A 72089-nucleotide genomic window follows, 5' to 3' on the forward strand; every position below is an offset into this window, starting at 1 on the left:
TTTGTGTACCAAAACCTGAGAAATCGTTTTACCCATTAATTGTGTTTGAAGCTGAGCAGGTTCGTGCTTCCTAGAAAAAACTACTATCTCAGTCTTCTCCGGAGAGAATTCGATACCCAGCTGTAAAGCCCAAGCAGACAAATTGTCCAAGGTATCTTGCAATGGTCCTTGCAAATCGGCAGCTTTGGCTCCTGTAACAGAGATTACACTGTCGTCTGCAAGTTGTCTTATCGTGCATGAATTTGCCAGACATTCGTCGATGTCATTTACATAAAAGTTGTAAAGAAGGGGGCTTAAACATGAGCCCTGGGGAAGACCCATGTAGCTAATGCGAAAAGTTGCCAAATCGCCGTGCGTAAAATGCATGTACTTTTCGGACAACAAATTGTGCAAAAAATTGTTCAAAATTGGAGAAAATCCTTGTCGGTGAAGTTTACCCGAAAGAATGTCAATAGAAACGGAATCAAAAGCCCCCTTAATGTCCAAGAACGCAGACGCCATTTGTTCTTTGCGAGCATACGCCAGCTGAATATCTGTTGAAAGCAACGCAAGACAATCATTCGTCCCTTTGGCACGGCGGAAGCCAAATTGAGTATCTGATAGTAGACCATTTGATTCGACCCAATGGTCTAAACGACGGAGTATCATTTTTTCCATCAATTTCCGGATACAGGATAGCATTGCAATCGGCCTATAAGAGTTGTGATCAGAAGCTGGTTTCCCTGATTTTTGGATGGCGATCACCTTCACTTGCCTCCAATCCTGCGGTACAATGTTTTGCTCCAGGAACTTATTGAACAAGTTCAACAAGCGCCTCTTGGCATTGCCGGGTAGATTCTTCAACAGGTTGAATTTGATTCTATCTAACCCAGGCGCGTTATTGTTACAGGACAGGAGGGCAACTGAAAATTCTGCCATCGTAAAAGGTGATTCTATCGCGTCGTGGCCCGGAGACGCATCGCGAACAATGTTTTGCTCAGGAACAGAGTCCGGACATACTTTCCTGGCAAAATCAAATATCCACCGACTTGAAGACTCCTCGCTTTCGTTGACCGTTACGCGATTCCGCATTCTTCGGGCTGTGTTCCAAAGAGTGCTCATCGATGTCTCCCTCGACGTCTCGTTCACGAACCGACGCCAATATCCGCGTTTCTTTGCTTTAGCCAAACTTTTAAGCTTGGTATTAAGCTCCGAATACCGTAAATAGTCGCCAGGTATACCTCCCTTCTGGTAGGCCTTAAACGCGTCGGATCTTTGCGTGTAGACATCGGAGCACTCTTGGTCCCACCACGGAGTGGGAGGCCGTTCTTTGATCGTTACGCCGGGATATTTCTTCGTTTGGGCTTGCAACGCGGCGTCGAGAATCAAGCCCGCGAGGAGGTTGTATTCTTCAAGTGGTGGATGATGTTGTATCGAGTCGACCGGTTTTGAAATCATTTCCTCGTATAACTTCCAATCGACATTCCGTGTGAGGTCATACGGAATGTCAATTGGTCGCATGCGAGTCGACCCGTTATTAATTGAAATAAGAATAGGCAAATGGTCGCTACCGTGAGGATCAAGGATTACCTTCCATGTGCAATCCAACCGTAGCGACGTCGAACATAAGGATAGATCCAAAGCGCTTTGGCGCGCTGGAGGTTTCGGGATACGTGTCATTTCACCGTTGTTTAAAATAGTCATGTCGAAGTCATCGCAAAGGTTATAGATTAAAGAGGAGCGGTTATCATTGTATGGGGAACCCCATGAGAGTTGAAGTCTCCCAAAATCAAACGTGGCGAGGGAAGAAGTTCTATTAAATCAAAGAGCAGCCGTTGTCCAACCTGTGCTCTGGGAGGAATATATATTGAGGCAATACAAAGCTCTTTACCTTGTATTGTCATTTGACATGCGACAACTTCGATGCCTGGAATCGAGGGGAGGTTAATACGATAGAAAGAATAGCACTTTTTAATCCCTAAAAGTACTCCTCCATATGGGGTGTCTCGATCAAGGCGAATAATATTAAAATCATGGAAGTTGAGATCAATATTTGAAGTGAGCCAAGTTTCACAAAGGGAAAATGCATCGCATTTGTTTTTATTTTTCAAAACTTTGAACGAATCAATTTTTGGTAAAATACTTCTACAATTCCACTGTAAGACAGAGATAGAATCCTTCATATACGCAGTTGAATTAGGCATCGAAGGATACAATCGCTGCAAGGAGGGGCCATTGGGCAGTCAACTGCTTCAAAAATGATCTAACTGTTGGGAGGAATGCTGTAAGAAAAATTTTAATTGGATCGGGTATATTGAAATTTTCAAAAATCCAGTCCACAATGTCAGAAAATTTCACTAATCCAGAGTTTGTTTCATCAACTGGATGTGCAAAAGGAACAACTGGGGTTTTAGATGTTCCTGGCAGTGCTGGGAACTCCTTCTGGGACTTTAAATTTGCAAGCCCAGGAGGAGTTTGCTTCGGTTTTTCCGCAGCACTGTTTGGTTTGTTCGTACTTTTCATTACACTTTGGGAAATCTTAGGACCTTTACGGGGAAGTTTAGGAGAAGAAACATTTTTCCTCTTCCTAGACTCCCCAGGATTGGCATAAGATGTTCCCGCTGATGAATCGTCAGAATCGGTTTCATCGGAGGGCAACAGATCAAGGGGGTTCGATGTTATGGTAGAAGTGGTCACGGTCTTCTTAAGAATCTCAGCGTAAGAACGCTTTGAACGCTCCTTAAGTGACCGCTTGATTTTATCTCTGCGCTGCATGTACACCGGGCATGTGGAGAGCTCATGCTGGTTTTCCCCACAGTGAATACATTTTTCAGCATTAACACTGCAAGAATCTTCCGCATGAGTCTCCCCACACTTGCTACATCGTGCCTTATTGCAGCAGTAGGCGGCTGTGTGGCCTAACTGCTTGCAATTGGTGCAATTCATAACATGGGGTACATACAATCGCACAGGCAGACGAACCCGGTCGATCGAGACGTGGCTAGGGAGTGCAGATCCGGCAAACGTAACGCGAAACGAGTCTGACGGAGTGTAAACTTTTTTACCGCCGACGAGAGACATGGACCGCAATTGCTTACAATCCAAAATCTTCGCCTGTGTTTCGGTATTTTTGAAGCAACCGGTTGCGCTTTTTAGGATACACTCGACAGACAGACTCGAATCGGTTATGACACCGTCGATCTCCACGTCTCGTGCGGGTATGTAAACGCGATACTCGCGTGTGAAGAGCTCAGAGCAAGCGATAGCATTGGCCTGTGCCAGATCACTGACCACGACACGGAGCTTGTTATGTCGGACCTTGGAAATTTCGGTCACGGCCTTGTACCCCTTCGTCAGGTCTTTTGAAATTTGCAGTATGTTTAATCGCTTTGAATTCACTCCTGCCTTTGGACGAAAATAAACAGTATAGCTGCCCTGTTGAGATCCGTCCGGGTAAAGCCTGGGGCGAGGGGGAACTGAAGAATGAACAGGGGAGGGGGTAACAGAAGGGTCAGGGTCAGGGGGGTTCGGGGATGGTGGCACGGGAGGCGAGGGATCTATATCCATCGCGCTAAATGTAGCGCACTAGCGAACTAGCGCCGACAAGAACACGTACCTCTTTACTTCTTCCTTCCAGCAGTGGTTGTCCGATCGTTCGAAGCTGCACCCAAAGCAGCCAGCAGCACCAGTACAGCAGCACCAATACAGCCACCAGCAGTGAGCCGGGTGTGAGATCACTCAGCACAGCGACACGGACTCGACTGTCAACTGATGGCCTTGAATAATACACTCTTTTGTTTGGCTATTCGTACACACGGACCGGATTGTAATAGAACGACCACTTTGCACGTCCGTTTCTGTCGAGTGTTCGACGCGGAATGTTCAAAAGTTTTGTAAAGAAAAGAAATTCAAAGACTATTCAACACTATAGCTGCTTTGATCAACATATATGGCCTCAACATGATTTAAATGTGGTATCGTACTATTTGAACGTTCCCGGTATCGCTCGTGATTAAATTGTTCGAAATTAAGAGTCATTTCTTATATTTCGCTATTTCAGAAGCACTTACATTACGTCAAATTTCATATTTTATACTTTAATTACAACATCAATATTTTTGAACCCAAAGAGTGAATATACCTTTTTGGATTTAAGCATTCATGTAAACCTATTTTTACAAATAATAAGTTTGAATGAGAAAGGCTGAGTCTGACCGCTAGGTGGATTAATTTAGGTTTTTATGTCGTTTTTTCGAATGACGCGGTTTTTTAACATGATTTTTTGCACGATTTCTGGTCCTCGCGTAAAACAGTTACAGTAAGTAACAAGGTAACAGACTATAGTGGGGTGTTTTTTACACAGTTAGATTTTTACACGTTTTTTGCACGATTTTCGTTACGTTACGTTTTTCCAAATAACGCGTTACGTCGCCATCGTGTAAAGAAGACTTTACTGTAATGCAAATAATAGCAAAGATGACTAGAACAAGATACCTGACTTCCAGATTTTTTAATACATTTTGCCCACGACACCTTTGCAACGGTTAATGCTGCCATCTGATGACTTAAATTCGCATAAAACTATAAAGGTTATTAGAGAACCCGATTTATCGTGCATAGTCCGCCAGATGAAAATGAAAACTGCATGGCAACACCATATAAGGATTTCGAAAATTAGATGGCCGCACCATGCAAGAATATTGAAAATAAGACGGCAGGGCCATACAAGGATATGAAAAAAATCCTTCACCTGTCGCCACCTTGCCGTTATCATCAAATTACCAGTATACGAACTAGTTCATTTGGTCGGAGTTAAAAATCAGGACAACTTTTTTATCCGGCACAAATTTGATCTAAGCTATTTTTATTTTTTGAAATATCAATAAATAAAACACGTAATCTGAGATTTGCATTTCACCATACGCCAAAACCCTCATTTATTTATTTGACGTTTTTTATCGTATTTCTCGGACGATTCAATTCTGCAACTTTGATTCATCACGCGTTATGTAAAAAAAATGTAGCACACGTAAACTGTTTAAAATTATATTTAACAGTTGTCTCGTCAAGATTCAACCAAAGAAAAAAATCGTTCGAAATGAGTCCGTTTCTTTCCGGAGTCAAAATAAAAGTGCTAAGCAATCTTCAACATTTCTGAATATCCGGCATTCAAAAAAATCAGGACGAATGCTAAAATATGAAAAATAAATCAGGACGCTTCAAACGGGTCTCAAAATCAGGACATGTCCTGCTAAATCAGGACGGATGGTATCCCTAGCTGCATACTACAAGAGTCAGGTATTTTGTACTAGTCATCTTTGATAATAGGCTGTCAACGATATTGATAACATCAACGATATTTGACTGAACGAAAAATCTCGATGACTCCAAGTGATTACAATGCCTTCTTTATCAACAATTATGGGTGTAAAGCCACCTGAAAATCAGTATCGTATAGAGCCCCGATCAGAAAGAAAAAACAAAAATGTAACATAAGCTAATAAGCATAAATTATAACAGAAAAGATTCTACTAGTATCACACACATATCAAAATTTGTTACTAATATATCAGCTTTCTAACAAAATAAGATAGTATATAGAACAATATAATAACAAACATTGTTAGAAACAACAGGTTTTGATAAAAACGAAAAATTAGTTAGACTTGTTTCGGTACTACTTAATTTCAGGTTTTGTTATTATAACTACTCATCTAGATTCAGTTTTGTTATCAAAATTATATGGAAAAATACAAAATTGTATCAAAATATGTTATTTATATCTCGCGTTGATATAATTTTGTAATTTTTTAGTTATGCTCATCTGATCGGGGCGCAAGTTTCGTGTGGACATTAAAGCTAGCTGCGTAAACCGTAAGAGGTCATGTCCGAGGTTGCTATCCGTCTTTTTTCTTTACCAAGGTACATGCATTCATCGACTGCTTCAAATATATCCCGATCTATCACAATATCTTTTGAAGTACCAACACTCGACGAACTTCCACGCACCACTAGCCACCATTTTTTTGGCAGAGTTGATGATAAGTTTAATTCTCGCAGCTTTCCTTTTAAAAGATGCGAACCTCTCTTCTACTGCTCTGCGATTAATACCACTAACGTTTTTCCTTGCTCAAGTGGCCGTCGTACAGTACAGACGCGTTTTCAAGTCGCTCTTGCATATACCCCACGTATAGGCGTTTTTGAAATTGTAATCTAGCAAAGCTGAATGTAAGTGGTTTAAATTTTCAAACAAGCTTCGAAGACCACTTTTATGGAAGTGAGGTTTCTATAGTAAGAAAAACCATGCAATATGCGTTGGTGTGCAACATTGTAATTATTTCATTATTACTCTTATGGTTTCAGTGTGTGCTAACTGTCAGGAAATCTCACCGAAGGAAGCCGATATGCGATTACTGCTGTATCAACAGGAACAACTTATGGTCGCGATCTGCCCACAAAATGACACCGAGCACGGGATTACCACCGACCAAAAAAAATGAGCTGCTTGGGATTTGTTTGGAAGCATTGAACATCAATTCAACATAAACGAAACGTCCAGTCAGCCAGTCCGTGAAATCATGTGACTCACTTTCATTTCATCTCAACTTTTAACGGCATCAAACAATCAAATGTAATTATGTCACATTACTTTACATGTTTTTTTAGACGACACGGGCTATCAAACTTTCAAGGTTCCTTTTATGAAAAACAAAAACCATTCGTGCAATTTTTGTCCAGGTAAAATTTGTTTTGTGGGACTGTTGTCAGACTTCAAACAAATTCGTCAGGTTTGTGTTTCTCTGCCACATAAGATACTGCATAACTACCCACCTAGTTGAAAATTGGCATGGAGTTATTGATATTGACCGATTTTTCTGCAATAAAAGTGTTGGAAACCAGACCGATCCAATTGTAGATAACGGACTTCAATAGGCTTCAGGCTATAGAAAAATCAAGATGCAACAGAAATTAACAACATACAAAATATAAAAACGCTGCTCAAATGAGGATGAAAACTAATAGCACAACAACAATTGGTAAAATAATTGATCTTATTGGTATTGTTCCTTTCGTTTCTGCGGTGTATTCGACACCAAATCCCGAGGCAAAATTCTGAAATCTGTAGCGAAAATTATATAAGACCATCTAATGAATTTTACTAAACTAAATTCAATTATTCTTTTTTCCTTTGTTTTAGTAATCTTTGCTTCGATTGTTGATTTTTTGGCATGTGTCATCGACTTACATAATAAACAAGAAAAAAAAAGTTTTTTTTTGTCAAAAAGCTCGTCCGCGTACAAATTTGTTATGTTTCAGAAACCGGTGAAAAATTTATGAAGAAATATTGATTCGGAATACGACCGTTACGACGTGAAGGAAATATTTGGTAAGTAAAATAGAACAAAATCCTTATTTTTTTATTTCGGTGTCCGATGGAGAGCTATGGCAGATATTTTGAAATGTTTAAACGGCCAGATATTTTGAAACCTGTTTACCTTGCGACGAATCCTCGATAAATTTCGAGAATTCAACTTGCAGACGCACCATCTGTTCATAGACTTCAGAGCAGCGTACGATTCAGTTAAGAGAAATGAGTTATGGCAGATAATGCTCGAACATGGCTTCCCAACAAAGCTGATTAGGCTGATACGTGCCACCCTTGAAGATTCTACATCAAGCGTCAGAATAGCCGGTGAGATATCGGACTCTTTCGTGACGTTAAATGGTTTGAAGCAGGGTGACAGGCTGTCGAACTTATTGTTCAACATCGCATTGGAAGGTGCTATACGGAGGGCTGGTGTGCAGAGAAATGGCACCATCATTACGAAGTCGCACATGCTTCTAGGTTTTGCGGATGATATCGACATTATTAATATTAATCGTAGAGCAGTGAAAGAGGTCTCTGGACCTCTCAGGAGGGAAGCTGCGAGATTAGGGCTTGTCAAAAACTCTGCCAAAACGAAATACATGGTGGCTGGCAGAGTGCGTGGTAGTTCGTCGGAGGTTGGTGCTGCGGTGGTGCTAGATGGGGAAACATTTGAAGTAGTCGACGAATTTATTTACCTGGAAACATTAGTGACATGTGACAACGAGGTTAGCCGTGAGATTAAGAGGCGGATAGCAGCCGCAAACAGGGCCTTTTACGGATTACGTAACCAGCTAAGGTCCCGCAGTCTGCAAATCCGTACTAAACTTGCACTCTATAAAACACCGATTCTTCCGGTGGCTCTCTACGGCCATGAATCATGGACGCTGAAAGAGGCTGATGGTGTTTTTGAGCGCAGGATTTTGCGTTTAATCCTCAGCGGCAAACTAGAAAATAGTGTTTGGCGCAGACGCATGAACCATGAAGTGTACCAGGCATACAATTCAACGGATATAGTCAAGCGGATAAAACACGGCAGGCTTCAGTGGGCTGGGCTTGTAGCGAGAATGCCGGATGAGCGTCAAGCGAAGGCTATATTTAGCAGGAATCCCGATAGAGGTCGTCAACTTCGGGGTAGACCCCACACGCGTTGGATGTGTGCTGTCGACGAGAATGCACGCGAAATAGGTGTTAGGGGCGATTGGAGGATAGCAGCCCAAGACCGAGGGACATGGCGACGTATTCTGGATTCGGCACTGGATCGATAATCGGTCTGTCGCCTTAAAAGTAAAAAATAAAGTGAGTATGATAATTCCCGACATTTGCTGAATCTGTTCGAAAAAGAAGAAAAACACAGACATATTAGCTCTTCACGGAAACAGAGAGGGTTCCAGAGGGGTGGTACCTTCAACAAAATTTAGAGCAACTATTCCCCTTGAATAATATTAAAAATTTTCCCAAATAAACCGCGGCAGTGCTGATAACGACCATTTTCCAAAAAGTGCCTTTTCGGATTTTTACGGGTTGATGTTATCTTGCGCAGAAACATTAAAAACATTGAAATTCACAGAGAAGGTGGTATGTTTTAATCTCGTTTTTCTCGAAATGCTAAAAATATCACCTGGTTCGGTTTGACTTAGCACCGACCAGTTGATTTTCATCTTTGTTAGGGCCCTAATCTTATGCAGAAAGAAACAAAACTAGCACAAACAATTCACACGCGAACACCCAGCAACTTTCGTTCAGATAGATAACAAAAATGGTATGATGGCGCTTAGAATTTTCATAATATAAATGTTAACAACATTAAAAAAGAACAGTGGTTGCCTATTTTTCCGGAAACGAACCTGAACACGGATTACGCATCTTTGTATGAAAATTGCCCACATTGTTGTTTGTGTATAACGCTTGAACGTAACCCTTTCCCGCTCATGGTGACTCTAGAGCACCAAGAATTGTAATGACTATACCTCGACAAAAAATAAACTATTTTGAATTCTTATTTCTACAAAATCTTGCATTTCTAATGTACTTTCAACTTGGCATATCAAATGTCAGCTTGATTCAATGTTTGAACTGTTATCAAGAAAACTACAGAAGAAAGTCCGAATTTTACGACAAAAAAAAAATGTGTGTTTTTAGCAACTGTTTTTCTATAACATTCATTATTCGTTTTTATAATAAAAATAACTATTACGTAGATCTATTGTTCATTGAGTGTAACGGTCCATAAAATTAACAATTTTTGTTCTTGTTCACTTGTTCCATAAGTTTTTAAATGGTGCCTCAGAGCACCACTGGGCATACTGGAGACAAAAAAAGCCGATGGCCCTAAATAAACTATATATCTGATTTCATATTTTTGATGGCCGTTCTTCTCACTACGTGGTGATTCTAGAAGGGGATGAATCAGAAGCTGATGAGATGAGAAGCGACATCGAGGATGGAGTCGCTATGTTTGCGATAGATCCATTACCAGATGAAGTTCATGAGTATTTTTCCGAGACAAACGAGGCAGAAGTAGAGACACCAGCAAAACGGGCCACGAAAGACATAAAAGTGGGTCTAAACGCATTGAAAGCGGACCAAAAACGAAAACTTACCATTTCTGGGAATAACTGCAAGCCAAAATCTAGGTACATGACAACTCAGAGATGAAGAAAAGAGGAGAACTCGGATATGACAAGCTCTTCAAAATTCGTCCTTTCATCGATGCAGTGAGAGCCAATTTTCTAGCCTAGAAAATTCCTTACTCAATAAAAAATGAATCATCAAATAGTCATAAACTAAGTTTTTTTTTCGAAAACTACGTTGTTTCCATTATTTTCTATAGTATTTGAATAAATACTTCAAAAAGTATCAGAAAAATGTTTTTTTTCGTGTTTTTAAAAATGTCCCTGCTGTGCTCATAGGTGCTCTGGAGCACCATTTCAAAATTCGCTTTTTTCTTCAAAATACAATGTTTTTACAGTGATTTCAACTACCCTGCAAAGTACTTTGCCTAAATTGACCTGGAAAGTATTTTTAAATCATGAAAAACCTCGTGAGCGGGAGAGGGTTAACTGACTCGAACATGGGCGTAGCCAGAATTTCAAATAGGGGGGGGGGGGGGCAAGCTCTTCAAAATTTTAGAAGTAAAAAATAAGGTACTCTAAGGTCGCTTTTTACGCGGTTGTTTTTGCGTGAACTTTGTTTATGTGGATTCCGATATTTACGCGTTTTTTACGCGGATTCCGGAATTTACGCGTTATTTGACGCGGCACGTATCCCCCGCGTAGAAAGCGACTTAAGTGTGTTTTGAAAAATAGAAATAAATACTAGTCTTTAGTGATTGTTACATTAAAGCAACCAGTGAAAAGTTGTCAGAGTGATAATCAGAGTGGAAATTTTGATTGTTCTTTGTCCAACCTCGAATATGAATAGATGTTCTTTAGTAAAAACTCCTAAGTTCAGTTGAACCTCTGGACATATTATTTTGGCGACGAGGATCTGAAGAATCCACGAACATGGCAGAAGATAGAGTTGATCAGCAGCCGCAACCGGGAATTCAAGATATGATTCACAAGATGGCCCACATTTTATAGCGGATAGCGGTCCAGTAGCAGCAGCGTCAGTATCAAACCCCGGAGCAGATTTTGGAGTCCCTCTCTTCGAACATCATCGAGTTTGTCTTCGACGAAGAAAACGAAATTACGTTCGGACGTTGTTGTTTAACCGCTACCAGGATCTCTTCGGGAACGATGCAGACCAGTTGAATGATGCGGCGAAGATACGTTTTTTCTCCGGAAGCTGGACACCCATTCGCACAGCTTCCCAAGGACGTGAAGATTGAAGACACAGTCAAGATTCTCAATAAAATCTTCGGGCATCAAACGTCAAACGTTCCGGAAGCGGTTCATGTGTCTTTTCACGATTGTTGTTGTTGAAAAAGCACTCAACCGCTGTACAAATATTGTTGACCTCAGCCAGGTTTTTACCCGACGTAATGTACTAAACGAGCGTTCAATCGTGTATGTTTCCTTGGTAGAGCAAGTGCAATTTATCTGCTTTCTCAGTCGCAGGGAAGAAAGAACGGGCTTTAGCTAGCAGGTCTATAAGATCCAACTCTTCCAAGTTCTTACGGTCTGCTCTCATACTGCTGCAATGTTAATACAAAACTTCCACCTCTCCAACAAATTTGTCAACTTCCTAAAAAATTTCGAAATTTTCGGTTTTGCGCGTGAATTCTTCCAACGACATGCGTATTACGTTAGCGGGATGCAGCAAGGACAACGCACAAGCAGATGCACTATCTTCATCAAACCGTGTTTCCAGTGAGGTTACAAGAGAATCAAGGTAAGGAATTGTCACAGCTCGGTTCCAATACTCCAAGCTAGTTGATGCAGGCGGATTTGCCCGGTACTTTTGCCGCTGCAATATTCTTGGTGGGTCATCTGAAAAACCTTTGCAATTCCACGCAACATAGCACAAGCATTTCAATCAATTATTTTTTATCTGGCTGATACTTTACACAGATGGGCTAAAGATATCGTTTTGTGCTATTAGAGTTATTGAAAACAAAATTCTGCACCAATGTCGACATTTAGGGGAGGCAACGCCCCCCCCCCCCCCTGCCCCCCTCTGGCTACGCCTATGGACTCGAATAAAAAAAACGCTGATGAAACGCGAGATTTTTTTTTTTCAAATCACATGATTCCTCCCATGTTGTAGAATGGTTTTCGGCTAAACTCTGTGGTCAGTCTGACGCGAGCAACAACAATGTGACAGGAGAGCTTATTAAGTGCACTTCACGAGCTTAATGGTTCTTCGTCTTAGAGTGGTGCTCAAATGCCAATGAATTGTCATTGGAGATATTTTTCTGTCAAAAGTTAAAATTAATTTTTACACGTTTTTTCAATCCACTCGAGAATAACACTTGTTTGACTTTTTGTTCGTTTATGAGGATAGCGGACGCTATGGATATAGTCATGATCGCCGGATCGTAGATGGGTCCCGCACGCGTCTTTCTTATGGTGAGGCTTCATCCCTTTCCGTGGTAGGCTCACTTTGAGGCCGAGCCAACAAAGATGGTTTGTCTATGCTGACATTTGCAGAAAATCTTGAACATTTGAAAAATTACCTTACGGAATACACTAAAGTCGCTTTTTATGCGGGGGATACGTGCCGCGTAAAAAAACCGCGTAAAAAACCGCGTAAAAAACCGCGTAAACTCCGGAATCCGCGTAAAGAAAACCGCGAAAATTCCGGAATCCGCGTAAAAAAAACCGCGTGAATTCCGGAATCCGCGTAAAAAAAAACCGCGTAAATTCAGGAATCCGCGTAAAAAAACCATCGTTAATTTTGCATTCCGAGTGAAGGGAAATCGGAATCCGGGCAAAAAAAAACCGCGTAAATTCCGGAGACCGCGTAAAAAAGCCGCGTAAAAAGCAACCTTAGTGTAGTATCAAAATGTATCACTGATACTTACTAATTTTAAACTTACTTATACTAAACTTACTAATTTTTTTTTAAATTTTTTTGACGACTTGACAAGATGGTGTTTAAGGCCTTTTTGTTAAGATTTTGAGCTTCGAACTTTGGTGATTTCCTTAGCGTTTGGAGAAATGTTGTCATAAAGGGTGTTTTTTGAGAGCCTTCTTTTGAAAAGTCAAATGAAGCTTCTAAAAGTGCAATTGGAGACGATGAATTGGATCTTGTCATTTACTTTTTGAAGATTACTTCAGGGAAACATTGACCATGGCTACATTTCAAATATTTCATACGGAAGGTTCAATTCTTCAACACTTTTTCCAGCCTGAAACTTTTCTGGCTTGAGTTCCATCAATAACACGTTTCATGTTATTATGTAAGACTTCAATAGTATTGAGCTTGTACACATACACTAACGATTTCACTTAGGCCCGTAAAATAAATAATCCAGTGGCGCCAAATCACGTGATCTTGATGGTTAACTTTTAAGGCCAAAACGTGAGACACATTGCTCACCAATTTCCAGTGGTGGGCACCATTCCGCTAATTCGCTAATTAGCGTCGCTAAAATTCAGTTAGCGATTTAGCGATTTCGCTAATTTTTAAGCTGGTTAGCGAAACTGTTAGCGTCGCTAAAATTCTGGCCTTCGAAACGCTAATCGCTAATTCGCTAAATTTTGTAGAGAAGCGACAATAGAAATATTTAGAAAAACTGTGAGTTGCTGATGGCGTACGTAAATTGCTTCGAAAGATGAACATGCCTTAATGCGAAAGTTACTTTTGTCAGTTTTTTACCCTAGAATGGAGTTCCAGTTATCGTACAAGCCATAGGAACATTTTTAAGAACAAGCATAAGGTCTAGATTGAATTTTCGGCACACCAAGAACTTTGGTAAATTGCAATGCGCTTGAAATTATGACAACTTTGGTTCTACTTTTTCGATTCAAATAATAATTGAATTTTTATGAAAACATTCCTGAGAGTATCTATTTTCAATGCAAGCTAAATAACTTTTGTTATTCTTGTTTTTACAAAATCAAATATGAATACCGTTTCGTGAACCTCTTACTGTAAATAGCTTTAAAAAGTAATTGTTTTCGTTTGTTTAACCAAAAAAGATCTAAGAGGTCCAAATCTTGCAAAACTCGAGCAATAAATATAGCGGTATGACTATTTACATATTAAAAAGTTAGCGATTAGCGATTAGCGAAAGTTCCGCTAATGTGGGTTTAGCGTTTAGCGATTATCGAGCTAAATTTTCCGGTTAGCGACTTAGCGATTAGCGTCGCTAAATTTTCGATTAGCGGTGCCCACCACTGCCAATTTCTTACTTAAAAATTTGCATTGTTTAGCGTACTGCGTGGCATTTGGCGCCGTCCTATTCAAAACCCTCGTGTTAGCCAAGTTCAGATCCACTTTGGGCAACAAAAATTCACGGATCATGGATCGATATCGTTCGTCGCTGACGGTAACGTTTAGTCCAAGGTCGTCTTAAAAGAAAAACGGCTTATGTCCAACAGAGTAATTTTGGTGATTATGACTATCATAAAATGGCCACATACAGGCGTAACATATTTTCCACAGAGTACGAACTTTGATAATATATTTTCACGATCTACAACCGTTGTTCGTTTGTAAGTCGTTCCATAAAGAAACGGCATTTAGATGACACTCGGACGCCATTACATACCAGTGTTGCCAACTTGAAAAAAGATCGTTAAAATCAACCGTAACTAGATAAGTTTTTAATAGTTTACTAATAGTTTACTTATCTCCTCAGGTTGGGACTAGTTTAGCTGAAAATTTACGCGTAGTGACCATTATCCTCAGAAAAATGTTTGTTTATGGCACAATTGTGTTTGTGAGCTCTCTGTGCAATTTCAAATGATTTTTATCAATATTGGGAAACACACGGGCAATCAAATATGCTATGTCTTAATAAAACAGCCTGCGTGTAGAAACCAGACCGATGTCATGGTAACAGTTTCCTGAAGCCGCCGCCGATGATGATGGCGCTACTGTTGGAAATATGGTCATAAGCTCCGTTCATTGTGCCGCATGTGTTACTGTACGGATTTTTTGCGTGCTTCTAACTATATTGAATGTTGGGCTATTCAGAACGTGTTGAAACATGTTTGAACGTGACCATTTATGTCCTGCACAAAATGCATAAAACGTTCAAAACAAAACAATCGTTTTTCGCTTTCTGCATTTCTACACACCACTTGCAGCAACAGTTGATCTCGCATGGACGGTGTTTAATCGGCTGTTTCGCAAGCACTGACAGCCTTTTGACGTATAATCGAGCCAGATAGCCAGAGAGAACGGCTTCAAGCGAAATGTATGGGGATGACGTTCGTGACAGGGATGTGGTAGAAACACTCTTAAGATGTGGCGGGAAGGGATGATTCAGATTCTTTTCAGTGAACTATGTAACCAAAACTTGAATAAACTGTGACAAATTAACACGCCACCGGTAGACGGCCCGACAAGAAAAAAATCCGTTCTCGAATTCTAGTGTAAAACTAATATTTTATGCAACTTACGTCAGGACGCAACTCAATTTTCTGCATCATCGTCGGTTTCCTCAGCTCGTTTGCTCCAAAGCGAGTGAGCGGCACCAAGTGTCGTTTTTTGCCGGTTTCGCAGTACATAAATTCGCCAACCGGCGTGGAAATGCGGTACGGAACAGAAAGAAAGCCACAGAGAGATGAAGTATTAAGTTGCGTAAGGCAATTGTTGCTTTCGCTGACGTTTGCCGGGAGGATGATGCAAAACGTGGGCCGTAATTCGTAGCGCGCATGTACTTAATGCGTCTCGGGTCCATGTCAGTGATTCACTATAATTGTTCGTATGTTTATGGTCAGGGTAAAAATCTTCAGACCAGGTATGTGTCCCCTGCTAGCTGACAACTCAATGTCACATTTTGCTGCCGTGTATTTTATTGTTGCGAATATTGCTGTAACACGTGTTACGAGTGCGTTGCGTTCAGGAAGGTCAAGTTTTGGCTGTCTATTTGGGAAATACATATCTGAAAGGTATGTGCGTAACGTTATAAACACACACTATTGTTTTCGTAATTTTTTGTTTAAAGGATTATGGCCAACAGCATGTACTGAAATTCCTAATAATGCAAATTTTGGATACATATACATAAACAGTTGAAGGTCGCCCAGAAACTCAAAATAATGGTAGAGAAGGCAACAATTACATGGGGAAATTTGAAGAACAATGTATTGATTAATGTTTCAACATAGATAAACTGTTTGTTTCCATTTACCAAAAGCTGTATTTCAAATCGATGCAATAGTGTAAAGGTGGAAGCTATTCTGTTCGAAACAGGTGCCATTAATCGACAAAACATATCCTATTTAGTAACCGGTTTTCGGGGTCTATGAGCTGAGCTGAATTTGTTTTTTTGAATATTTTGCATTCTGGACTGCAAGTATGCAAAGCCTGCTTTTATTCTACAGATACCTAAACCGAGAAGAAGTAAAAACTTGTTTCAACTAATAGCTTATCAAGCATAGTTCTCGGCGGAATGAAATTTCATGCTGTATTTTCATCGGGAAAAAAACCTCATACCATTATTTTTAAGGTAGGTGTTCAATTTTTAACATTTGAAATGCTTTACTAATAGATATGAACTCGTTCGTTAAAATCGATGAAGCAGCACTGGTGTCGAAGCGAAAAACGCCAAGTAACGTGCTCCATAAATTGCTATTTTGTTTTGTCAAGGTACACCCTATATTGGCCCCCCCAGTAAGGCTTATCTACTGCCGCTTCGCTGTGATTCCGTCAGTGTTGATTTAGTGCAGTCACCCTAATTCACGGAGTGTTCAAGTTGATTTGGCGAATCGATGGCAATCAGTTGATCTTGTTCGCGTGAACGCACCGGACAGTATTTCGTTCGCTGGTGGCCTAAAACGTGAGTTAGTTTTTCAAAGCAATCCATCATCCTCGAAGCTTAATACCGTTCAAAATTTACTCGTTAGCAAATGGTGTACTGTGTCCAAATACTAAGTTGACAGCATATTTGTTGGATTTTATAGTAACATATATTTCGCCAGATCGGAAGTTTGTTACGTTTGATTGCCGTGGATGCTGAAACGGTTGTTACCAATTGTTAAAAAAAAACACGAAATAGGTGTAATTCAAGTGATAAATTACGCAAATACAAATTTGTATATAGGTACCGGCAAGTACAGGATGGTGGCGTTAAGCTAATGTTTTGATTTACTTTGATTGATTGGCATGAACCAACTTTAAATTTTTCCATCAACAATAGGCTTCAATGCTAAAGCCGGTTTTCGAGCAAATTTGTTTTCATAGATTTAGCAACATTAGTTAGAATCCGGTTACACCAGAACGATCCGAATGACATAAAAAACATAAATCTTCAACTTCTGCGTGGTAAACAAAGTTTGCTTTCGAATTTGAATCAGCCGGCGGCGTTGTCGCTAGACAATATAGTCATAGAACAATATTAGAAAGGTTATTCATCTGTTGTTTTTATACTTTGACCACTTAATAGTAGAGCACAATTTAATTGTATAAGACTAGAACAATCATTAAAAATGTTAACATTGAATAATTCTACCTACATAACTTTTTGGTTGCATCTGAAAAATATAATGATCGTTTATTCTTTCGTTCCTTGAACAAAAGTTGATGAAAAAGAAATGATTCGGACTGAGTGGTACGAAAACTCTATGAAACAAAATTCTCCCATCGAATCTATTGTTAACCAATGAACACTTGTAATCAATTTGTTTCCGCAACCGTTAGTAGTAATTAAAAAAATAGAGCAGTCTTATATTAATGACTAATCAGATGCTGAAATGGCCCAGATGAGCTTGAATGTAAAAGATGCTAAAAACTAATGAATACTAATTTGTGTAGGAGACCTTCTCTTATTATGTAATCTTTAGTTTTTAGTGGACTACAAGCTCAATTCATCACCCTTTTAACATCATTTCAAATTGCTGTTTATTCTCTGTATTGTGATTGTGTTGGCAGTTGAATTCTAGAACATTCATAAAAATTTTAGGGTATATTTTCTAAAGAAATAAAAAAAAATCAGGTAACCCTTGCAACAAGTATTTATAAACTGTGAGCGTGTTACTAAGGAGGGTGGGGGCAAGACGAACATGTTCAGGAAATAGTAATTTTTTACGTGTGAAACATCATATTTTGTGGGACCTTAATCTCTTACATTATAGGTTATTACAAGCACTTCGATGCGTAGTATACTAAGGTCGCTTTTTACGCGGGTTTTTTACGCGGATCCCGGAATTCACGCGGTTTTTTACGCGGATTCCGGAATTTACGCGTTTTTTTTACGCGGATTCCGGAATTTACGCGTTTTTTTACGCGGATTCCGGAATTTACGCGGTTTTTTTACGAGGCACGTATCCCCCGCGTAAAAAGCGACTTTAGTGTATTTGGTTTTGCAAATAAAAATCGTTTTCTATAGTTTTTAAATCAATAAATAGTTGATTGCAAAATTCGTTTTTTTTAGTGTGCGGGTGAAACGTACAGGTGGTGTTGGTAATACGGACATGTTAAGGAAATTAGCAATAAACGACGAGTTTAGCTTTTTTAATGGTATGAATTAACAAAACGTGAAACGCAAACACACATGAAGGATAATTTGAGGGTTTTCGTTGATTCTGGTCACACTCCGGGAACAGGGTTCCGAAGGGTCATCTTGTATCAGTTTTTCAGAGGTAGTTTCCATATTACCAAACTGAATAGTTTTTTGAAACAACAATAGTTATTAATTATGCAGTGGATTAAATCTTGAACCATTATCAATTTCAGACAGAAACTTTAAATGGAAAAGAAAAACAAAACAAAATTAAGCTCACGCAATTCGCCTCTTCGAAGTGGTTATAGGGATTCTACATTTTACCGCGGTAGCGCGAACCGACATTTTGCAGTCCACTTCGCGTCTAACAGCGGCCAATTGACTTTCGGTGCACGTTTGATAGATGCAATCGAGGCATACCTTAATTTGAAGGAAATAATACTATAAACACTGTCCATTTTACTCACCCTGGTGGTGGACCGTCTTACCCCACCAGTACACAAAATTTTTAAACTCTCATAGTTTTTCAATAACAATATACTTAACCTGTAACTCTTCACGTATAGGGCAGGCACGTTTCAAATAATCGGAAAATGGACCAACACCGAAAAAAACGTGGGAAATTGTGGAAAAAAAAATCTTCTTTTCTGACACGCAAATATTACATCCACACGCGAACTCGTAGCCTATTTTCAAAATTTGTTAATTTTTTTGCACATTTGACAAATGTAAGCATTGGAAGGGCGGTTCGATAATCATCAACTAACTTGGTGAAAAGGTGACCGGGGAAATTTTGCAAAAAAAAATCGCTAAGCGTTTGAATAAGTTACATGTCCGTCTTACCCCCATCTCCCCTACATGAATATTTCAAAACTTTTGAAAGATTTTATGTACAGCTTTCGATGATCTCTTCACGTGTTGCTCGGCTATATAAAAAGTTTACCAAATCAGCAGCGGTATTAGTCTTTCTATCTAATTTCTGCTGAAATCGATCGCCCTGGTTTTATACACCCAACGCAAACGGGGAATATTTTATTACTTTTGGGCTATTTCTTATTACTTTTTGTGTCTTATGACTGCGCATTATACACAAAAAGTAACAAACAAAAAGTAATAAAAATTATGACGGCCACACGCTTGTATGTGTTTCTGCAGGAGAACATACAGCCAAGCACCGAAATGCATGTGTTGGCAAGACTTCACTCGCTGCATTTGTATTGATGCAACGATCACAATCAGAAGACACAATCAGAATCTCAACCGTCAACCTCAAATGTCCAATTAGAAACACTTTCGTTTCGTCCCCCAGTGTTTACTTGAAATGGAAATATGTAATACTGTCTGACCAGAGTTGCCGAAGTTGCGAATATTGTTCTGGATGGGCACGAGTTTTGTATATTCAAACAGGTCCAAATGAGTTTTCATGAACCAATGATTATGTGCTGTAAATAGCTTGCAAGAAAGCGAATGTTTTTATTTTTCTCTAACGCAGTTTACAGATCGTGATGTCATTTTAAGGCGCATTTCAAGTCTTTGAAATCATCAACGTTTGCATACTCTATGACGGGGAAAATGTTGCTTGGCAGCTCTTGTCATATTTTTTCGCTGCTCCGTATGCATACAACGAGCGAACTAATACACGCCCACCGGATGAATTGGAGATTGAAAAAACTTGTAACATGTGCAACTTATGCGACGGTGTGTGGTTTTTTTTGACTTGAGGTGGAGAGGGAGCATTTTTCGACAGAAAAAACGTTGCATGTGGTTGAAACGACCATTATTAGATAGCCGTACTCTCATAATACGTGCTAAATATATGACAGTATGTGTTGTTACTTGACTGGGGAAGAATTTTATTGCTTTTTAAGTAATGGATCTGTTACCTAAAAGGTAATTTTGCGCTATTGCTTCTAAAGTAATAAGGAAAAGTTTTGCGTGTAGTGACAGATCGTAGAGATCCCATTCTTAATCCAAGAAACGCCTCACAAAATTCGGACTTGTATTGCTCCTCTCCAGATCAGCGTCCTGTGAAGCGCAAATTTCGTGCGGATATGTAGCATGCGGGTCCTAAGTTGGTTACGCAATCCGAAATAAGCCCCATTCACTGCCGCAATCCTACTTTTCACTTCATGGTTAACTTCGTTATTACACGTTACTAGTGTACCAAGATAAACATATTCATCAACCACCTCGAAAGTATCCCAATCCATCACCACCACAACACCCGTATCAGACTCTCAGCTAGCCACCATGTACTTCGTTTTAGCAGTGTTAATACTTACTTTTTTGATCCCTTGAAAAGATGACGGAGACGTACATCAGACTGAAGGCTGACGCCGGACGAATTGGACTGGCCATAAACGCATCGAAGACCAAGTACATGGGAGGAAGAGGTTCCAGAGAAGACAGTATCAACCTCCCGCCACGAATTCATATTAGCAGTGATGATATCGAGGTGGTAGACGAGTTCGTGTACCTGGGCTCACTGGTGACTGCTGACAACGACACCAGCAGAGAAATTCGTCGACGCCTTATGGCAGGAAATCGTGCCTACTTTGGACTCCGGAGGACGCTCCGCTCGAATAAAATTCGCCGCCGCACGAAGTTAACCAACTACAAAACACTGATCAGACCGGTAGTCCTCTACGGCCACGAAACCTGGACTATGCTCGTGGAGGATCAACGCGCCCTTGGGGTTTTCGAACGAAAGGTGTTGCGTACCATCTGTGGTGGAGTGCAGATGGAAGATGGATCATGGCGGAGGCGGATGAACCACGAGTTGCATCAGCTGCTGGGAGAACCACTTATCGTTCAAACGACAAAAATCGAAAGACTACGGTGGGCTGGGCATGTCGTTAGGATGTCGGACGACAACCCGGTGAAAATGGTTCTTGATAACAACCCGACTGGAACAAGGCGATGGGGCGCGCAGCGAGCAAGGTGGCTCGATCAAGTGGAAGACGACCTGCGGGGCCTCCGCAGACGATATGGCTGGCGAGCTGCAGCTATGGACTGAGTTGAATGGAGGCGACTTCATCGAACAGCAAGGGACACTTCGGCCTGGAGCTGACTGGTAAGGTAAGGTAATACTTACTTTTCTTCACTTTATTGGCCGACGGACCGTTACCGGTCTAGGGCCGAACGAATTAAAGATGTCCAGCTTCTTCTATTTTGGGCAGCCGTTCTCCAGTCACCTCGTACACCAGCAGATCGTGCATATTCTTCCACCACGCACATCCATCTAGTTCGAGGCCTACCACGAAGTCAACGGCCTCATCCTGGTTCTCTGCTAGAGATAGTTTTGGCGGCTCTTTCGCCTGGAATTCTGGCTACATGTTCAGCCCACTGAATCCTGCCAGGCTGTATTACCTTCACTATATCAGCATGTTTATAAACTTGGTACAACTCGTGGTTCATGCGCCTGCGCCACACTCCATCTTCTAATTTACCGCCAAGTATCGACCGCAGAACTTTACGCCCAAAAACTCCCAGCACTCGTCGATCAGCTTCCTTCAGCGTGTATGTTTCATGTCCGTAAAGGGCCACCGGGAGTATCAGCGTCCTATACAGCGCTAGTTTTGTGCGTGTTTGCAAAGCGTACCAGGATAAATAAACTCATCAACCACTTTAAAGTGCTCTCCATCTATCTCCACCTCAGCACCAACACCACGGGAGCTCCCATGATCCCTGCCAGCAACCATATACTTTGTTTTGGCAGAGTTTATGCTGAGTCCCAACCCCACTGCTTCCTTCCTAAAAGGCCTGAAGGCCTCCTCCACCGCCCTACGGTCAATACCAATGATATCAATGTCATCCGCAAAACCAAGGAGCATGTGAGATTTTGTGATGATAGTTCCGTTTCTTTGCACGTTTACTCTTCGTACTGCATCTTCAAGGGCGAATTTGGACTGTAGGTTAAAGAGCGCATCCCCCTACTTCAGTCCATCCAACGTCACGAATGCGACTGATGTCTCACCAGCTATCCACAAGCATGATTTCGATCCCTCCAGTGTCATACGACTCAGCTTAATTCGTTTCGTCGGGAAACCGTGTTTCAGCATAATTTGCCACAGCTCGTATTTTTTCATTGAGTAGAATGCCGCCTTAAAATCCACAAACAGATGGTAAGTCTGCAAGTTATACTCTCGGACCTTATCAAGGATCTGTCGCAGGGTGAAAATTTCAGCCTGGTATTCGCCGACAAAGGATTCCGTTAACAGTATCACCCTGGAGAACAGGATACGGAAGAGCACTTTGTATGCGGAGTTGAGCAGTTTTTGTAGATTGGGCATATGAGGCCTTTCAACCAGTCATTCGGCATTTGTTCGTTTTGGCAGTGTTTATAATGAGTTTAATTTTTTTTATCCTTTCTGAGAGGCGTAAAAGCCTTCTCCAAAGCTCTACGATTAACATCGATGATATCGATGTCACCCGCAAAGCCTACAAACATGAAAGACTTCGTGATGATGGCGCCGCTCTTCTGCACACCTGTCCTTCGTACAGCACCTTCCAATACTATGTTGAATAGCAAGTTCAAGAGCCCATCCCATTCCTTTAGACCATTCTACGTCACAAATGCGTCCGGAAATTCGCCCGCATGATGTAACATAGTCAATAGTCGTACGTATCAGCTCAATCAGGTTTGTTGGGAAACCATATCCAAGCATAATCTGTGACAACTCGTTGTGTTCCACTGAATCGTACGTCGCCTTGAATTTTACAAACAGTTGATAAGTTGTGTTATTGAACCTTGTCAGGAATCTATCTGAAGAAGAACATCTGGTCCGTTGTAGATAGTCCCGCTCGAAAACTGCACTAGTATTCATTAACAAAGAGCTCAGTCTATGGAACAGGATGCGGTAGAAAATTTTGTATGCATTATGAGGAGAATTATGCATCCATAGGTGCTACCAGTTTGTTGAACCAATAGAAGCTATGTCAAATAAAATTATTAACAATTTTCGATAAAAATCGTTGCAATCCTCAATTGCTACGATAAGCTCTCTTTATCAATTAATTTTAGTTGTAAGTTTACTTCCCCTCTTTTGACAAGTAGGTTTAAATCCCTACGGACGATAAGTCCCCTCATTGCGAAAGCAAACAAATCCCAACAATTAAAATTACAGATTTCTAAAAGTGTTGAGAAGTCACCATTTGTGATTGGACACACATAATCATTACTTACTAATATTTATCATGAATACTTAAGCTACTAGCAAATCCCTCCCTTTCTCTTCCATGCGCTTATGTCATTTTGTGCCAGTACCGACGGTCGCTCTGCATTTACAAGCGACAGCCTACAACAACGCACATTAACGAAGTAAATCCGTTTGCAGACCTGGTTCACTCCAACTGGCTCGTCGATCAGCCTATCAACTTTCCGATTACACAGTGCAACATTTTTCTTGCCTTGGCTTTTATGTATGATTTATTTAAATAGTTTATTAATTTATTTCGTCAAGCAAATGTAGACTACAGTTATAATAATAATACAATGCTTTCTTATATTCTATACATTATTTCCAGTAGTTAGTCGTTTTTTTATTTGATTTCTGCCCATGGTGATGTCGATATTTTCGCAGTGCTGGTTATAGTGACGCATCATGCGATTTATTGGGCCATTTTTTGAGTAGTTTGTTCTGTGAGAATTTTCCGAAAATATTTTACGATTTCTTAATTGACGACTGGGTGCATAAAAATTTAGTTGTGATAATAATTGAGTAGATTGCACGCGTTGAGAAATAATGTCATTGATAAAATAAAGCATTGAAAGATCGCGGCGTTCTTTAAGTGCTTGTATGTCTATAAGCATGCAGCGTGCTTCATATGATGGCAAGGGAAATGATGTCCAATTTAGCTTACGAAGCGCGTACAAAAGAAATTGTTTTTGGACAGATTCAATGCGTTCTTCATGTGTGGCAATATAGGGATTCCATACAATGCTACAATATTCCAGAATTGGTCGGACGTATGTAATATATAATAGTTTGATTGTATATGGGTCTTGAAAATTGTGGCCGAAGCGTTTTATAAAGCCCAGCATACTATTTGCTTTGTTGATAATTGTATTATAATGTTCTATGAATGTGAGTTTGGAGTCTAGGATTACGCCTAGGTCCCTAACGATTTTGCATTTTTCTACTGGTTGGTTTCCTAAGAAAATGTTTGTTGGTGGTGTTACTGTTTTTCTGCTAAAGGCTATTGAATTACATTTTTTAATGTTGAGTTGTAATAGGCTTTTGTTGCACCAAGTGTAGAATACATTAATTTCGTTCTGGAATATTTCGAAGTCTTCTGCATTGGTTATTTCTATAAAGAGCTTCATGTCATCAGCATATACAAGCACATGTATTGACTTAAGAAGAAAGGAAATGTCATTTACGTATAATATAAAAAGAAGAGGGCCCAGGTGGGAACCTTGAGGAACCCCAGAAGTTACTTCTATTGGGTTTGAAAAGGAATTTTGAAAGCGGACTATTTGTGTTCGTTTTGTTAAGTATGACTGCAGCCATTCCAAAAATTTTGTTTCAGTTCCGTATTTTTCGAGCTTGAAGAGTAATAATGGTATGTCGATTCTGTCAAATGCCTTGCTAAAGTCCGTATAAAGAGCTTCTACGTGGTTACCGTTGTCCATTACAGTCAGAGTGAAAGTTATGAATTCCAAAAGATTTGTGGTAGTTGATCGGCCTTTGTAAAAGCCGTGCTGTTGAGTTGTAATTTGGTGTTTTACTTGTTGAAAGATTTTTTCATTAATTATTGATTCAAATAATTTTGGAATGCATGAAATAATGGCAATTCCACGATAATTACGAATGTCAGATTTAGCGCCAGATTTGAAAATTGGCACTAAATATGAGGTTTTCCAGAGTTCTGGGAAAATTCCATTCTTCAGGGACATGTTAAAAAGGTGTTGTAATGGTGTAGATAGTTCTTCTGCCAAATTTTTGAGAAAAATTGGAGCTATTCTGTCAGGTCCAGGACCTTTCGTAGCGTCTAAATTTTTAAGTGCGTTTTGAATTTCGAATTCAGATATTTGATTGACAGATAAAGAATTCGAAAATTCAGGAAAATACGAGAAGTATTCGCGGTCGCGATCTGTTTCTTCATATTTGGTGTAAATTTCTTGAAAAAAAGTGGCAAAAAGACTACATATTTCATTACTAGTTTGTCCTACATTACTGTCAAGATGCATTCGTGATGGAAAGTTGTTACTTTTTAATTTGGTTTTTACGTAATTAAAGAAGTTCTTAGGGCAAGACTTGATTTGATATTCGATTTTACGATTATGTTCTTCATGTGCAATTTTAATGGCTGCGTCAAGTTGACAGCAAATTTCTTGGTAATTTTGAAGATTTTCGCTATTGCTGTCTTTTTTGTATATTTTATGTGCTTTTTGTTTTCTATTTTTTAGGTTCTTCAATTGTGGATTAAACCACACTGGATATTTGTTGGTGTTCGTTCGTCTTCTTTTCTTTAGAGGTACATTTTCTGATATAATTTGATTAATTATTTCATAAAATTTTGATACTTCTACGTTGACATTTCCTTCTTTACAAATTATACTACGACAATTTATTATGCGAAGTCTACGTTTGACTTGTTCGAAGTCAGTTTTGTGGTATTCCGGTACATCCTCGTACTCGCAGTCGCTGGGGTACGAAGTGTTATTCATTACTATTGAATATTCAATTGCTGTGTGGAATGCTTCATTTTTCCAGATGGGAGTCAATGATGCATCTACACAGAAGTCTTCAGTGCAGTTTGTGAATAATAGGTCTAAATAAGCATTTGATGCAAAAATAAATTGCCCCGAGTTTGGACCCATTTCACCGTAAGGGGCAAAAATGGCACCATTTTGAATTTTTGAGGAATCGGAAATTTACGATGTTTTTTCGACGCCAATTTGAATTTTTGATTTGAACTTTGATATTTGACTTTAAAACAAAATGGCGTCGAAAAAACATCGGAAATTTCCGATTTCTCAAAAATTCAATTGATTTAAACAGTGGAACACAAGAGATATTCATAATAATACGATGGTGATTTCCATTTACCAGTTTTCAACGCAAGAAATTCATTCATTCATTGGAAAGTGTTAATCTTCCAGAAATCAACACTAAACCATTTAAACTTGCAGTGTGATGTGACGAATTGAGTCAAGTGCAAAAACACTTGAAGTAATCGTTACATTTTTTTTATAGTGTACTATGAAAATGGCCCTAACGTCACTGCTTATTTTCGATATTTCTCTGCTAATTTTCAATATTTTTGAAGACGGCAACAAGCATCTTGAAGGAGACTGCCCATACTATAGTAATACGTAAAAAAATGAAGTATAAAAACTTGGCGCTTACGTCAAAATGCCAGCCTACGGCAGAGATGGTTAACAACAATCGTGAAAAATTTACTGAATTAGCGCTGGAGCGATTTGAGGAGGATAAAAGGAAGATAATTTTTAATTAACGACGATTTTTCTTCGGTAGGTTTAGTGTAAACTAAATTACAGTTTTGTTTAGTTACGTGTTAAAAAAATGAAATTTAGTGTTGATCCCTAAAAACTAGTATTTATTTCTATTTTTCAAAATACCATTTTTTTACTTCTAAAATTTTGAAGAACTCGCCCCCCTTATTTGAAATTCTGGCTACGCCCATGGTACAAAGTGGATATTATAAATGGCCATTCCCCTGGCCGCGGTTAAGTTCACTAGCCTCAAAACATTGTCGTTAACGGTAGAGTGAATGCTTCCCCTACCAACAACGGGACGAAAGAATTCCCATCGTCGGAATTGTGCGTTCATATCTCCGATGACGTTCTTTATGTCGTGTTGCGTTGCATGCACTGTTTTCTTATGGAGCTCGCTCTTCTCTACGTCGTCGGTGGGAGAAAAATCTTGAGCATCAAGCTCAAGGCTTGAACTACCACACATTTCGGAGTTACTCCTCCATAGTTGATCTGAGCTAGTAAAGTTGCACAAAAAACACATATAGATGACTATTTTGGGATTATTTACCATATGCAATGTATAACACTTCAGTAGCTTCTGCTTTGTAAAGATCGATTATGGTGCCGGATACATCCTTACGATCGGTTAGGGAAGTAAGTGTTACAATCATTGTTGCTCTGCACCTCTAACGACTATAACGGAGAGGAAGATACTATTGTTACCGTGATCAGTGACAAATTTATATATAGACTCTGCTTTACCAAGCTTGGTTAGATAACCTGTTAAGTACCTGTAATTATTACAGACTGGAGAGGCAATCATTCAACGGTGTGTGACTTTTTCCTGAAATTTAGCGTTAGGGAAGGGTCCAGTAGAGTAGGGAGAGAGCCTGCGAATAAACTCTAAGAATAAATGTCCTTCTGACATCGATCGATCTGATTCTACAATTCGCACTCATGACCATTCGCTTGTATGACCGGACTTCGCGACCTTGAGGCTACGAGCTCACCCGAGCACTACGTCGTGGGAGTCAAATCTTTTATATAAATGCTACAGGGTGTTCAATAAGTTCGAATAGAATATCGTGTATTGATGTCTGCTTTAGCCTGATATATAGGCTAACCGACGCGCATGGTGGCGATTTGCTGACATTTGTTGTTTGTTTACCGCGTACGATAAAAGAGTACTGCGACGTGCGTCGTAGTAAATTTGTTTGCGGCACGCAAGTCAGGAGTTCGCGTTTCCTTACAACAGCCGCACAATGTCCAAAATTGTCAGCTGCGGGCGCCAACGTTGGCCAGCATTCCTCCGTGCCACATAAACATTCCGTGGTTCCAGAGCGCCGCGTCGGTGATACTTTGGGACCGTATCCAGGCGTGGAAGGCTCTCACTGGTGTTTAACGAAAAACGTGACCTCTACGGGAAGAATCATTACGTCCTTTTATAGAACCGCACTGGTCTACACGGCAAATATCGTCCGAGTGTGGTGTCGGGAGAATTTAACTGATTTTCTCGATAAGACTTTGTGGCCTCCCAGCTCTTCGGACCTGAATCCCCTGGACTTTTATGTATAGTCGTAATGCTGGTCAAGAAGGGCGAACCAAAAGAGAGCACTATGGACAAATATAAAGAGTTTATTTATAAGTTTATCTAAGACGAGATCTCGATGAACTAGATGCGTGCGATTTTGTTGATATTTTCGGAACTGGGATCACGCCCAGGAACCGGAAATCAACTCCTGATGTCATTTTGTAATTTAAGGTGGTGGTGACTTATGCTTTCTAGGAAGTAGCCTTAAAAGATCAAGATAACATATTATATTATATTAAGGGTGTGCAAAATTTCGCGAAATCTCGAGTTTCTTGAAATTTAACAAAATTTATCGAAATTGAGAACACATTTTTTCAACAAACAATATCAACTTATGGTTTCTCAACCAATTTTTCTGCTGTTATAAGCTCTAATTTAGGTCTAGAGTTACTTCTAAGTATCAGACCCTAAAAATTTTTTAAAAATCTAGCGTTTAATAACTTAAATCTAGCGTTTTAGTAATTTCCGGATTTAAAAAGAAAAATATGCTTAAGTAGACTCTAAACATCTCTTAACCTTCTTTTCAAATACGAATCAACGAAAAAGTTGACCTAAAATTCAAAAATTTTAGTAATTTTATGAAGAATTTCGAGAAAAATTTCGTTAAATCTCGGAAACCTCGAAATTTCGCGTAATTTCGCACAGCCTTATATTATATTATTATTTCCGAAATTCGGACGTTGCAGGCATGAAATCGACCCGGATCTCCGGTTTCAGAAAAAAAACAGCTTAGAATGGTCAGATACAATTCAGTAAGGATATTTCCGGATGTTAAGAGGCCAAAAATCAACTACCATTTTGAAATTTAAGATGTTAACTTTTGGCTTCTTGAAAACAGCTTAAAACCATTTATAGGAACATTTTTCGAACCGGGAACCAGCTTCAGATACCATGTTAAACTCCAAAATGATGTCTTCCGGTTTCTGAAAAAACAGCCAACAATAAGAAAATACTCAGCCTTGAATGAATGCTTAGAGACTGGATATCAACTACAGATGGCGTTTCGAAATCCAATGTGGCTGAATGAGTAGTGATATATAGAAACTGTCATAATTTACGAGTACGAAATTCAGCGCACAGTGCGTGGTGAGTGGTTGTCATTTATGGTACACGCTAGTACAGCGTTACCAGAAAAATCAGGATAATTTTCCATTGAATGTTGAAGTTGTGACCGCGCAGGTTACTATACTTTTTATTAATTGATAAAATAAGCGATTTTAATATAAAATATTTACTGCGATCTTAAAAAAATATAGTTGAACAAAGAAAAAGTGCTTTGAGGAATTTGAAAACGGAATGAAGAATAGTGATTTTTCTCAGATTTATGTAGTTTCCAGAATGTTTCACTGCTACTTAATTGTTGTATGTTCTACGAATCCACAGCTTTGCTATAGACTTTTGGATGAATACGAATCTTGTATTAATTTTCAGTATTTAACGATACTCAATGGCGTGATACCACTGAATACAACAAATAGCTTCACAACGACATTTAACTCCCGCTTTATTTCAGAACCCGATGTAGACATGGTAAACCTGCCTTCAGGCTCAAATGCGACGGGGAATCCCGAGTCCTATTCTGCACTGAAATATGGTGCTGCCACATCGATAACCACGAAAGAACCCACATTTCGCAAAAGCTCCCTCAAAACCGTCTATCGCTGGTTGGAGGCAAAACGCCAGGATGACAGAGCGGAAGGTTTGTGGCGGATTCATGACGATTTGTACGATCTTACCGAATTTATTGGGCGCCATCCAGGGGGAGCCGACTGGATACGTCTGACAAAGGTTTACACCGATTGGCTTTGAGGTCGCACGCATTTTTCATTCGATCGATCTTTTTTCTTTCAGGGCACCGATATAACGGAGGTTTTCGAAATGCATCACATTCGCAACTATGCTAGTCAACTCCTGCCCATGTATAAAGTACGGGTAGCACATGAAAGAAGAACCATTCGGTATACGTTTCATGAGCAAGGATTTTATCGAACCTTGAAACGAAAGGTTAGTGCTAAGTTGGAGACTTTGGATCAGCGACCGGCACGATATTCAGAAATAATTCAGGACTTGTTGATGATTAGTACATTTGCGCTGGCATGGTTCGCGACTTATATGAACAGTTATTTGGTGGCGGCTCTTTGCGGTTGGATTTTAGCTTTGACGATGATTTGTGCACATAACTTTTTCCATCGCAAAGATAACTGGAGGATGTTGATTTTTAATTTAGCCTTTTTAAGTTACAGGTAAGGCAAATTATTGATTTTTCAAGCAAAATGTGTTTCAAATAATACTGTTTCAGAGAATGGCGAATATCGCATGTGATATCTCATCACTCGTATCCCAACTCGATACAGGATCTGGAATTGCTATTCTTCGAACCGTTCTTGTGTTGGTTTGTGCACCCAAAAAAGAGCTTATTACAACGATTTGGGTCGTGGTTTCTTGAGCCCATAGTTTATGCTGTTCTACTTTCTGACGGACTTATCAAAAGGTAATGTGGATGGGTGGTTCAAAATTGTATTTTGCTTATTTCTATGTTTGTTTTCTCAGAATTGTGGAAACTTGTACAACGGAAAATAATACGTTTTTTGTAGAAGATATGATCCCTCTGGTATTGCCCATCTTCTTGTATTCCACTTGTTCCCAAAGCTTAACGACAGTGCTCATTATATGGACGATCATTCTTATTGTAGCCAGTTTTTTATTTGGGTTTATTGGATTGAGTGCAGCGCATCATCATCCGGCAATAGTCCATTCCGGGGATTTACTGCCGTAAGCTGATGTTATGCTACGAATTCAGAAAATACTAAGTTTAATCATATTTACAGTTCCGAGATTGATTTTGGTGTATATCAACTAGCGGCAACTGCGGACAGCTCTGATAAAAAAGTTTGTCAGTTCCAAGTTCTGACGGGATTTGGAGACCACTGCCTACATCATCTGTTCCCGACCATGGATCACGGAATGTTGGCTCAATTATATCCAACGTTTTTGGAAACGTGTGCTGAATTTGAGCTGGAATACCAAGAGTTTTCATGGTGGCAAATGTTCGTTGGGCAGTATCGTCAATTAGCTCGGATTATACCATCAGATTATCTTGTATCGTCTGAAAAAAATATCTGATTTAGCGCTTGCTCAATAACCTATTAATGGGCTAAACGGTTTGTTGCTAGTGTATAAATCTAAAAATAATAAAGTAAGGCGTAATCGTACGTCAAGCAAAAAGTTTAATATATTCATGTTTTAAATTGTTCTGTCTGATATGTAAAAAGATCTATTGAAAATTTCGATCGCATGTCCAGAAGTATAATATAAATCCTTCCTTATGCATCTTCATTGTGTCTAGTTAACTTTACAAATAAAATGCGGTAATTTTTCCAAGTTTTTCTCGAACGATCTCCTGCAGTTCAAGGTTCATTCGCTGTCTTCACGCTCCGTTCTCCATCTGCATTTCATCGAAGATGGTACGCAACTCTTTCCGCTCAGAGACTGCAAAAGCGCGTAGATCCTCCACAAACATAGTCCATGTCTCATGGATTAGCAGTCTGATAATTGTTCTGTAGATGATCAACTTGGTGAATTCTACTCGATTGGAGCGTTCAAAGCATGCGCGATTTCCTGCCATAAAGTGCCGATGAATTTCTTTGCTGATATCGTTGTTGGCAGTTACCAGTGAGCTAAATCAAGTACACGAACACGTCAACCACCTCGGTTTCATCACAACCAACTTGAGCTCGAGGTGGGAGGTTAACAGTATCTTGTTGTGACCCCTTCTTTTCGTGTACTTCGTCTTCGATGCATTGATGACCACTCCAATCCGTTTGGCTTCGCACTTTAGTCCGATGAACGTATCCATCATCTTAGCAAAGGTCCGAGTCACAATTTCAATATCGTCGGTGAAGCTAAACAGTTAGACCGACTTTCGGAATATCGTGCCACTCGTGTTAAACCCTGCTCTTCTCATGACACCTTCCAGGGCAATATCGAACAGTAGGCACGAGAGACCATCTTATGATCTTGATGATGATCTTACTCCAGTTTCGAAAGGGCTCGGTATTACCCACGATACTCAAACTACACATCGCTTTGATCAAACATTAGCCATAGCTGATCTCGATCGATTGTGTTGTTTGCCGATTTGAAATCGATGAATGGATGTAGAGTGGGCACATTGTAATCGCGGCATTTCTACATAACCTGCCGAGCCGCGAATATCTTATCCGTGGTGGCGCGGGCGCCCATCAATCCCGCCTGATGGTGCCCCAGAAACTGTTTCGCATATGGTGATAGTCGACGTCACAGTATTTGCAAAATACCTCGTAGGCGGCGTTCAGCAGAAGGATTACCCGGTAATTGCGAATAGATGGGACACACAAAACCTTCCATCCACTCCTCCGGTACTCGTTTTTCCTCTCAAATCTTGATAGTGACCCAGTGCATGGCTCAGGGTTCCTCCACCGTATTTTAACAGCTCGCTGGGAAGTAGGTCCACTCCAGTAGTAGTATTGTTTTTTGGCTGACTATCCTCCTCCTCCACCACCAGGAGATCGGGGGCTGGAATCCTGTTGCCTTCTGCGCGTGTACCAAGGTCGATTGCCCTTCCGTCCTTGCGCTCTACTGCATCGCCGTTCAGATGCTTAACGAAGTGCTGCTTCCACCTTTCGATCACCTCACACGCGTCCGTAAGGATGTTGCCGTACAAGCTTCAGCATATATCGGCTTGGCGTACGTAGCCTTTACGGGAGCTGTTCAGCTTCTTGTTGAAATTCCCAGTGTCATTACTACGCGATCTCCTTCGACGGATTGAGTTTTTGTTGTTCCGTGCCTGTCGGTATAATTGCACGTTCACTCTCGTGCGGTGTTGCAACATTCTCGCCCGTTGCAGATACGAGAGTGGGATCGCATAGTTGAGCAACCAGCCGAGAAAGCTTTCATTTGACTACGAACGAAAATGGCCTGAGGCTTATCAATTTCGCTGCAGCCAGAGGCATGGCTATCTGTAGCACTCGTTTTGTACGCCGGAATTTTCGAAAGCATCCCTGTGCTGTGAGCGTGTTCGCGGCTGCCCCTGTCATGTGCAATGACAAGTAGAGGAACCTGAGTACCGATGATTCAAGGGTGGCCAGGCGTTGGTAACAACATTTCAGCGTGCTGTTGTACAGTGAGAAAGGCAGAGGCGTCGAGAAGAGCAGGGGGGATATTGAGAATAATGGAAAAGCTGTGGATCCTCCAGCCATGGACGGGGATAAGAAAGCAGTTGAAGAGTTGAGGAACAGCAAGGCAGCTGGAAAGGAAGGCATTCCCGCCGAACATTTTGAAGTCGAGAGCGAACAGTTGTATCGTGTCATCCATCGGATCATGCTAATAGTGTTATCTGATGAAGAATAACCCTCAAACTGGTTGAAGGGTCTCTTATACTCGATTTACATGAAAGACTGAAGCCTGGACTGTAGTAATTATAGGGGCATAGCTCTTCTCAATGCTGTGTACAAAATTCTCTCCCGCATCTTGTTCTACAGACTGAGTCCGATGCAGGAAACCTTTATTGGCGAATACCAAAGCGGTTTTCGGCGAGGGACGCTTCACTACGGACCATTGCGACAAATCCTCGATAAACTTCGATAGATCAATTTGCAGATTTACCATCTGTTCATAGATTTCAGGGCAGCGTTCGAATCAGTTGAGAGAAATGAATTTTGGCGGAATATGGTCGATGGTTCGTTACATCATTATCATCGGTATTGATCGTTGATCGTAAGGAAGAGGTCTTTAAACTTCTCAATGGGAAAGCTGCGAGAATAGGGCTTGTCTTAAACTCTGCCAAAACAGCAGCCAAACACCGAATGACATAGCGACGTATTCTGGATTCGGCACTGGATTACGCAATCGGTCTGTCGCGCAAAAGTAAATGTAAAGTAGGTAAATTAAGCAAGTTAGTAGTGATATGAGGATCTTCTCCAAATAATACTCTGAAACAAACTTGGCGAAGCACGCACTGCACTAGGAGCGAAGACAAAAAAGTAGCATTTACTTCCTAAGTGACATGCACCCGAGCAGGGTGCTCCGGCTTAGTTTAAACTGACTTTTAAAGCGACTTAGTTGACATTTTAGATATCGAGTGGAGTATATTTTAGGGTTTCTTTAACTTTTTCCTCTAGAAACAAAAACATTTGATATTTGATAACATTCAGAGCATTTCTGGAGAGAGCTCGGCAAATATTACACAATTTGGAAGAGTAAATCAAATTTTCACAATGGATTTATGACAAAGACAAGTTTAATGCATTTATTCAATGATTAAAAGCTATGAAGCAAATCTGAACGTCCAAACTTCACATTGAATGGATAAGAATGAGACAACTTTTTCCCCGTGGAACGAGACCTTGCCAAAATATAACACTGACACTAGCACCGGTGTTTCAATTGTTGCCCTACGTGCCGTCGATTTAACAATAAAACTGATTGGTAGTTGCAATACACGGTGTTTCTATGCAAGAACCGCATCCGGGCAGGGCAGCACAGTTCAGTGTTCCCTCCATAGCTGCATTTGAGTGCTTTATTCAAGTGGTTTTCAATCTGGAGTACGCGAAAGTCTCCAAGGCGTACGCGAAAAAAAAACGGTAGGGTAATTTGGGATAATTTAAACCTATTAAGAAAAACATCTGTTATATCGTAGCCTGCGTTTTTTATCTCATAAACGTAAAGTATCATAGTAATATTGACCTTTTTTCTATGTTTTTACACGAAAAAATCATGATATTGAGATCAAAAGAACAAAAATATAACGAAATTAAAAAAATGATTTTCGAACTTTAAAAAATCGTTTGGGGTGAAATGGACAGTTATTGGGCTAATATGGATAGTGTTTGGGATGATGTGGACAGGGATCAGCATGATTTAAACAAAATAAATCTGTTAATGAGAAAGGTTTAACGGCATTTTAGGTCAACAACATTTTCTTACAACAGAAATGAGTTCAGCACTCCAAAATTGGCATTATACGTCATTTCCGATTATTTTCCTAATTTTGTTCAGAAATAGCGTCTCTACAGAACGTGTTTACTCACAATTCCCCTTGGTTTAGTTGATCAGCCGTTCTCGTTGTGTACATTCTTTGTTTGAGTTTTTCTATACTTTTTAACTGTGAGTTATATTCAAAAGTACTTGAATCTGAGTGACAAGTTTGAGTTTTGCGTGGGATCGGGCGCCAACAGTGTCAAAGTCGCTAAGCATCGCATGTCCGACATCGCGAAAGAGGCTAGGCGCAGCCATACATCAGATGACAAAAAGGAAGAAGTGGAAAATAAAACCCAGGAAGGACAATTTTACGGCGCAGGGATAGCTGACTGAAGGTAAAAAAATTATTAGGGGCTTTGTTATTGCGATTCTTAAGATTTATAGCATTTTGAAACGTTAAACGCGTTTTTCTCAAAACCATGTTTTCAAAATCGGTTTAAGCGATTGATTAACAACAACTAAAGTTATAAACAATCAAAGTCGATTTTTTTGTGGAAACAGAACTTTTTTTTTCAAACCGTTGCCATTTTGCGAAGAAAAATTTTAAAAATATAATCATGTGTACTTCACTAGCGACACTTATGTAGATAATGAAAAAATTTTTGTTTTGGTTATAGGTGGAGTTATAGGACGACTTCTACTGCTCGCCACGGAACAATTATTAAAAAAAGCGGTTCACTGCAATCGCTGCACAGCCGCCATTTTGTAACAAAAATAGCAATAAAAATATTTTTTCTATTCTGCAAGAGTTGCTCAATCCAATGATATATTATTTATATACCTTACATCTCAAATGTCCTGTATAAAAAAATCATGAAAAAAGCCTTGCTCTTTTGAGCATTTGGTAGACATAACCAGGGCCGGATTTACGATTGTGGGGGCCCGGGGCCCAGTTATAGTGGGGGCCCCGAAATAAAACAAAACCTTTTTTTTATCGTACGAGTTAAAAACATTTATTTGCTATTGAAAAGTTATCAAAAATTTGTTAAATTTTTTCTTTCGTATTGTTTTGCAGAAAACTTATTAATTAAATAATCAACATTCAACTCCTTCAGTATACTCGTACTCGAAACTTAATAATGCTAAGACTGCCTTTCATTCTCCACAGTCGTACGCAACCTATTTTTAATTAGTTTCATCTTCGATTTTTTTTTCTTGACACCTGAAAAAAAAACCTAATTTGAAAAAATTGCGATCCACAGGCAAAAATTTGCACACAATTTGAGAAAGACTGCGCAAATATAAGACGACTCTGACAATAATCTACAGAAACTAGGAAAAAACTACACACATCTGCAGGTCAATTAAATCTGCACACGAAATCAGAAAATCTGCATTTTGCAAAGCACATCTGGTGTTCCTGATTCGGACAAGTTAGCAAAAGCAATGCATTAAAAAAACTTGTGGATTATTTTCTTTCTCTGCTTTATCTCCCATGCGCGCTGGTTCGATTCAAATGGTGTGTTAATGTGTGTCATTCCAAGAGAATCCAAGGCAGGGATGCCACATATACAGATTTTTCTGTATTATACAGATTTTTGAATTAAAAAAGCAATACAGAATCTGTATTACAGAATTACAGAATATTGTCAAAAATACAGATTTTACAGAATCTTTTGCTATTCGAAATGAAATCAATTTTTTGGAAGGTTAAATTCAACTCAACGACCTTCAAACTTTTGTGAAAAAACCTGATGCTGTTTATGTTAGTATCGTTGCAGAAGAAGAGGGATGAGGCTTGGACGAAGGCGGAAAATAACGTTTCGAAATATTTGACGGGATTTCTATTTAAAATTTGTGAAACAAATTGCAAAGCTGTTCGATTTTATCGATTCTGTTGTAAAAACGGTAGCTTTATTCAATTCTAAACATTCGTGAAATTGGAAAATTTAAATGATTTGATTTCCAAAATTCGTAACAGTAACTGATCGACAAGACATGAATAACGAGTTTTACTCGCTAAGAACAAACTTTTTGACCGGAAGATTCGATGAAACAGATGACTTAACTTGGTCTGAGTAGTTGGACGCCACAATGCGAATGGTAAATTTATGTTTCCGTTACTGAGATCATTTGTGCGAGTTTTTTCAATAATTCCACATTCTTCGGCTTTTGTAGAACGCATATTTTCAATATATAATTGCAGCAAGTCTAAAGCCAGAAATCTCATGGCCCCTAAGCTTATGAGCTCAATTTTAAAAGCTAAAAGCTACGTTGCTAACCAAGCAGGAGCTACTAGAATTAAATTAACAAAAACATGCATGAACATCACGTAAAGATAAATAAGCAATATCGTGTTCAGTTACTACATTTGATTAACTCGCCTAATTATAAGTTTGGAACCAATAAAAAATTAGGCCAAAGCAAAAAATGGTGATTTGTTTCAATATATTCTTTAAGGAAGAAGATTTTCATGCAACATTTTTAGTTTGCTGGATACAGATTTTTTATATAGATTTTTTAGCCCATGAAACAGATAATACAGACATTTTCGAGCAAAAATACAGAAATAAATGTGGCAACCCTGATCCAAGGGGAGCTCCATGGATGTAGTTGTGATATTGGCGCTAGCGAAAAAATAACACTGAAAGAAAGTGTCAGATTGAAATGGTCTGATCAAATTTTCTTACTGTAATTCGAACTTTTGATTAAATCTCATTTTTTAAAGAGAAAAAATCTTTTTCTCAATTTGTGGGGGCCCCAAAAATGTGGGGGCCCGGGGCCCGGGCCCCCTGGCCCCCCCCATAAATCCGGCTCTGGACATAACCCTTAAACACACGAGCGCAAAACATACAGTAACATCAACTTCTGGTGTTTTCTTTGTTTACATTGGCACTGCGGTGCACTTATCACAGCTAACCATGAAATTTTGATGATAGGTAAAGTTCAAGGAAATGATGAAGAAATACATGGAATCCAAAAAAGTCATACTTTCCAAGATAAAGCAACTGTTCATTTCACCCCAGGGCACAGTGGTACGAGAGCTCAAAAACGCGAACAATTCATTTGCTCTCGAAATAATGGTTTTATTGACATACTGTCTTCCGAAGATATTCAGTATATAAAAAGGCTCAAATCATGACAAAAAATTTGAGTTCGAAACTCAACCGCTAGTGGCGTTGCAAAATCTAATATTTTAGTCTTACACTTTGGAGAAATGGTGTCTTCAGCAAAGTTATAGATAAAGTTCTTACAAAAAACTTTGCCGAAAACACTTTTCTTCTAACTCTTCTTGTTTTGGATATATAATTAGTTTTTTTTTCGAATATACGAAAAACCGTAACATTTAGAAACTAGTAATGTTCAACATATATTTGTATATCATTGAAACACACAACTTTGTAGAAGACACGAAATAGATGGCTTCCACACAAATCGAGTTATTGCTAAAGAATATTAAAAAAGCATCATTTTTTGTACACACCCAGAGCACAAAATAACAAAAACTAGCAGACGAAATCTGCATGAAATGAAATATTATCATAATCACTCTACTAAATCCATGGAATGTTTGTCCCTTCCACTATCTTCATTGCCTAAGTTTCGTTTCAAAAACAGTCTCACTCAATGTTTTCGATGACAATACACGTCAAAACGTTGGCCAGATTACTGATCACTGCGTACCTTTTCCAAATTAAAAATCTTGTATTATCTATTGCATTGTTTTAATAATTAAATTATATTTTTATGTATTAACTTTGCTAAAATAAATGTATAAAAACCTGAATTAATCCACCTAGCGGTCAGACCCAGCCTTTCTCATTCAATTTTTTATTTGTAAAAATAGATTTACATGAACGCTTCAATCCAATAAATGTATATTCACTCTTTAGGTTTTAAAATATTGATGTTGTAATCTTTACATATAAAAATGCGGTCAAGTCTGTCTGTCTGTCTGATCCATATAGGCCCGAAAACTACCGGACCGGTCGACGTGAAAATTTGTATGTAGGGGTTTTTGGTCCCGATAAAGGTTCCTATGATAGTTTGAGACCCCTCCTTCTTCTGGAAGGGAGGGGTCCCATACAAATGAAACATAAATTTCTGCACAACTCAAGAACAAACCAAGCAAATGAAACCGAATTTGGCATGTGGATGTTTTCAGGGGTAGCTAATATGTCCATAATAGTTGGATGAAACACAAATTTGTGCACATCTCGAGAACTAATCAACCAAATGGAACAAAATTTGGCAGTTAAATGTTTATAGTGGTAACAAATATGTACATAATGGTTTGAAACCCGACTCCCTCTTCTATAAGGGAGGGATCCCATGAAAATGAAACACAAATTTCGCGCAGCTCAAGAACCAATCAAGAAAATACAACCAAATTTGGTATGTGAATGTTTTTAGAGGTAACAAATATGTCCATAATGGTTTGACGCCCCTTCCTCTTCTGAAGTACACGTTTCTTCACAAATTTCTGCACATCTCGCGAAACAATCAACTAAATGGAACCATATTGGCAGGTGAATGTTTTTAGTGGTAACAAATATGTTCCATAATCGACCTTAGGCAACATTTTGGATTGTAAGATGGCAACTTCCGGTTTCTGGAAAACAGCCTGAAATGGACGATTCCGATTAAATATTAGTATTTCTGAAACCAGAAAGATGCATAGAAGCTAAAAATTGATCACAGACACAATCTTGAATTTTAAGATGGTGACTTCCGGTGTCTGGCAAACAGCCGGAAATGACCAAATACCACTCAATATGATTGTTTTCGGAACCAGAATTACGCCCAGATGACAGAAATTGATTTCACGGGCAATTTTAAAGTCCAAAATGACGACTTTCGGCTTCTGAAAAACAGTCCAAAGTGACCAAATATCATCCAATATGAGTTTTTCTTTAACCAGTATCCTAAATACCATTTTGAAATCCAAGATGGCGACTACCGGTTTGTGAAAAACAGCTTAAAAAAAACAAATACTATCCAATATGAGCATCTCTGGAACCGGAATAATGCAAGGAGCTAACAATTGACCTCAGGCACCATTTTGAATTGCTAAATGGCAACTTATAGGCAACAGTCGGAAATGACCGAATAATACTCAATATGGATATTTCCGTAAACGTGATGGTGCATAGAAACCAAACATTGACCCTGGACACTTTTTTAAATTTGAAGACGACCACTTTTAGTTTCTGGAAAACAACCAAAAATACCTCTCAAAATGGGTATTTCTGGTGTCAGATTGATGCCAGAAAGTCTGCTGATAATGACAGAATACCACCCAATATGAATATATTCAGAATTAAGGCGATGTACAGAAGCCAAAAAACGAGGGTGTTGTCATTTCGATAAAACCAATCATTTCAAACGATTTGTTATTTGACTTTGATCATATCCTATGGCCGATTCGTCGTGCATTTGCAGACTTCAAACAAACCGCAAGTAATCAATTAACTTGGAACGTTCAAATAGTACGACACCACACTTAAATTATGTTGAGGCCACATATATCGATCAAAGCAGGTATAGTTTTAAATAGCCTTTGAATTTCTCTTCTTTCCATTACTTTCGAGCCACATATCAAATTGTTATGAAGTTTGTTATTTGTAAGTTTGAGAGATGACTCGTTCGTATGACACTAGTTGTGTTCAAATAAGTCATGTAATCTTTGAGATAATAGACTTTCGTTGTTTTATTAACAATTTAAGACATAACGGTTGCTTAAGTTCGATTATAATCAAATGAAATGGGAACGTGTAGGGCAGCCAAACTTTGAAACCACGTGTTCAATCATAATTCATCAGTTAACCCATAACTAGCCCGCTCATCTGATAATAATAATCAAATCGGTTGTGTAGTTTCTGAGATAATGAAGTTTCGTGATTTTCACAAGTCGGCACATTACAAATGAAGTTACAGTTCGATTACAGTAAAATTCAATAGGGTCTTCTGAGGCAGCTAGACCATTCATTTGACACTAATTCTGTGGAAATCGGGTCAGCCATCTCTGAGAAAAGTGAGTGAGTCCAAGTAGTCTTCGGAATATGTTCCTTTGCATAGCTGGATTTCACATTTTTAAACATAACAGGCAAAGTAATAGTCCGATTGCAAAACAAATCAATAGGGTCTTATGGGGCAATTGGACCTTCCATTTGGAACTGATTTTATGAAAATCGGTACAGCCATCTCTGAGAAACATGAGTGAGATTAAACAGTCTTCAGAACATGTTTCTTTTCATAACTTTTGAACCACAAGTTCAATCTTTATGAAATTCAAAAGTTAAGGGTTTTCTAGGTAGCCCGTTCTTTTGAGACCAATTTTGTTCAAATCGGTTGTGTAGTTTCTGAGATATTGATGTTTCATGATTTTCACATTTTTAAGCATAACCTCTAAACTAAAAATCCGATTACAATGAAATTCACTAGGGTCTTATGGGGCAACAAGACCTTTCATTTCATGAAAATCGGTCCAGCCATCTCTGAGAAAAGTGAGTGAGAATAAAAATCTGCACATACACACACATACACACACACACATACAGAAAATGCTCAGCTCGTCGAGCTGAGTCGAGTGATATATGCCATTCGGCCCTTTGGAGCACTTTTATACTTTCGGTTTTGCAAGTGATTGCTATACCTTTCTAGGAGAAAGGCAAAAATATAAAGTTCAAAAATCATTTCCATCAGAATTAGCATTATCTTCTAATTAATATCTAGCCTGTACTTTGCATCACCGCAGAGCTCATTAGGTGGCTTGTCTCGCAAACTGCTTATAACTGGATCTGTTGATTCCAGAAAACAGTGTAGTAAATCAACATTCAAAGCTGTTCTAGAAAACTTTTTGGTGTGGTCTAATCTGTATCTATGAAGGTAATAATTATTTTTCGTTTTCAAATATTTCATACCTCTTGATGACTTTGTTCCGGCTTTCTTGTGCCTTCTCGGATAGCTGGCCAATAGGGACTAGGAAATGCCTACTAGATTTACAGTACTAAAAAAAGATCGATATAGTGAGAATAATTTGAGTGAATTTGTCCAATGCTATTTTTTTTTTTTTTTCTTCACATAACATTTATTTGACACGGCACAAATACAATTCAATGTTTAACGGCGCCAATTATATCTGATGACTTAAAAACTAAAGCAAATTTTTTATCCTCGCTGCCGACTACGAGCTGAAATTAAGTCTAACTTAAAACTAGCATGGGATTTCCAATCAGTGTTTTGTTGTTCAATGGTCGTCTGATAATCGTCGAATGGCATGTATGGATTCGTTCTGCTGAGCCACGATGTCGTGAGTTGGGACAGAGGCTCGTAGTCCTTGGGTCCTGGTTCTATTGTGCGGGGTCTGGTTGCTGGTTTTGTGCTTAAGGTTCAAACGTGTTCTTGTCGTTTTGTTGGATGTAGACGGAGGGGAACGGGACTAGACTGGGGCGTAGATGGATTTCAGGAAAACGTATATAAGGGACATGTAGGATAGGTCACGGCTCGCCAAGACATCACGAACAGGAACAGCCGGCTGTCTACCCTCGGCCTGCAGGGAAGCTATTAATTTAGACCTGGCGTCACGGTGTACAGGGCATGACCAAACCACATGCTCTATGTCGTGATAACCTTCACCACAGGCACAGATACCACTTTCCCCGAGCCCAACACGACGGAGGAGCGCGTCAAATCTATAGTGATTGGACATAAGCCGGGACATCACGCAAATGAAATTCCGACCTACATCCAACCCCTTGAACCACGGGTTCGTCGATACTTTGGGGATTATGGAATGTAACCACCTTCCCAATTCCCCTCTGGTCCAAGCATTTTGCCAACTGATGATCGTATTCTGACGTACAAGTGCGAAAAATTCATTAAAGGCAATTGGTCTTTCATAAATATCACCGTTTGTTGCGCCCACCTTAGCCAAAGAGTCCGCTTTCTCATTACCCGGTATCGAGCAGTGAGAAGGGACCCACGCTAAGGTAATCTGAGTAGATTTTTCGGATAAAGCACTCAGATGTTCCCGTATTTTCCCCAGGAAATACGGAGAGTGCTTAACATCTTTCATCGATCGGAGAGCCTCAATGGAACTGAGACTGTCCGTAAAGATGAAATAATGGTCCGTGGGCATTTTTTCGATAATCCCTAGGGTGTACTGAATTGCAGCTAATTCTGCGACGTAAACAGAAGCAGGATTATCGAGCTTATGGGAGACGGTTAAATTGTTATTGAAGATACCGAAGCCAGTGGACCCATCAAGAAGTGATCCGTCAGTGTAGTACATATTGTCGCAGTTGATGTTTCGATATTTATTGGAAAAAATTTTAGGGATCTGCTGCACGCGTAAATGATCCGGGATTCCACGAGTTTCTTCTATCATGGATGTATCGAAAAACACAGTAGAATCAGAAGTATTTGATAAGTCGACACGATTTGGAATATTCGAAGAAGGGTTAATATTTTGGGACATGTGATTGAAATACAATGTCATAAAACGGGTTTGAGAATTAAGTTCGATTAACCTTTCAAAATTTTCAATCACGGGACGGTTCAAGACCTCACATTTGATTAGAATACGAGAAGACAGGCTCCAGAAGCGGGTTTTCAATGGTAGTACTCCAGCTAAAATCTCCAAACTCATTGTATGGGTCGATTGCATGCAACCCAAGGCGATACGCAAGCAACGATATTGTATTCGCTCCAGTTTGATCAAATGTGTGTTTGCTGCGGGGCGGAAGCAGAAACACCCGTATTCAATAACAGACAATATCGTTGTTTGGTAAAGCCTTATAAGGTCTCCTGGGTGGGCTCCCCACCATTGTCCGGTTATTGTACGAAGAAAATTCACTCTTTGTTGACATTTTTTCATCAGATACCTCACGTGACAACCCCAGGTGCTTTTAGAGTCGAACCAGACACCAAGATATTTGTGTACCAAAACCTGAGAAATCGTTTTACCCATTAATTGTGTTTGAAGCTGAGCAGGTTCATGCTTCCTAGAAAAAACTACTATCTCAGTCTTCTCCGGAGAGAATTCGATACCTAGCTGTAAAGCCCAAGCAGACAAATTGTCCAAGGTATCTTGCAATGGTCCTTGCAAATCGGCAGCTTTGGCTCCTGTAACAGAGATTACACTGTCGTCTGCAAGTTGTCTTATCGTGCATGAATTTGCCAGACATTCGTCGATGTCATTTACATAAAAGTTGTAAAGAAGGGGGCTTAAACATGAGCCCTGGGGAAGACCCATGTAGCTAATGCGAAAAGTTGCCAAATCGCCATGCGTAAAATGCATGTGCTTTTCGGACAACAAATTGTGCAAAAAATTGTTCAAAATTGGAGAAAATCCTTGTCGGTGAAGTTTACCCGAAAGAATGTCAATAGAAACGGAATCAAAAGCCCCCTTAATGTCCAAGAACGCAGACGCCATTTGTTCTTTACGAGCATACGCCAGCTGAATATCTGTTGAAAGCAACGCAAGACAATCATTCGTCCCTTTGGCACGGCGGAAGCCAAATTGAGTTTCTGATAGTAGACCATTTGATTCGACCCAGTGGTCTAAACGACGGAGTATCATTTTTTCCATCAATTTCCGGATACAGGATAGCATTGCAATCGGCCTATAAGAGTTGTGATTAGAAGCTGGTTTCCCTGGTTTTTGGATGGCGATCACCTTCACTTGCCTCCAATCCTGCGGTACAATGTTTTGCTCCAGGAACTTATTGAACAAGTTCAACAAGCGCCTCTTGGCATTGCCGGGTAGATTCTTCAACAAGTTGAATTTGATTCTATCTAATCCAGGCGCGTTATTGTTACAGGACAGGAGGGCAACTGAAAGTTCTGCCATCGTAAAAGGTGATTCTATCGCGTCGTGGCCCGGAGACGCATCGCGAACAATATTTTGCTCAGGAACAGAGTCCGGACATACTTTCCTGGCAAAATCAAATATCCACCTACTTGAAGACTCCTCGCTTTTGTTGACCGTTACGCGATTCCGCATTCTTCGGGCTGTGTTCCAAAGAGTGCTCATCGATGTCTCCCTCGACGTCTCGTTCACGAACCGACGCCAATATCCACGTTTCTTTGCTTTAGCCAAGCTTTTAAGCTTGGTATCAAGCTCCGAATACCGTAAATAGTCGCCAGGTATACCTCCCGTCTGGTAGGCCTTAAACGCGTCGGATCTTTGCGTGTAGACATCGGAGCACTCTTGGTCCCACCACGGAGTGGGAGGCCGTTCTTTGATCGTTACGCCGGGATATTTCTTCGTTTGGGCTTGCAACGCGGCGTCGAGAATCAAGCCCGCGAGGAGGTTGTATTCTTCAAGTGGTGAATGATGTTGAATCGACTCGACCGCTTTTGAAATCATTTCCTCGTATAACTTCCAATCAACATTTCGTGTGAGGTCATACGGAATGTCAATTGGTCGCATGCGAGTTGACCCGTTAGTAATTGAAATAAGAATAGGCAGATGGTCGCTACCGTGAGGATCGAGGATTACCTTCCATGTGCAATCCAACCGTAGCGACGTCGAACATAAGGATAGATCCAAAGCGCTTGGGCGCGCTGGAGGTTTCGGGATACGTGTCATTTCACCGTTGTTTAAAATAGTCATGTCGAAGTCATCGCAAAGGTTATAGATTAAAGAGGAGCGGTTATCATTGTATGGGGAACCCCAAGCCACGCCATGAGAGTTGAAGTCTCCCAAAATCAAACGTGGCGAGGGAAGAAGTTCTATTAAATCAAAGAGCAGCCGTTGCCCAACCTGTGCTCTGGGGGGAATATATATTGAGGCAATACAAAGCTCTTTACCTTGTATTGTCATTTGACATGCGACAACTTCGATGCCTGGAATCGAGGGGAGGTTAATACGATAGAAAGAATAGCACTTTTTAATCCCTAAAAGTACTCCTCCATATGGGGTGTCTCGATCAAGGCGAATAATATTAAAATCATGGAAGTTGAGATCAATATTTGAAGTAAGCCAAGTTTCACAAAGGGAAAATGCATCGCATTTGTTTTTATTTATCAAAACTTTAAACGAATCAATTTTTGGTAAAATACTTCTACAATTCCACTGTAAGACAGAGATAGAATCCTTCATATACGCAGTTGAATTAGGCATCGAAGGATACAATCGCTGCAAGGAGAGGCCATTGGGCAGTCAACTGCTTCAAAAATGATCTAACTGTTGGGAGGAATGCTGTAAGAAAAATTTTAATTGGATCGGGTACATTGAAAGTTTCAAAAATCCAGTCCACAATGTCAGAAAATTTCACTAATCCAGAGTTTGTTTCATCAACTGGGAGTGTAAAAGGAGCAACTGGGGTTTTAGATGTTCCTGGCAGTGCTGGGAACTCCTTCTGGGACTTTAAATTTGCCAGCCCAGGAGGAGTTTGCTTCGGTTTTTCCGCAGCACTGTTTGGTTTGTTTGTAACTATCATTTCACTTTGAGAAATCTTAGGACCTTTTCTGGGAAGTTTAGGAGAGGAAATATTTTTCCTCTTTCTAGACTCCCCAGGATTGGCGTAAGATGCTCCCGCTGGTGAATCGTCAGAATCGGTTTCCTCAGAGGGCAACAGATCGAAGGGGTTCGAAGTAACGGGAGAAGTGGTAACGGTCTTCTTCAGCATGTCAGCGTAGGAACGCTTTGAACGCTCTTTGAGAGACCGTTTTATTTTATCCCTGCGCTGCATGTACACCGCACATGTCGAGAGCTCATGCAGATTTTCTCCGCAGTGAATACACTTTTCAGCGTTAACACTGCAAGAATCTTCCGCATGAGACTCCCCACACTTGCCACAACGTGCCTTATTGCAGCAGTAGGCGGCTGTATGGCCTAACTGCCTGCAATTCAGGCAGTTCATGACGCGGGGCACGTAGAGCCTCACAGGGAGACGAACCCGGTGGATCGAGACGTGGCTTGGTAGTGCAGACCCGGCGAACGTAACTCGAAACGAGTCTGACGGAGTGTATACTGTTTTGCCACCGATGATCGATGCTGACCGCAATTGCTTGCAGTCGAGCACCTTTACTTCGGGACACGTTTTGTTCTTAAAGCACCCTTTGGCACTTTGCAGTATACACTCGACGGACAGACTCGAATCGGTTATGACACCGTCGATCTCCACGTCTCGTGCGGGTATGTAAACGCGATACTCGCGTGTGAAGAGCTCAGAGCAAGCTATATCGTTGGCCTCTTTCAGGTTACCGACCACGACACGGAGCTTGTTAGGCCGGACCTTGGAAATTTCGGTCACGCCCTTGTACTCCTTCGTCAGGTCTTTAGAAATCTGCAAGAGGTTCAACTTTTTCGATTTCGGTCCTGCCTTTGGCCGAAAATAAACAGTATAGCTGCCCTGGGCTCCGTCTGGGTAAAACCTGGGGCGAGGGGGGACTGAAGAATGAACAGGGGAGGGGGTAACAGAAGGGTCAGGGTCAGAGGGGTTCGGGGATGGTGGCGCGGGAGGCGAGGGATCTACATCCATCGCGCTATGTTTAGCGCACTAGCGCTGACAAGAACACGTACCTTTTTATTTCTCCCTTCCAGTACGGTTGGTTGTCCGATCGTTCGAAGTAGCAGCCGTTACAGCCAGCAGCACCAATACAGCAGCACCAAACAGCCACCAGCAGCGAGCCAGGTGTGAGATCACTCCACACAGCGATACGACTCGCTGACACTGATGGCTTCTTCTTTTTCCTCGTTTGTGTCTCGTCCACTGCTGTAGCACAATCCAGCCAGCAGCCAAATCGGCTAACGCACCAGCTGGCAGTCACGATGCGAAACAGTTGCACAAAGGAACGACCTTGAACCCGGATTTATTTCACTCGACCAGGCAAACAATGCCAACACTTGTTCACACGTCTTTTGTTTTATACTCTATCGGACCGATCACCAAACACGTCCAGTACTGATGCGTGTTCGGCACAGAATGAGTCCAATGCTATTACTAGTTAAAGTTTACTACATATTCGCCCTGCAATTGCACTATGAACTGTCTTTTTGAATTTCATATCAGGCAATGAAGATACTAAAAGGGACAAATGATGAAAGTGATTTCGTAGAGTGATTATGATAATATTTCATTCTATGCAGGTTTCGTCTGCTAGCGGTTGAGTTTCAAACTAAATTTTTTTGTCATAATTTGAGCCTTTTTATATACTAAATATCTTCGGAAGATAGTATGTCAATAAAACCATTATTTGGAGAGCAAATGAATTAAGTTCATGTTTTTGAGCTTTCGTACCACTGGGTAGGGGTCCAAATTACCTCAAAATACCCTAATGGCGGGCAATTTTTTTTTAACACAACATCAAAACTAAGTATCGAAACAAGTTGATGCCATGATTTGCGAATTGGTATCGACTCGATTTTCGATAACTAGTTTTACAAAAACGACCTTAACCCTCTAGTGCCCAAATTAATTTTTAGACGGACTTCGAAAAAATTACTATGAAGCCTTATAAACATTAAGTCCTTATTGAAGCTTTTTCGAGGTTTGACAGGAGACCGTCTGAAGGCGGCAATGGGCACTAGAGGGTTGAGGATCACTTTATGACTAAGGAAATTGTTACATTTTGTTTTGTTATGTTTTTACGCAAAGTTTGAAATAAAAATATTCAAAAATATATTTTCTATTATTTTGTTGGAAAGTTTAACTTTACTGCAGGTCAGTTAAGTTATTTTCAAAAACCTAAATTAATCCACCTAGCGGTCAGACTCAGCCTTTCTCATTCAAACTTATTATTTGTAAAAATAGATTTACATGAATGCTTAAATCCAATAAATGTTTATCCACTCTTTGGGTTCTAAAATATTGATGTTGTAATTAAAGTATAAAATATGAAATTTGACGTAATGTTAGTGTTTAAGAAATAGCGAAATAAAAGCAATGACTCTTAATTTCGAACAATTTAATCACGAGCGATGCCGGGAACGTTCAGATAGTACGATACCACATTTAAATCATGTTGAGGCCATATATATTGATCGAAGCAGGTAAAGTGTTGAATAGTCTTTGAATTTCTTTTCTTTCTAAAACTTTTGAACAGCATATCAAATTGTTATGAAGTTTGTTATTTGTAAGTTTGAGAGATGACTCATTTGTATGACACTAGTTATGTTCAAATAAGTCGTGTAATACTTGAGATAATAGACTATCGTTGTTTTACAAATTAAAACATAACGCTTGCTTAAGTTTGATTACAATCAAATGAAAAGGTAACGTATGGGGCAGCCAAACTTTGAAGCCATGTGTTCAATCATAATTCATCAGTTAACAATCATAATTCATCAGTTAATCAATATTGTTCAAATCGGTTGTGTAGTTTCTAAGATAATGAAGTTTCGTGATTTTCACATTTCGATACATTACAGACGAAGTTACAGTCCGATTACTGCAAAATTCAATAGGGTGTTATGAGGTAGGTAGACCTTTTATTTGATACTAATTCTGTGGAAATCGGGTCAAACATCTCTGAGAAATATGAGTGAGTCCAAGTAAGTTGTCTTGGAATATGTTTCTTTTCATAGCTGGATTTCACATTTTTAAACATAACAGGCAAAGTAATAATCCGTTTGTAAAAAAAAATCATCAAGGTCTTATGGGGCAACAAGACCTTTCATATGACACTAATTTTATAAAAATCGGGCCAGCCATCTCTGAGAAACATGAGTGAGATTAAATAGTCTCCAGAACACGTTTCTTTCCATTACTTCTGAACCACATGTTCAATCTTCATAAAATTCAAAAGTTAAGGGTTTTAAGGTAGCCCGTTCATTTGAAACTAATTTTAATCAAATCGGATGTGTGGTTTCTGAGATATGGATGTTTCGTGATTTTTACACTTTGATACATAACCTCTAAACTAGAAATCAGATTACAATGAAATTCAATAGGGTCTTATAGGCAACTAGACCTTTCATTTGCAATTAATTTCATTGAAATCTGTTCGGTCAGACCATCTATGAGAATAGTGAGTGCGGAAAAAGGTGCACATACACACGTACACACCCACACACAAACATATACACCTATACATGCTTATATGCAGAAAATGCTCGATTCGTCTAACTGGGTCGAGTAGTGTATGACATTCGGCCATTTCAATCATTTTTCTACCTTTTGATTAGCCAGTGATCGTTAGGAGAAAGTCATTATGTTTACTTTCATTATGTGATTTCACGTTTTTATGAACAACGGACAAAGTTACAATCCGATTGCAATGAAAATCAATAGCAACCTATGGGGCAACGAGACCTTTCATTTGACACTAATTTTGTGAAAATCGGTTCAGCCATCACTGAAAAAAAATGAGTGAGTTTAAACAACCTCAGGATAACTTTTCTTTACATAACTTTTGAACCATATGTTCAATCATTACGAAATTTAAAAGTTAAGGGTTCTGAAGACAGCCCGATCATTTGAAACCAATTTTATTAAAATCGGTTGTGTGGTTTCTGAGATATTGACGTTTCGTGATTTTTACATTTTGATACATAACCTCTAAACTAAAAATCCGATTACAATGAAATTCAATAGCAACCTATGGCGCAACTAGACCTTTCATTTGCAATTAATTTTATGATATAGCGGGGGCCTAGTGTGGTTGGTAACGTCTCCGCCAAGCACGCTCGACGCCTGGGTTCGTATCCCACCGCCGACATAGGTGTCGATGGTTGTGAGGTGGCGTGATCCACTCACAACCAACCCAACTGGTCTAGATTCAATCCTAGCCGACACCGGGAGATTTTCTGAGGCGAAAAATCTCTGGGATCACGCCTTCCATCGCATGAGGAAGTAAAGCCGTTGGCGCCGGTCCGTTAATAAACGGGTCGTGAGTTAGGGTCCTGGGAGTGGAGTCGCCTCCCTGGTCGTCGGTGATTGGCCACAACAGTGGCGGAACTAGACCGACGGAAAAAAAGCGAGAATAAAAAAAAAAAAAAAAATTTATTTTATGAAAATCGGTCCAGCCATCTCTAAGAAAAGTGAGTGAGAAAAAAAAGTTGCACATACATACACACACACACACACACACACATACACACATACATACATACATACAGAAAATGCTCAGTTCGTCGAAAGGGGTCGAGTAGTATATGACATTCGGCCATCGGGACCACTTTTATACCTTTGGTTTTTCCAGTGATTGCTATACCTTTCTGGGAGAAAGGCAAAACTATGCGAATCAACAAAAAAATATGTGAGCAGTTCAATTGATTAGAAAAATATTGTGAAATAAACCCCAGTAACACATAAACAAATGAACATTTGAACAAATAAACAAATAAACAAATTAACAAATACACAAACAATCAAATATGTAGATACGAAAACGCTTGATGTCAGATATAGGAGGAGAGCTCAACCGAGAACTTCGAGGCACATGTATCCTAACAGAAGCTTCGAAATATCCTGAAAATTTAACCAATAAAACACAGTGAACCAAACTGTGTGTTTCTCTATAAGGCTGAGCGGCAAGCTTGTTGAAATAATTCCTTGATCCTCACGTACGTTCAGAACACAGTTATCAGTTTTACTTCAATTAAAAGGTACTTGGTATTACGTTTTAATATGCTAGGAATTGTAAATATGACTATACAAACCTGTTTTTGAGTTGAACGACGAACAACCGACGCGTATTGAAATTAGAAATACCCACTAAGCAGTTTCTGAAGTAATTATGTCAGCATGATTGACTATGGCTGTTGAAGATAAAAAAAAAGGATTCGTGTGATAGTCTCTTGAAGTATTGTGGGTTGCTAGCACCTAGCAGAGGTGATGAAGAACCAAAAGCCAAATGTGATTATAGGGTAAAATGTGTGCACCTCATCTTTTGACACCGTTGCACACTATAAATTATATTTATGTCGAATCACTCGAAAAATGATTGATTTTTGAAAGAATTATTCAGTCGCAAGAGACGCAAGAAGCAAATTTGAACAAAGGCGAATTTCATAGGAGGCTACGGTTCAGATCATGTTCCAAGCCAAAGAAGAAGCCTAATAAAAACAATCACCGTTACTAACAAAATTCATCTCTGCGTGCCGCTTACTTTCGGGTCATAATTTGAAGGTTTTGGCGATCAGTCGTCGTTGATCGTGCTTGTCGTTTGGTCTTCAGCTGGTTTCGGGTAAATACGCGTGGTGATTTCATCGGTAACAGAGTTGAACCGCTTCGGTGTCGAACGGGCTAGTGGATAACAAATCGAATCCATTTATATTAGACAACGTAGTAAGTTATCGTTGTCGGTGGTTTATCTTTTAATTGAGTGTTTCTTGAGCAACGGTAGACGTTTTATAATCGGTGAAAAGTTTTTAAACTGATGTCAGCAAAACTCGACAAATGGCTTAAGCGCGTATTTGTCATGCTAGAACGAGACTTAAAACTTATAATATACAAAAGTTTCATTGAATTGAATTAATAAGAGCAGTTCCACAAAAAATGTACCAGTTTTAGTAGTTAGTTAGTTTTTAATTGTCATTTTTGATTTGGCTGAAACTTTGCATGGATGTTTCTATAGGCAAAAAGCCATTTTATGCTATTGGTTGAGTTTTTTGGAACACGACTCATTTTTGAGAAGCTATTAAAAATGCTATTTTGGGAAGGTATTGATGATTACAAATATTTTTTGGGCCAAAACGGTTTATTTGATTGGTGTGACGTCTTCGACAAGGTTGTGGATAATAATTTTGTTTTTCCGAAAAAAATATACACTATAAAAAAGTTAAAAGAAAAAATACAAATTAATTATCTAAAAAGCTAGTTTTTTAAAAATCTATTTTTTTCATAAAACTACAAAAAATTTCCTGCGCAATGCAACCGGGGAAAATCAGGAAAAAAAATCATTTTTTTAAACAAATTTGAATTTTTTTTTCGCAGGGTTTATTTTTTTCTGAAGGGCAAAATTATTGTCTAACAACTTTGCCAAGTAGCGGGGGCCTAGTGTGGTTGGTAACGTCTCCGCCAAGCACGCTCGACGCCTGGGTTCGTATCCCACCGCCGACATAGGTGTCGATGGTTGTGAGGTGGCGTGATCCACTCACAACCAACCCAACTGGTCTAGATTCAATCCTAGCCGACACCGGGAGATTTTCTGAGGCGAAAAATCTCTGGGATCACGCCTTCCATCGCATGAGGAAGTAAAGCCGTTGGCGCCGGTCCGTTAATAAACGGGTCGTGAGTTAGGGTCCTGGGAGTGGAGTCGCCTCCCTGGTCGTCGGTGATTGGTCACAACAGTGGCGGAACTAGACCGACGGAAAATAAGCGAGAATAAAAAAAAAAAAAAAAAACTTTGCCAAGTATGCCAATCAAACAAGTCGTTTTGACTGTAAAAGAATTTTTGATTCCCCATAGAGTGCTCTATCGAAAATTAAAAATATTTCTATTTTAGATAATAATTTTGTCCTTCAAAAAAAAAGGTGCCCCGAAAAAAAAGTTTAAATTTTTTATTTCAAAAAACCATAACTTTTTTTCCTAATTTCCCCATGATTGGACTGGTTGCATAGTTTAGGTAACCTTTTGTAGTTTCTATAAAAAATAGATTTTTAAAATATGAGCTTCTTTAGAATATGTGTTTGATTTTTAATTTATTTTTTAACTTTCTTTCAAAAAATTAATAATTTTTTTTAGAGTGTATATTTTTTTCGGAAAGACAAAATTATTATCTACAACTTTGCCGAAGACGTCATACCGATCAAACAAACCGTTTCGGCCCCGAAAATATTTGTAATCATCAATACCTTTCCAAAATAGCATTTTTCAATAGCTGCTCTAAAATGATTCATGTTCCAAAAAATTCAACCAATAGCACAAAATGGCATCTTTTGCCTATAAAAACGTCTATGCAAAATTTCAGACAAATAAAAAATGGTCGATCAATTGGTTGCCCGTTTTTTTTGCTCATTAACATTATATCTTCATGAAAACTAAAATAGTCTAATTCTTGTATAGAGGGCTCAGTCATGCCAATATTGTTGAACTAAGTACTGCTCTACTTCTGGCATTTACACGTCTGTATAACTGACACAAACACTGTAATACTGTTTATACCAAGTGAACATTCACTTCCTAAAAATGTTTTGAAGTAGTTTTTTGTGCTCACATCCTAAAGGTTTAAAAGTTAGTAACCCTAGCGGCCACTGCAATTTACATGTAAAAGTCGTTTATGAGTGAGTGGGTGAATTAGTTTTGAAAGGTGAAGAATGTCAATGGTTTCCCAAATCGCGGTTCTGCCGGTGTCATGTTGGAAATTTGGAATAAGACGAAAAAGTGATTTGTGACCTGTTTTTGAAAAACCCGACGTCAACTTTACGAGAAGGTGCTTATGTCTTTACTATTTCTACTGTTGTGAACAATCCGCTTATGATTGAAGAACACTTTTTGATCTGCTTCTAGATTATTAAAGAACCGCTTTGTCACAACTACTTTTGATAATGCATTACGTTTGCACTACGCCCAGAGGTATGCGATATTGAAACATAAAGAAAAATATGGAAAACTATTGATTGATATTTTTTTATAAAGAATTGAAGATTGAAATTTATTTAAATAACTTCAACAGAGGTTGAATTTCAGTTAGTCAATACGTTTACTAGCCGTTTTCTCAGCCCATTTATAAACCAACATGACATATGCGCAGGGGCGGATTAACGCGTAGGCGAAGCAGGCGGTCGCCTGCTCGTCAATCATCGAGGGGCGGCAAACAGACGGCTAATGCGTGTGTTTATTTTTTTAGCGACGAGGAAATTTTTTCTCTCTCTAGCAGGATTTCCATTCACGTGCGACGCGACCATCCACATTTTCATGTACTAACGTTGTACTAACACTCCACATACCACAGTCTTCTTGCAAAATTTCAGCTCAGTCGGACTTCGAATAGTGGTGCCTCGAAGCGGTCAAAGTTTCACTTTTTCGGCCGATAAAAAATGCACAGGTAGTTCGTAAAATGTTCGATATTGAAAAAAATGGTCTTAGAAATGCATGAAACGTCGAGATCTGTCATAATCTCTTAAACTAATTATCTTAAACTTTTTTTGTAAAAATCAATTTTTGTAAAAATCAATCCGTTCCATGCAGCAACCATTCTCTCAATCTTGTTGTTAGCGATGGTGCCAAGTCATGTTTTGATGCAGTAGACTATTTCAGTGTCGTGCAAGAAATTTTCAACTTCTTTTCTGCTTCAACTCATCGTTCAAAAAACATTACTTTTCTTATGGTAGAGCCTCTGAGTGAAACGCGTTGGAAAGTCGAATTGATGCTGTCACTCCCTTGAGGCTTGATATAGGAGAAATTCATTATGCCCTATATGAAGCAATCGAGGATCTGAAGCAAGATGCGTTTGCAAGAAATACTGCAAAAAGCCTAGCAAAAAAAAAAAAATAAAAAAAATCAAATTCTTATGCAGTTTAGTAGCTTGGCATTCAATTTTGTTCAAAATCAATTTAGTGAGTAAGTACCTTCAAAAAATAAATAGCAGTCTCGAAAACACTATAGACTTGATAGGCAGCGTTTAAAACTTTTTGAAAAATATGAGAAATGAAGGTTTGAATGACGTCATTACTGATGCTAAAGAACGTGCCGACATTTTTGAAGTAAATCCGGAGTTTCAAACAGAAACACGAATTCGGCCGAGAATGATAAAGAAACAGTTTGCATACGAACAGTCAGATGAACCAATTACATCGAAAAAACTCTCTTTCGAAGTGAATTTCTTCTATTCTGTATTGGATGTAGCTATTGCATCGTTCGATGATCGATTCCAGTTAATGAAAAATCACAATGACAATTTCAGCTTCTTGTATGATATTCACAGTTTAATGGGTTGTAGTACAGATCAGTTAGAGAAAAGTTGTCTACATTTACAGAAAATCCTCACACACAAGAAAGAGTGTGACATCGATGGACATGAAATGCACCAAGAACTTATTATTTTATCACCTATGTTGCCAGCTGAGACGACTCCAATGAATGCGTTAAACTACATCACAAAAAATCAACTGATTGATACTTTCTCAAATGTTTTTGTATCTTTGAGAATTTTACTCACTTTACCCATTAGTGTAACAAGTGGTGTTCTTTGAGCTCCTGGAAAAGACATACAATGAAAGCGCAGGAGACACATCCACAGTTCGATGAGCACTACAGCGCGAGAAGTGTTGGGTACAACTGCGGCAGCTGCGTCCAATGAGTGGTTTGACGCTGGGTGCCAGCGAGTGACGGAGGAGAAGAACCGCGCCAGGGGTCACATGTTGGCCACGGCTGTGACTCGTCAGAGCGTGGGTAGATATCGAGATGCTAGAGCCGCTGAAAAGAGACTCCATCGCCGGAAGAAACGACAGCATTGGGAGCGTCTTCTTGCGGTGGCGGAAGGTTGCTTCTCCAGGCACGATGCGAGGAGCTTCTACAAGAAGGTCAACGGAATTAGGAATCGAAACGTGTCAGCTCCTGTCATGTGCAACGATAGGGAGGGGAACCTGATAACCGATAAAACAGAGGTGGCCAGGCGTTGGAAGGAACACTTCAGTGTGCTGTTGAACGGTGAGGGAAACAGTGGAGTCGAAAGGAGCAGGATGACTATTGAGGATGATGGTCAAGCTGTGGATCCACCATCCATGGACGAGGTGAAGAAAGCAGTGAAAGAGCTGAGAAACTGCAAGGCAGCTGGGAAGGCCGGCATTCCCGCCGAACTCTTCAAAGTCGGGAGCGAACAGCTGTATCGTGCCATCCATCGGATCATGCTGAGAGTGTGGTCTGATGAAGCTGAGAGTGTGGTCTGATGAAGAATTGCCCTCGGAATGGTTGGAGGGTTTCATGTGCCCGATCTACAAAAAAGGTCATCGCCTGGACTGTAGCAATTATCGGGGCATAGCTCTTCTCAATACCGTGTACAAAATTCTCTCCCGCATCCTGTTCCACAGACTGAGGCCGTTGCAGGAGACCTTTGTTGCCGAGTATCAATGCGGTTTTCGAGGGGGACGCTCCACGACGGACCAAATGTTTACCTTGCGACAAAAAACAATATCGCACGCTTAGCCTTGGGGCTAATAGCGGTCTCGACCAACTAGATTAGTTGTGAGAATTCGTTATCGATATTGTTTGTGCCCCAGTGCGGAGTCGAGAAAATTTCCAGCTCGACAAGATCCTCGACACGATCGGGAATCGAACCCGATATCACAACCGTGTGGGAGAGCTAGCCGACCGACATCGCTAACCACAGAGCCACGAGGACCACAATTACCTTGCGACAAATCCTGGATAAATTTCGAGAATTCAACTTACAGACGCACCATCTGTTAATAGACTTCAGGGCAGCGTACGATTCAGTTAAGAGAAATGAGTTATGGCGGATCATGCTCGAACATGGCTTCCCAACAAAGCTGATTAGGTTCATACGTGCCACCCTTGAAGGTTCTACATCAAGCGTCAGGATAGCCGGTGAGATATTGGACCCTTTCGTGACGTTAGATGATTTGAAGCAGGGTGATGAGCTGTCGAACTTATTGTTCAACATCGCATTGGAAGGTGCTATACGGAGAGCTGGTGTGCAGAGAAGCGGCACCATCATTACGAAATCGCACACGCTTCTAGGTGGTCCCCGTGGTTCTGTGGTTAGCGATGTCGGTCGGCTAGCTCTCCCACACGGTTGTGATATTGGGTTCGATTCCCGATCAGGTCGAGGAACTTTTCGGTGTGTCGTTGTACTTATCCTACAACATGCAAAATGTGCCGAAAAACAATATCGATAACGAATTCTCTCAACTAATCTAGTTGATCGAGACCGCATTAGCCCCCAGGCTAGCGTGCGATATTGTTGTTTGTTCTAGGTTTTGCGGATGATATCGACATTATTGGTATTAATCGTAGAGCAGTGGAAGAGGCCTTCGTACCTCTCAGGCGAGAAGCTGCGAGATTAGGGCTTGTCATAAACTCTGCCTAAACGAAATACATGGTGGCTGGCAGAGTGCGTGGTAGTCCGTTGGAGGTTGGTGCTGCGGTGGTGCTAGATGGGGAAACATTTGAAGTAGTCGACGAATTTATTTACCTGGGAACATTAGTGACATGTGACAACGAGCTTAGCCGTGGGATAAAGAGGCGGATAGCAGCCGCAAACAGGGCCTTTTACGGACTACGTAACCAGCTAAGGTCCCGCAGTCTGCAAATCCGTACTAAACTTGCACTCTATAAAACACTGATTCTTCCGGTGGCTCTCTACGGCCATGAATCATGGACGCTGAAAGAGGCCGATCGGTGAGCGGCGGTGGTGTTTTTGAGCGTACAAGTCGGCGGATATAGTCAAGCGGATAAAACACGGCAGGCTTCAGTGGGCTGGGCATGTAGCGAGTATGCCGGATGAGCGTCAAGCGAAGGCTATATTTAGCAGGAATCCCGATAGAGGTCGCCGACTTCGGGGTAGACCCCGCACTCGTTGGATGTGTGCTGTCGACGAGGATGCACGCGAAATAGGTGTTAGGGGCGATTGGAGGATAGCAGCCCAAGACCGAATGACATGGCGACGTATTCTGGATTCGGCACTGGATTGATAATCGGTCTGTCGCCTTAAAAGTAAAGTAAAGTAAAGTAAGTAAGTAACAAGTGGCGAGAGAAGTTTCTCAAAATTAAAACTTATAAAGACGTAACTACGATCGACCATGTCGCAAGAACGTTTGTGTGGCTTGGCGATAATATCGATAGAAAGACAGGTGCTTCAAGAAATTGATATATCGGAAACGATAAAAAAATTTGCTACATTGAAAGCATGAAAAGGTAATTTTTGAATTGTTAACACAACACATGCTGTCTAATCAAATTTTCGAGTCTATAGAAAATGCGTTTCATATAAAATAAAAACTTGGGGGGGGGGGGGGCAAAATCAGTCTTCGCCTGCAGCTCAAATCAGCCTTCGTCCGCCCCTGCATATGCGCCCTTATAAATGAACTAAAGTTTTTTGTGTGATCTAATTTAATTTCACAAAAAGTCGGATGACTTTTTTGAATGTAGTATAATAAACTAGAAATCAATATATAGGAGCTTGATGGAGCAATTCACCAATAACTCTCCAGCTGCGTTATTGTATCAGTCCTACACTAACCAAGCAGCTATTATATACGTTATCAGTAAAAAAAACTTTAAAGTCATCAGAAATCGTAGAATACAAAACCATTCACGCAGAGCGGTGCTGACCTGATATTATTTTATTCCAGATTTCGGTTGATATTTGCAATTAAAATGAGTAGGGGAATGCAAAAATTATCGACATTACCCGATAGATGGCGAATTAAATGGTAAATGTGGTGAACAAAACCAAATAGAAAAGTTACATTCGTTGCATCAACGATACAGTGGAAAGTGAAATGAGTGTCTGTCGAATAATTTGTCTGTTCAGTTCCGGTTCGTATAGTCTAACGAAAGATAAGAATCGGCTCATTAATGTGGTTATCTTTCGTGTATTATTCGTTAAACGAGATAATTTATGTGAACCAATTTTCAAACCGTACATCACTCGAATGACGAGCGATCAACGTTCGAAACCGGTTGAGGAACGGGGAAAATTTAGCTTTGTCAAAAGGCGACGAGTGTTTTATTTTGTTCCGCGTGCATGAGACGACTCTTACATTAGCACTTAATAAAAAAAAACGATTTAATTGTTTTGATTTTTTTTCAACTTGAAGAATAAAATGGCTAGCTTTTCCACACAAGATATATCTCTGAGTCCAACAATCATAACAAAACCGCCAGCGTTTCGAAATAGCTATTTCAAAACTGTTTATCGCTGGTTGGACTACAAACGACTGGAAGATGGCGCTGAAGGCCTGTGGCGTATTCATGACACCTTGTATGATTTAACGCAATTTATCGATCGGCATCCCGGGGGCGCCGAGTGGCTTCAAATGACCAAGGTTAGTTTCTAAAATCATTTCCAATTCATTCAAAAAACAAATCTTTCTAGGGCACTGACATCACGGAAGCTTTTGAGACTCATCACATCTCAAATGTAGCGGAAATGTTTCTGCCAACCTATAAAGTTCGAATGGCCAAAGAGCCACGAAATATAAGGCTCACATTCGATGAGAAGGGTTTCTATCGGACCTTGAAGGGACGAGTAGCTGAAAGATTGGATGGTTTGGATCTACACCGTAAGCGTCATTCAGAGATTATTCAGGATTCACTGGTAGCCGTATCATTTTTTCTCGCATTTCTGGCTGTAAATCTGAACAGTATTTTGTTGGCCATAGTATGTGGATTCGCCATCTGCTGGGTGATGAATTGCGCACATAATTTTTTCCATCGCAGGGATAACTGGAGGATACTCGTGTACAATATGGTGTTTTTGAGCTACAGGTTTTGAACTCTGACTTCGGTAAGTGTTTCCGATTCTGAGTAACGATTTATGAATTTTACAGGGAACAGAGAATATCGCATGTACTTTCGCATCATATGTATCCCAACTCGGTAATTGACTTGGAGATAACATTGTTTGAACCATTTTTGTGTTGGTTGCCGGAACCTTTGGGCTTCTTTAAACGATATGTATCATGGATTTATGAGCCGGTAGTGTTTAGCGCAATAATTTTCTCTGAATTTTCAAAACGGTATATTAAAATTTTATTAACTACAAGTTTAACTAGTTTCTCTTAATAACATTTTTTTGTGTAGAATCGTAGAGTTACTATTGACGAGAAGAAATTTTTTCCACATTGAAGACATTGTCAGTCTTTTGTTGCCAATTTTTATGTATGCCACTAGTTCCTGTGGTTTGGCAATAGTATTCAAGATATGGCTGATAACTGTGATATCAGCAAGTTTCTTCTTTGGATTCTATTCGAAGAATGCCGCCCATCATCACCCGGATGTAGCTCATGCTGGAGATTTGATTCCGTAAGAATTCTGTTGCACTAGCTTTGCAATTTATTAATCAAAAATTTGTGATTGGTCAACAGGTCAGAAATAGATTTCGGTGTCTACCAGCTCTTGACGGTTATCGATCGATCGAATGTTGATGACTTGGAACTGAATATACTCACCAGCTATGGGCATCACTCCTTGCATCACATGTTTCCTACGTTGGACCACTGTTTACTGCCGCAGTTGTTTCCGGTATTTTTGGAAACCTGTGCCGAATTTCATTTGGAACATCGCAGATATCCCTGGTGGCGACTTATAATGGGACAATTTCAACAGCTGGCATGTGTTGAACAGAAAACGCACTACGTACCGAAAAAGGATTTGTGAATAATATATCTTGTGTCCCATAGGTCTGTGTTATAGATGGTGTTACAAACATCGTATGCAGTTTAGGTTTTCTATACTAGTCACTTTTAGGGTTTTGATTACCGGTGAATGTATTATTATGTGCAATCGTTATTTCATGTAGGTGCAAATCTTAATGCTTGAGATCCAAACTTTTCATGATCATTGGGGTATTTGGGGTATTGTCTCTTCCGAACACGTAACTTTTTACGATTTCGACAAATAACAAAGTATGTTCAATGACTTGGGCTAATTATTTTTTTGTTGTGTTAATTATCAATTATTACCGTAACTTTCGCTTATTCTAGTACATATCCTAATTTTCCCTAGGTTTTCAAACCAATTTACTTTCCTGCTAGAAATACGATCTCCATCGCACCTGACCAGGAAGGAAATTTTCGGTTTTCCGGGTAAATGTGAATTTTCTCCGATACACAGTAGTCGGTGAATTGAGATTTGCGGCCAAAATGTTTTTTTTTTGTGTCAATTTTTTTCTACTATGATTTTGTCATATGAAAAAAGTGTTTATTGACCAGGGGCTGTCCATAAAGCACGTGAATTGCAACAAATATAATATTTTTTAAACATTTAAAAAACTCGTATCAGTTCTTCAGTTTTACGTTTCTCCAATGTGTCTTGGACCAAATTGGTACGATATACGAAGAATTTCGCTGATAAATCACCCAAAAATTGAAAACTTACTGAAATACTACAAGGTATACAGCCCTAGGGTTGTATGAAATGGTGACGTGGGACTAAACACTGTAATTAGGGGATTTTTTGTTACAAAATATACAGAGTCTGCAGACAGAATCAATGTGTTTATTTTCAGCCTCCCCTGGAAATCAATTTTTGGAATATATTCAACAACACTCGAAGAAAGATCATTTATATTTGGCGATATTATGCCTTTAGTATTTTTTTTTTTGTGCAAAAAAATATGTATTTAACAAGGCAGAAGCATATCGTGCTTGTTGAAGAAGCACCAAGAATTTCTCATAATGCGTCAAAGTCAGAATTATCTCTATATCTCCAAAAACCAAATCCAATAATGCTTACGTTATCATAATGAATGGTTTTGTCTTATTTAACTCTAACTAAATCAAATCTATAGTATGGATCTTACTTTCAAAATAATATGGAAGCCCTAACAAAGGTTCATCAATTGGAAAACATAAGAAAATATTTTGAACAAAATTCCTACCAAGTTCCAGCAAAAAATCGTAGAAATCCACAATTACATTTTCATTTTTTGCTTGACAATTGTTTCATTTGCCTGCAACTACATTCGCTGTATTACGAAGACAGGAAATATACGTTTATTATGGTTACGCTTAGAATAATAATATATCATCTAACAATTTTGAAATGTAAAAAGAGATTCTGTACGAATCTTACTAAATCAACTAAAAAATCACAAGCATTCGCAGGTTCTTACTCTTCTATAAATGTATATATTTAGGAATTTACTCTTTCGATAATATCCGGTCACGATTATTTTGTGAATATCGAAGATAAAATTAAATAAATATCCGTTGCAAAAATTTACAATTCTTGCTGAGTAATTTATGGCAATTATATTTATGAAATAAACTTTCAATCACCATCAACAGCAGCATTGTAGTTTTTCCTCAATTGCATACGAATAGAAATGTACGAACAAAAGTGTACCACTGCAATACGAATAGTACTGCTGCAGTACGAATAGAAGAGTACCAATGCAATCATAGACGACGAGAGACCTGCGGTTCTATACTCCACTGGTACTGTTGCTTTTACTGGCATGTTTTCTTTCAAGACATCAGTTTTTATTAGGTTCTACAGTACCTAACACTCAGGCTTAGAAATTGTTCAAGGATGGGTATTGTTTCAAACTTTTAGGAAAACTTTTACCTTCGAGACATCATATTAGTCTAAGCTCATGGAAGCAAAAATAAATTGACCTATTGGGACGGGGAGACTCTGTCAATTTTTATTTCGAAATTGATACAGGGAATATCACAGGGAACGGATGGTGTCCATTCACGTCGTCTGTGCTAGGAATGCTCGCATGTAATTGGTTCATTATTCGCGTAAATTTGTTATTGAAATTATTATCAATTTTACCGCTTAGCAATGAAATTAGAGTGATAATTAACACATTACAAAATTGTTATACATTTTATCTATTCAACAACATATTGGTTATTGTTATCCATCATGTGGTTATGCTGTTATTAGCGTTTGAAATCTGACGCAACATTTGCCCGTTTCATTTCCAATTTTACAGAATGCATCCCAGTATAGTAAACAAAGACGTGTCCCACGTCAAAAGTTGAAGAGGTTGTTTATAAGACACGACCAGAGGTAACGTAGAATGCGACAGCCTGTCTTATGTCAATGTCTTTCTTGCAATAGGTTTGGGAATACACTGAATTGGGGTTAATTAATTTAATAGTCTCTGCTCCAGATGACGTTTACCTCTGTAGCCGGCACCGCGGTTTCACTTGCTGCCGTATCCAAAACAAGAATGAAATTGAATTGTTTTGAGGCTGTCTTTTGTATCAAGTTGCACTAAGATATCTTAATTCAGGCAGTGGCTACGAAGAGGCTATAGACAAGGGCAAATAGTGCATTCTCCATCTATGATATAACAGTTCAAATAACAATTTTATGCATTTTACGATAACGTAGATAATTTTACAACTGATTGCTGCAATTAGTAAGACTTGCGCGAAAAATTATGTGATTCAGGCTCACTAGCTCAGAAATTCTTTAGATAAACTTTGAGGTTAATTGTGTTTGTCAATGCCATTTATTGACAAGTGAGTATTTTTTCAACATGGCAAATTTTTTATTAAGTTTTGGATGATTTACAGTGATAATTAAATTCTACATGAGGTGATTTATTAGCAATCATGTATATATGAAAATTTCAATCGCTATACTGCTAGCCACATACGCTATATAGCAAGCCACACATGCTATAAACTATATAGCATATATAGCAAGCCACGCACGCTAGCCTAACGTCATATAGCAAGCCACACACGCTATATAGCAAGCCACGCACGCTAAATAGCAAGCTACACAAGCTATAGACATGCACAGACACGCTAGACATGCACACGCTATATAGCAAACCACGCACGCTATATAGCAAGCCACGCACGCTGAATAGCAAGCTACACAAGCTATAGACATGCACAGACACGCTAGACATGCACACGCTATATAGCAAGCCACACGCGCTATAAACATGCACACAGGCGCTACAGACATGCATACACGCCATAAACATACACACACGCTATATAGCAAGCCACGCACGCTAGCCACACACGCAATATAGCAAGCCACACACCTTATATATCAGGGACATACGCTACAGATATTCACACACGTTATGTGCACACACCCTATACATACATACGCTGGATGATGGTGGCGTCTCAAACCACCTGGCGGTGCGAGTCTCTTTCAGTTTCGGGTTGTATTCACCCAACGATGTCTGAATTGGATTACCGCTGGTGGGGTCCAACTCAGATCGAAGGGAAGCCTAACTGAAAGAGCTAAGAACTGTAGCTAACCACCACCACCGCCGCTGTTGCCCGATGCTGATCCACTTCGTCTACTGCCATCAGTGTTGATGTCCGCTGCTGCTGCCTGCTGCTAGTAAACTGATTTGCTTGAGAAGAAACAGTCTCTTATATAGCCCGAAGAGTGCATTACAGGCTAACTAGGTACTCCATTCTGTCGTCCTTTTTAGGGAAAGGCAGCAAGCGACCAATCAGAAATCGACATTTGCGTTTCGACAATGTTCAACAATTTTCAATATTACAATAGTTTGAAAAATCAGATTACAATTTTCTGCATTTGGACGGGTGCTTAAATGATTTTCTAATCGATTGCTGCAAAAATGACAGAAATCGGTTGGAAACTGACTGGGTTTAAAACGTTTGAAATTGGACAATTTTTGTGACGCTCTCGATGTTTTCGGTTTTGAAATTGGGTCCCTGTATTTGCTGCCGTAAGACGTATTCTACGTCAAAAATGGGAAACTTTCAATCATTTCTTTCTACAAAACGCAAATTTTCCGCAAACTTTTAACTTTGGTCCACCAGTGCTGTCAGGCACACTATCAGGTACTGTACTTACACGTGCCTGTATTTCATGTTTTTGAAGGTCAAAATTGGGAAAATTCTGCATATTTTCCACATGCCCTGCGGCAAACTCAAATCAATTACTCTTCCAGTTTTAGAAAGCTCATTTAAAAAACTCTTGATTGTATGCAGGCATACCATAACAGCTTAATTAGTTTTATGTATTCCAATATATTCAGGAAAACTTTATTCCTTCATTTTTGAAAAGGTAACTTTGGAGGCGTTCTTCAACATGAACCGTTTTATGTATCAAGATTTCATTCAGAAATTATGAAAATATGAATCGAAAACTACAAGATCGTGCTCTCAAAAAATCTTGAATTTGGAATTCGCATTTTGGTAATTTTGGCCGTTACTTTATATGGGGACCAGTTAAACTGTTTTCAAGGCTGAAGGCCTTACAATGTTCGATATTTGAATCCTATGTAACGCAAAAAGTGCACATTTTGTTCTCTAGTCCATTTCGATTATTTCATTTCCGGGCTGAGAACAATTCTCACAGAGCAAAATTACGCAGAAAGCATAAATTACACCGAAATGAAAATGTAACTTCACCGTCTTGACTTGGTTTTGATAACAACGGTAAGCGTCTCGTCAGTTATGTAGCGGTCTAAGGCACAAACCGTTTTTTATTCAATGTGAATTGCAGTTTGTTATAGAAGTAAAGCCTTGGTGCTACATTCTGTTCATTATACACAGGCTTCGCAGCCAATTGTTAAGTGTACAGGACAATTGCGGGGCTAGCGCTACGATCCTACTGACACTAACAGTCTCTCCCGAGCCGGTACTCACTGGGAGTATCAGCGTCCTATACAGCGCTAGTTTTGTGCGAGTTTGCAAACTACGGGACCTTAGCTGGTTACGTAGTCCGTGAAGGGCACTGTTTGCAGCTGCAACTCGTCGTTTCACTTCACGGCTGATATCGTTGTCACATGTCACGAGCGTACCTCGATAAACGAATTCGTCAACCACTTCAAATCGTTACCAATCTATCTCCACCTCAGCACCAACACCACGGGAACTCCCACGCTCCCTGACAGCTACTATGTACTTCGTTTTGGTAGAGTTAATGACAAGTGCCAATCTTGCTGCTTACTTTTTAAAAGGTATGAAGGCCTCCTCCACGGCTCTACGGTCGGTACCGATGATATCGATGTCGTCCACAAAACCAAACAGGATGTAAGATTTCGTGATGATCGTACCGTTGCTTGCACGTTTGCTCTTCGTACTGCACCTTCAAGTACAATGTTGAATAGTAAGTTAGAGAGCGCATCCCCCTGCTTCAGTGCATCCAGCGTTACGAACGCGGCTGATGTCTCGCCAGCTATCCGCAAGCATGATTTCGATCCCCCCTCCAGCGTCATACGACTCAGCTTAATTAGTTTCGTCGGGAAACCGTGTTCCAGCATTATCTGCCACAGCTCGTTTCTTTTCACTGAGTCGTATACCGCCTTGAAATCCACAAACAGATGGTGCGTCTGCAGGTAATACTCCCGGAACTTATCCCGGATCTGCCGCAGGGCGAAGATTTGATCCGTTGTAGAACGCCCCTGTCGCAAACCAGCCTGGTATTCGCCAAAAAAGGATTCCGTAAACGGTCTTAATCTACAGAATAGGATACGGAGAGGACTCTATATGCGGAGTTGAGCAGCGTTATGTCTCGATAGTTGCCACAATCCAATCGATAGAGCATATTAGGCCTTCCAACCAGTCGTTCGGCATTTGTTCATCCACCCAAATCTACCTACAACCGTCGGTTCATCAGTAAGCAGGTTACCATCCTTGTCATTACACATGACCGGCACAGGGAATTCCGGCTTCTGACTGTTCTACAGAAGCTCCGCATGTCGTTTCTAGCATAGCTGTCCAGTGCGCTGGCGAGGACCTGCTCCTCGTACTCGCGATTCTTCTGACGGTGGACTCTATTTTCGGCAGCTCTTGCCGCCCTGTATCTCTCTCTGCTCTGACGCGTAGCCTCAGTGAGTATGCGGCTCCTGGCACGGCTCTTTTCATCTGTCGCTCTCTGACACTCGGCATCAAACCAGCCGTTACGCGGTCCTCCACGCGTTGTACCTACCACCTCTCTCGCAGTCGTTTCGATGGCACAGTTATCAATACAATTTTGAATTAAACTGGAAGAATGCTGAAGAAAAAACTGGATCCCAAATTAATTTCTCAAAATACTGAAAAAATAAATTGTGAGAGAGCTTCTCTGTGATGGTTATTGAATTCAATATAAGTTTGTTAAAATTATAGACTGAAAAATCTCATTTACAGGAGCAAAATTTAAAATTGCGCAACCAGTTTATCGCAAAACAAGAAAAAGAAGGTTTTCACATTCAACTTCAACTTTTAACAAAAGAACTGATGTAAAGTTTTTCTACGTTACATGTGTGAAGTATAAATTCTAATTATCTTTGAGTTCGTTGCTACGAACTGAAGAATGCCGCCTGAATAGGGGAACTGTTCCATAATTCATCTCAGCCCATATATTCATCTTATACAACATGAAAACACAATTGAAAAAGGAAAAAACGCATGTTTTAAAAGCTTTTAATTTGATATTATAGTCGGGCATCTGCTCTCTAAAACTCATTTATTTCAATCACCTACCTCACCTACCTTTATACGGTTATAAAGGGACTCGTTTAGCAGCCAACCGAAGTTTTTTTTCTTCACTAGCGGACCACTTTTTATTTTAATCACTAAACAAAATCACTCACTACACTAAGAATACTTTAAATTTCCAAAAAAAAGGCTTGAATTAGCAGAAATATATGAGATGAATTTTTACAATTCCTAAATTTCAACTGTATGTACTTTCATCTGTTTTCACTGCGTTGAAGAAAATCAAAAGTTGCCAAATCAGTTTCTGTTAATACGAAAAAATCATACTGAAAATGTTAAATTATTCCGACATAATTGACATTAATCGACAGCACTGCAGTGGTTACCTAGGTTACCAATTTTGTACGTAAACAAGTACAATGGATACCTGGGTAACCTACTACGACAGTCTGCGGCTACGTTCATTCATGATAATGTGATTCATTCATCATTAACAGTGTAATGAATATGGGGGCGTCGTGACTCACGACTCATAAATGAATAATTGAGCAGTGATTTAAGTTTCGAGATGGATATGGAAGCGTTGTGAAAAATTTTTTGTTTTACAAAATTCAGGATAAATCTAGCTAAGTTTACTAACTATACAATGTTGGGCGATTCTATAAGAGCATGTAAGCGCATTTTGTTATTTTGTTCAATGATTACGTGAAAATTTGGTGTTATCCGTGCATTCTTCGTGAATATCGGCTTAATGAGATGAATAATGGAACAATTACACTATAACATTTTTATGATAGATTGTTTTTATTTTTAAGTAACATTAACCTATCATTGCAATTATTTTTTTTCTGCATGATCTGATAAAACCTATTTGTTAGTTTCTAGAAAAAAGCTGAACTTACTTGCTCTTTCTACATCAAGCATGCAATACAATCTTTAATTTGGCTTTGTTTCGTGTGATACGATACGATACTGAAAATGCTGTTAAGAAATGCTACAATGACATATCAATCCACAACACCCAATCAAAGACCAATCGGAGCTTGAGTGTCCAAAAAATCTGGATAAAACTGGCAGATATACAAAAGACTGGAAGATTTTGGGATTGAACTGTTTGACTGTATCACTTGAAAAAAAAAAAAAAAAAAACTAAAACAATCCAGTTTAAACTGGAACATGGGCAACTCTGTCACCGCGGATACCCTCCTGCTGTTCTGTGATCTGTTGATCCAGATCTCTGGCGTATTCTGCTGCCACGCTATCAGCTTTCCACCGCTAAATTTTGAAACGCGTCGTCCTCTCTGTGCGAGATTTCAGCACGTTCGACAACTGTGCGCGGAACTTACAAACGACGAGATAATGGTCAGGGTCCCCGAAAATACCAAACATCAGTAACATCCGAAAAGTGCCGACCGTAAATCAATACGTGATCGATCTGGGAGCTGGCTATCCATTTGGATGCGAATATGGTATATTTACGAATATTTAAACGTAGGCAAAGTTTATCAACCCGTTCAGGCCGTTTTCATCGGTTGACGCGTGCAGGCTATATCTTCCAATAACCGGACGGAAGATTTCCTCCCTCCCACCTGTGCGTTGCCGTCTCCGATGACGATTTTCGCGTCGTGCTCATTGACTCCATCGGATTCGTCGTTTGTCGGTGCGTAGGTGTTGGCTACACTGTAGTTGACGAATTTGCCCTTAATTCTTAACACACATATACGGTTTGATAGTTTTAAAATCGTTTATTAGACACGGCACGATACTATTTATGTTTAACTGAGCCAAGTACATTTTTTTAATTCTATATTAGCAGGGAAAAGAGGGAAACACATTTTTTATATCTCGCGGCCGACTACGAGCTAGTGGGAATTAAAGGTGAGAGGAGGGGAGTTACAATTTTGTTTTAACTATTTTAAATTATAGAATGTCTTCATTTGTACGTGGCTAACCAGTGATGTTCTATTTGAGCAGTTTGAGCAGGTCTGAGGTGTCTGCGTAAACATAAAGATACCGAGTCTTCGTTTTAGTGTCTCCAGCATGGTGTATCATTTTCTTCCAGTTTGTGACGGGAATTGTAATCTAACAAATAGATAAAGAGGATTCAAATTTCACTGCCAGCATTTTTGACGTAGAATACGTCTTACGGCAACAATTACAGGGACCCAATTTCAATACAGGGATCCAATTTCAAAACCGAAAACATCGAGAGCGTCACAAAAATTGTCCAATTTCAAACGTTTTAAACCCAGTTAGTTTCCAACCGATTTCTGTCATTTTTGCAGCAATCGATTGGAAAATCATTTAAGCACCCGTCCAAATGCAGAAAATTGTAATCCGATTGTTCAAACTATTGTAATATTGAAAATTGTTGAACAATGTCGAAACGCAAATGTCGATTTTTGATTGGTCGCTTGCTGCCTTTCCCTAAATAGGACGACAGAATGGAGTACCTAGTTAGCCGGGAATGCACTCTTTGGGCTATATAAGAGACTGTTTCTCCTCAAGCAAATCAGTTTACTAGCAGCAGGCAGCAGCATCAGACATCAACACCGATGGCAGTAGGCGAAGGCAGCGTGGATCAGCAGCGGGCAACAGCGGCGGTGGTAGTGGCTAGCTGTAGTCCTACCTCTTTCAGTACGGCTCCCCTTCTGAGTTGGACCCCACCAGCGGTAATCCGATTCAAATATCGTTGGGCAAAAAACAACCCGAAACTGAAAGAGACTCGCACTTCCGGTACCCGCATAACCCTAGTAACAATATTGGTTTTATCAAAGTTTTATAGCGCGTGATACAGCCAAAACAGCGCTATAAAACTGTGATAAAACCAGTTTTGTTACTTGGGAACTGTCCCATACTGATTTTGGTCACTTTTGAGTTATCATCGGGAATCAACTTCATTGTTATCATATTCTCTGGGAAAAAATTAAAATTGATACTTTTGTATAGAAAAACATAGAAAAAATACAAAGTTTTTTTGTCCTTTGTCCAATCTGCGTTGCCAATGATACTGCCGGTTGCTGGTTGAATTTATATGTGATGGGACAAAATATGCGAGTACTTTTGAAATGTACCCGCATATTTTGTCCCATTTTGTCCTTTTTTCAAGTTATATAACGTAAAACCAATTCCATCCATGGATTTTTGTTCTCAGCGATAAACTTGTAGTGCCATGAAACTGTTATGGTCATTGGTTCTGGATGTAATTGCTGGAAATCCGAAATTCGCGGAAAATATTAAATCGCCGTTTTCTCAACATGTTGTTTTTCATTATGGGACAGTTATCCAGTTATATGGGACAGTTTAATACTGAATTACCCCGCTATGCGGCGCTAGGGTGCATGCAGTTTTTCATATTTAGACTTCAACTTATCGCGTGATCATTACTACCCACAAAGTTGCGGTGTTCGGCTTGTGCCACCAGTTCTGGTCAAGCATATTACAGTCAGTTACAAAAATTTGCCCATTTTGAGTGATGCTTAACTTTTCGGGAGGCGTTGCAATATTCAAATTGGGTGTTGCAATACTCAGTAAAGCGATTCCAAACTTATGACGGGTAATGTAATTGCTAACAAATCACCTCATGTAGAATTCGATTATCACTGTCAATCATTCAAACTGAATAAAAAATTTGCCATGTTGAAAACATATTCACTTGTCAATAAATGGCATTGACAAACACAATTAACCTCAAAGTTTATCTGAAGAACTAACCCCAATTTAGTGTAT

At 39.7% G+C, this 72089-nt stretch overlaps 2 protein-coding genes across 9 annotated transcripts; both read left to right on the top strand.

Moving 5' to 3' along the window:
• Window positions 1–15629: 15629 nt before the first annotated feature.
• On the top strand, window positions 15630–31661 carry LOC129731379 (cytochrome b5-related protein-like). Of its 7 annotated transcripts, none has more exons than XM_055691345.1 (8): window positions 15721–15852; window positions 15909–16412; window positions 16488–16742; window positions 29952–30226; window positions 30290–30681; window positions 30738–30929; window positions 30989–31210; window positions 31267–31661. In XM_055691345.1, the coding sequence occupies exons 4-8, from the start codon at window positions 29966–29968 to the stop codon at window positions 31559–31561; spliced, it is 1362 nt and encodes a 453-aa protein (XP_055547320.1). In that variant the 5' UTR covers window positions 15721–15852; window positions 15909–16412; window positions 16488–16742; window positions 29952–29965; the 3' UTR covers window positions 31562–31661. The 7 variants fall into 7 exon arrangements, with proteins under 7 accessions (XP_055547319.1, XP_055547320.1, XP_055547322.1 ...); XM_055691347.1 differs by lacking the exon at window positions 16488–16742 and having other exon boundaries at window positions 15909–16156; window positions 16288–16412; XM_055691346.1 differs by lacking the exon at window positions 16488–16742.
• A 20820-nt stretch (window positions 31662–52481) lies between these two features.
• Window positions 52482–63067, top strand: LOC129731382 (cytochrome b5-related protein-like). 2 transcript variants are annotated; one of them, XM_055691352.1, is made up of 6 exons: window positions 52482–52635; window positions 60072–60299; window positions 60350–60741; window positions 60804–60992; window positions 61057–61278; window positions 61341–63067. In XM_055691352.1, the coding sequence occupies exons 2-6, from the start codon at window positions 60078–60080 to the stop codon at window positions 61630–61632; spliced, it is 1317 nt and encodes a 438-aa protein (XP_055547327.1). In that variant the 5' UTR covers window positions 52482–52635; window positions 60072–60077; the 3' UTR covers window positions 61633–63067. The 2 variants fall into 2 exon arrangements, with proteins under 2 accessions (XP_055547327.1, XP_055547328.1); XM_055691353.1 differs by having other exon boundaries at window positions 52483–52534.
• The last annotated feature ends 9022 nt before the right edge of the window (window positions 63068–72089 follow it).

Source organism: Wyeomyia smithii, chromosome 3, assembly GCF_029784165.1.
Source record: "Wyeomyia smithii strain HCP4-BCI-WySm-NY-G18 chromosome 3, ASM2978416v1, whole genome shotgun sequence".
Classification (NCBI taxonomy): Eukaryota; Metazoa; Arthropoda; class Insecta; order Diptera; family Culicidae; genus Wyeomyia; species Wyeomyia smithii.

Bases quoted from the DNA above. Each gene is read 5' to 3' on its own strand.
- LOC129731379 (XM_055691343.1), top strand. From the start codon at position 16,916: ATGCTGAAACGGTTGTTACCAATTGTTAAAAAAAAACACGAAATAGGT. The intron at 30,227-30,289 runs GTTTACACCGAT...TTTTTCTTTCAG, and splicing joins ACTGGATACGTCTGACAAAG to GGCACCGATATAACGGAGGT. The intron at 30,682-30,737 runs GTAAGGCAAATT...ATACTGTTTCAG, and splicing joins TTAGCCTTTTTAAGTTACAG to AGAATGGCGAATATCGCATG.
- LOC129731382 (XM_055691352.1), top strand. From the start codon at position 60,078: ATGGCTAGCTTTTCCACACAAGATATATCTCTGAGTCCAACAATCATA. The intron at 60,300-60,349 runs GTTAGTTTCTAA...AAATCTTTCTAG, and splicing joins AGTGGCTTCAAATGACCAAG to GGCACTGACATCACGGAAGC. The intron at 60,993-61,056 runs GTATATTAAAAT...TTTTTTGTGTAG, and splicing joins TTCTCTGAATTTTCAAAACG to AATCGTAGAGTTACTATTGA.